The sequence below is a fragment of the Paroedura picta genome, chromosome 1 (assembly GCF_049243985.1).
Source record: "Paroedura picta isolate Pp20150507F chromosome 1, Ppicta_v3.0, whole genome shotgun sequence".
NCBI lineage: Eukaryota > Metazoa > Chordata > Lepidosauria > Squamata > Gekkonidae > Paroedura > Paroedura picta.
Window position 1 is genome coordinate 87,260,119 of NC_135369.1, and position 63,603 is coordinate 87,323,721.

The 63,603-nt window shown below is 42.5% G+C and overlaps 2 protein-coding genes across 4 annotated transcripts; one reads left to right on the plus strand and one right to left on the minus strand.

Annotated features, from left to right (window-relative positions):
• Window positions 1-3,677: 3,677 nt before the first annotated feature.
• Window positions 3,678-42,053, plus strand: COG2 (component of oligomeric golgi complex 2). Its single transcript, XM_077346477.1, has 18 exons — window positions 3,678-4,143; window positions 10,520-10,681; window positions 11,167-11,232; window positions 12,924-13,004; window positions 15,035-15,138; window positions 18,739-18,847; window positions 20,795-20,974; window positions 21,918-22,042; window positions 27,043-27,169; window positions 28,225-28,364; window positions 32,318-32,379; window positions 34,101-34,252; window positions 34,371-34,571; window positions 36,152-36,224; window positions 36,917-37,059; window positions 38,640-38,779; window positions 40,034-40,214; window positions 41,564-42,053. Exons 1-18 carry the CDS (start codon window positions 4,072-4,074, stop codon window positions 41,663-41,665), a joined length of 2,220 nt encoding a protein of 739 aa, XP_077202592.1. The 5' UTR covers window positions 3,678-4,071; the 3' UTR covers window positions 41,666-42,053.
• Window positions 42,054-45,195: 3,142 nt separating this feature from the next.
• Window positions 45,196-58,088, minus strand: AGT (angiotensinogen). Of its 3 annotated transcripts, none has more exons than XM_077346488.1 (5): window positions 57,929-58,088; window positions 53,555-54,344; window positions 51,203-51,464; window positions 49,078-49,222; window positions 45,196-46,749 (listed from the first exon to the last, which is right to left on the minus strand). In XM_077346488.1, exons 2-5 carry the CDS (start codon window positions 54,318-54,320, stop codon window positions 46,558-46,560), a joined length of 1,365 nt encoding a protein of 454 aa, XP_077202603.1. In that variant the 5' UTR covers window positions 54,321-54,344; window positions 57,929-58,088; the 3' UTR covers window positions 45,196-46,557. The 3 variants fall into 3 exon arrangements, with proteins under 3 accessions (XP_077202603.1, XP_077202598.1, XP_077202609.1); XM_077346483.1 differs by lacking the exon at window positions 57,929-58,088 and adding an exon at window positions 54,547-54,704; XM_077346494.1 differs by lacking the exon at window positions 57,929-58,088 and adding an exon at window positions 54,547-54,597 and having other exon boundaries at window positions 53,555-54,347.
• Between the last annotated feature and the right edge of the window lie 5,515 nt (window positions 58,089-63,603).

Consider the following 63,603-nt stretch of genomic DNA (forward strand, 5'->3'; position numbering starts at 1 on the left):
GGAAAGTAGATCAACACCTGGAAAGTCCCCTGAGAGCTAATTAAAAATACAGCTTTGAAAGGAGTTTGTGAGGGAGAGCTCTCTCCATAAACTGCAGCTGTGTCTAAATATGAGAACTTAAACAGCAAAAATGCTGAAAGTCAACAGGGCTTAGTCATGAAAGAAAATCAGAAATATACTATGAATGAAAGAAATCAAGCCACTATGTAAAATGACTTAATGAAATATCTCATTAAAGAGAGCAGTCCTAAGTGGATCTACTCAAAATTCCCCTTAGGTTGATGTAATGGGGCTTGCTCCCAGGAAAGTGTGTTCTTAGGGCTGCACTATGTGTTTACCAGACAGGAGGAAGAAACAGGTCAGGTAGCTCGTTAGCAGGCAGTCAGCAGGCCCCGCCTAGAAGGCCGAGAGGCCCTCGTTAGCAAGGCCTTCACCACTACCCTTTGCCCAGGGCCCTCTCCCCTTACCTGCTGCTGGCTCCAGGCACTGAGGCACGTCTGAGAGCAAAGAGGCTAGAGTCCAGGGACAGAGGGCAGGGCAAAGCTGGCTGCACCCTGATTGGCCCTATTCTAACTTGGCCAGCCGGACACATCCCACCCCCTAGGCTGTTTCATAAATATATAGAGGAACAACAATGGATAAGGATATCTTTATGCACCCTCTTGCCCAGCTGGTCCAAGGGTTTTAATCTGGGTGTCATGCAGATGATAGCCAGCTCTACCTCCTAATGAGCAGCCTGCTGGACTCCTCCCCCAAAACAACATGCCAGACGTCTGGCAGCTGTGGCTAAGTAGTTCAAGCAGAGTCACCTGAAACTGAACCCTTCAAAGGCAGAAGTCCTGTGGTTGGGTAAGAAAGGGACCAGTGGAGGATGCATGCTTACCCAGCCTGGATGGTGTGCAGGTTAGCTGGATAGTTACACTTCCTTAACACAGGCAAAGGCGGGGGGACCTTTTTCTTGCTTACAGACAGCTAACCTTAAAAAACATTCACAATGATAAACTACTTAACAGTAACATGAAATTTAGAACCTGTGCAAATCTATGCACGCGGAATCAGCCCTTTATCTCTTAAGTGCTAAATTCCAAGATCTTCAATTTAACTTGTTTGGGTTGAATAAAGAGATGTTAAGAGTTAAGCACAAGGAGGAGAGGTAAACAGTACAAATGAGAGTGAAACTTTTTGAGCAGAATACTCCAAAAAATTATTTTTTTATTTTATTTATTTATTACATGTATATATCACTGTCCCCTTGCGGTTCAGGGAGGTTTACAGCATACATGGAAGCCATAAAACACATGTAATAATAGTAGAAACGACCGTAATAACAATAACATCACTAATAGAAACATATCAACTCTAACCCCATAGATTAGTTAATACAGGATTGTCCTCAATGTACTTGATGGGCATCTCTGTATGGGAGGAGACGTTCTAGGGGCCGAGTAGGTGCTGTTGATTCAATTGACCTCAACCAAATGCCTGGCAAAAGAGCTGTATTTTGCAGGCCCTGCAGAACCGTGCTAGCTCTGACAGGGCCTGGACTTCTGGGCTTCTTCATGAAATCTTGTGAGTGTATCCTTAGGGATCTTTAAGCAAAGGCATGAGTACATATGTGATATGATGTTATTGTTTTAGTTAGAAAAAAATTAAATGGTTATTGTTCATTGTTATTTTTCTCCTTCCAACAAAATTCAGCAGAAAAGTTGTCCAAATATGAAGGACTGACCTATTAAACTAGTTTACCTCGCAATGATTTCACAATTATCTATTTCATTAATTTTCTATTCCATTAATTTTCTGATATAACTAAACCTAACCTAAAAAGTTATTATACTAACAAGAAAACTGGCCAGTGACTCTAGTTTTCTTGGAGGGGGGGGCATCATCTGGGCATGAAATGGAGATCACTGTGGGTGGGCACGTAGTTGTGAGTTTCCTGCACTGTTAGACTAGATGACTGGGGGTCTCTTCCAACTCCATGGGCCTTTCTGCATGCCATAAATTTAGCGTCACACTTACCTTGTAAAGACGCTATATTTTGGGTGCTCCCATAATGTTGCCAACATCCAGCATCTGGGCACTAACCGGCAGGCTACATCCTCCATTTTAAAGCGCTAGTTGGGAAATTGCATAAAGTAGATTCCCCAACCTATTTAGCTCTAGCTAAAGAAATGTGTAGAGGTGAAGAAGTGCCACCTCCAATGTCTAGCCCTCGCCCTCGCATCCGCCTCCCTCTCCCTTCTTCCAGGGGACTGGAAGTGCTTTTAAAAAATTAAGAACAGCCTAGAGCAACGAATAAGTGTGCAGGTGATGCTAGAAATAACTTTCTCCCAAAGTTGTAACACAAAGCATGTCTCTCTAAAAAAAAAATAAGGAATGAGATTAATTATTTTAAGTACCAAAACTCGTGATTCCATAAGGGGTGGCATTCAAAAAGCACTATGAATCTATGATAAGATGCACAGGCATATAAATGGAGAAGTATTAATTTTAAAAAATTAGCAGGCATCACAGGACCTTTAAAACATGAAGGAAGGGGTTGGCTGCCTTGCTTGATTGACAGGTGGAAGAGAGTTCTGTATAAACCGTGTTGCTCTCTTCTGCCATTTCCAGCAGCACTTATGGAGGGTAAGAAGCACGAAAAGGTGTCAGACTAAAAAAGGTGTGGAGTGGCTGGGAGGCACAATAATATTTAGTGCTATGCCATTCAGCTGGTGTAAAGCTATTTTTAACGATGTGTGGAAATGCCCCATGATTCTATGAAACTTTTATCCAGGTTGTAAATATTAAGGCCAGAAAGAATGAGCCTTTATGGGGCAAAGCATGATTTAAATCAAATCCGCCCTGTGTGTGCATATGAAAATCCCACAAGTGGACTCAACCAGCATAATCTCTAAGTGAGGCCTTGGTACTTCCTGCTTTGATCCTGCTACAGTTGCTCTTATCAGACTCTGTTCTTCCAGTTGGGTGGGCAGACAGATGTCAGTCTTGATAGGAACCAAATCTGCTCACTAACCACTGCCCGGTAGAAATACTAAATAGCAATAACGCGTTTTTAAAAACGGTTTGCTATCCATGATGGTCCTACGAAGCATGACCAATGAATTTTATTTCACAACGTTTCGGAAATCTAAACTGTCAGACAAGTAGCAGAAATTTATACTGTCACCCTCCCCGCCCCTTATACGACAATGTCGGAAAACGACCATCCCTCACAGATATAGGGTGATTCCCCCACCCCGTTAACAGGACCTGGGGCTGCACGGCTGTTTCTCCTGACCTGCCCCCCTAACTGGCTGCGGGACAGTAAGACTCTGCACAATCTCCGCTCCTACGAGACGCTGTAGGACAAATGAGTAGCGTGCAAGTACTGCAGGGTTGGCTGCTTCACCCCTATCCACCCTGGCCGTGACACGTCGTCAAAAGACCTGCGATGAGTGAAGAGAGTAAACCGCGAAGCTTCATCTGCTCTGAGAAGGGAAGGGAACCCGTCACGGGCAGCCCCGGCGAGCCCTGCGTCTTTCGTGCTTGAAGCCCTTCTTTCCAGGGCTCTCTGAGGAGACGGAGGTGGACCTGGCAGCGGGGCTCCGGCGCCTCTGGATCCGCACGAGGCTCCTTCCGGCTCTCAAAGGCGGCGGGTTTCTGTCCGCCCTTCCCTCCTCGGGCGGAAGGCCGCGTGTCTGAGGTCAGAGGCACGGGCTGTTGGGAGATGTAGTTCCCCGCCGTCCCCGCAGCAAGGCAGCCGCCGCCGCAGGGTCCCCCAGGCCCAGCGGCTTTTCCTGGTCACCTGAGCCGGAGCTCCAGCTTGAAAACGCGAGTCTGGGGCCGACTCAGGCCGGACGCCCTTGCCCGCTTTAACCCTTGCCAGGCAGAACCGGGCCGGGGCCCAGGGGCTGCCGTAAGAGAGGCGGCCGCTGGAGGCCGCCCTCGAGCGGAGGCTGCGGCTGATGCCGGGCTCGTTGGCGGAAGCGGGGCTCGCGTACGTCTTGTGTCAACTGTGCGGCGACCGAAGCGGAGGGGCAGACGTGGCTGCTGCTGCTGCTCGCGGGGCAGGCTTTGCCCGCAGTGATGGAGGCGCGAGGCATGAACCTGCCTCGCGGCCCCGAGAACCTGTGCTTCGACAAGGACGAGTTCATGAAGGTGACGACGGAGCGCGGCAGGGATGGGCTCTTTCGGGGCTGGGGGTCATTCCCGGGGGAGAGCAGTGGCGACGACGCTCTGGGGGGGAGGGGGGGAGGGGGCGGAGGGGTAGCCAGTGAACTTGGGGAATTATCGGCCTAGCAATCTCTCCCGTCCCCTCGTCAAAGTTAGAAGTTGCTCCTCTTTTTTTCCTTCGTAGGGTTCAGGTTGCCCGTGTGGCTTATCGTTTGGGTGGTGGGAAAGAAACAAAAAGCTATGTGATTTTTTTTTTACCCCAAGTGCTATACAGTCTTTTGAGTTTATCAGAACTCTTCATCAGGCAGTTGTTACAAAAATTAGAAACAAGCTGGTTTTCCAGCTCTGGATCATAAGACCCTGTCATGTCAGCTGCCCACAGACTTCCTTGTCAGCTGCTAACTGGTTGGCCCTTGGCACATTACCAAAAGCTCTGTAGTTTGTAGTTCCAGCCTGTAAATGTAAACATCCCCCATGGGGGGCACCATGAGAGGTTAAATGTGTGAATTGTTGCATGTGCATTTGTGTATCAATCAATACTAAGAATATTTATTAAGGGTATATCCTGATATGAGCCTCTTGTGGCGCAGAGTGGTAAGGCAGCCGTCTGAAAGCTTTGCCCATAAGGCTGGGAGTTCAATCCCAGCAGCCGGCTCAAGGTTGACTCAGCCTTCCATCCTTCCGAGGTCGGTAAAATGAGTACCCAGCTTGCTGGGGGGTAAACGGTCATGACTGGGGAAGGCACTGGCAAACCACCCCGTATTGAGTCTGCCATGAAAACGCTAGAGGGCGTCACCCCAAGGGTCAGACATGACTCGGTGCTTGCACAGGGGATACCTTTTTATATCCTGATGCCCTTGTAGAGAATCTACATATACCAGTATATCTAATTCTCATTATGACCAAAGTGTGGATAGTTAAATCCAGAGAGTCATGAACAGAAAAGGTAGATCTAATTCTCATTATGACCAAAGTGTGGATAGTTAAATCCAGAGAGTCATGAACAGAAAAGGTAGATTGTTCTACAAACCTGAAAATGCTCCAGGTTTGCAGGGGGGGGGGGAAATCTGATATCTAAAAGAAAAAACACTTTGGAAGTGAATCCCTCCCAATAATAGAAGCAGCTTTGCAATTTTATGCCAATAAAGGTACTCTGAATCTAGAAGCAGCACTTGTAGTGTAGCATTAAGAAATGAATACCTTCACTGACTGTTGCAAGGTAAGTACAAGGCCTGGTCCTCCACAGTAAAAGTGGAGGAAGGAGCAGGAAATTTTCCAGAGCCTTGGCCTTTGAAGGAGAATTCATCTGGTCCAGGGCTGGTAGCAACGATGAGCAACTTGAAGCCTTACAATTTGCATGACTCACTGAGGCCCAGCAGCTTGCACCTGTTCCACAGCAGCTAGTGATTAGAGTTTCTGACTAGGATCTGGGAGACCCAGGTTTGAATCGCCATTCTGCCACGGAAACTCACTGAGTATTCTTGGGCCAGTCACACATTCTCAGCCCAGCCTGTCTCACAAAGCTGATGTGAAGATAAAATGGAAGAATGATGCCAGCTGCTGTAGATTCTCATTGTGAAGAGAGCTATAAATTATTTAAAGAATATAGCTGGAAATGGGGGGAGAGATGAAAAGTGAATAGCTAGCTGGGTGGGTGGGAGGAAGGGAAAGAAGTAAGCAAATGGAGGATGTGGGGATTGCCATGAGGAAAGTGTGGTCAGGGGAAGATACTTTCTGCATGTCCTTGCAGGTTCTCTGCCAAACAACTGTGCCTGGTGGCTAGCCTAGTGGCCAGCTGTGCCTAGTGGCTGGCACTGCAAAACTGGCCCCTAGTTTTTTCAGGTACAGAATGCCAGGGGGAGGGGAGAAGGGCACATAAAGGTAGGCTACCTTGTTGGTGGAAAGGAAGCAGGAGAGTTGAATGGCTATGGGGGGGGGGGGGGAGTTGCGTTCGAGAGAAAGATTAAATTCCCCCTGCAAGTAATTTTGGTTCCCCCATTTTTGCAACATTCTTTAAGGAATATACTGTTTTGTTTAAATGTGAATAAAGTGGACAACCATTCACATGTTATGTGTTAAAATAATGTATATTGTGTTAAAGAGACAGGTGTTGCCCCCAATTCTTCTTAGAGAACTGTATCTTCCAAGATGTATAGTTGTGTGTGTGCTTGCAAAGGATTTCTAGTAGAAATGTTTGGGCAGCTATTCAAACCCTTCTTTCCGTCCACTGCCTTCCTTTGGATGTCTTATCTAGAGAAAATTCCTCGAAATTTTGAGGCAATTGGAGGAAAGAAATGAGTAATATGGGCAAAATTGAAATATATTAAATACTTCCTCCCTATCAAGCCTGAAATTCTTTTATTGCTTTTAACAATATAAAATGTGTACTGTATATCTTAGTATGTAATGATGATACTGTTAGTCATATTTGTAGATTTTAAAGTGTGCATATATATATAATATACTAGAAAGAAGGAACTGTAAACTGTGGCACCCTGTGCTATCTTAGTACATGTATCTGAGGCTGATCTGTACAACACAACTTCTCAGATCCCTGGCTGGTGGCATGGTGACAGACAAGAAGAGTTAGAATTATAGAATCATGGAATCATAGAATAATAGAGTTGGAAGGGACCTCATGGGTCATCTAGTCCAACCCCCCTGCACTATGCAGGACACTCACATCCCTATCGCTCATCTACTGTAATCTGCCACCCCCTTGAGTCTTCACAGAATCGGCCTCTCCGTCAGATGGCTATCTAGCCTCTGTTTAAACATTTCCAAAGATGGAAAACTGTCCATCTGTTCCACTGAGAAACCGCTCTAACTGTCAAGAACTTCTTCCTGATGTTCAGACAGAATTTCTTTTGAATTAATTTCATCCCATTGGTTCTGGTCGGTCCCTCTGGGGCAAGAGAGAACAACTGCTCCATCCTCTATATTGGCAGCCTTTAAAAGTCAAATCAAATCCCCTCTCAGTCGTCTTCGCTCCAGGCTAAACAGACCAATTTCCCGTAAGCTTTCTTCATACGTCTTGGTCTCCAAACCCCTCACCATTCTTGTTGCCTCCTCTGGACACACTCCAGTTTGTCTACATTCCTCTTCAACTGCATGAGTTGCATGAGTGCTGGTCGTAACACAAGATGTGATGGAATTTTATTTCGTTTTTTAAATCCTAAGCACCTCAGTGTCCCCCATGCCCTCCTTGCTCTGGGCGCTCCTTATCCCATGGGTTATTATGAACTATCCAAAGGAAGTTGTAGAATTTATTACTTTGAAGCTATTATTTTGAAGGAGAATTGTGGACACACAGTAACATCTTAGGAGCCTCCATTCTTTTTGGTGGTTTGGAATCAGAAGTCTATGTTTTTTAAATCTTGGTCCACCTGTGGCCTGGAAATCTGGAATTGGAGATAATCTGCAGGCTATAGAGATCAGCTCCCCGGGGGGAAACGGCTGTTTTGGAGGGGAGACTCCGCAATGACAACTAATCTCCAGGCTCCTGGAGATGAAAGGGCTTGCTTGGGAGGGGGGAACTCTGTAGCACTGGAGGGCATTTCCAGGCAACAGCGATCAGTCCCCTTGGAGAAAAGGGCTACTTGGGAGAGGGGACTCTCTTGCTTTGGATCCCATGGAGGTGCAGGGATGCCAGGCTCCAGGTGGGAAACAGAAAGAAATGCTGGGTGGCAGTAATTGCTAATAACAATACACATCAAATAATTATTAAACTTTCTCAATTACTGCCTCTATGTCAGCTTTCACAACTTTTTTACCACAAACCCATGAAATATTCTTCAGGCCTGGAGGAACCCCAGAAGGGGGATCTCCAGGGCTCAGCTGGAGGCTAGCATCCCTGTCATTGTTCAGGGATGCCAGCCTCCAGGTGGGACTTGGAGAACCTCAAGAATGAAAGCTACTCTCCAGACTGCAGAGATCAGTTCCCATGGAGGAAAAGGCTGCTTGGGACAGGGACAGGGGGCTGTGTAGCACTCCCCTCTACAAACAGGCATGCATGCACACACACAACAGAGAGGGGGGGGGAGGGAGGAAGAGAGAGAGAGAGAGAGAGACCGCTGAGGGACTGCTTATCTCCTCATGCACCTTGCAGGACTCTCTGCTCTGTGGGTAGGAATCTGCTAGTTGTCCCTGGCCCTCGGTCCTGACCCCAACCTCGTGGAATTAACTTCTGGAAGAACGTATGGCCCTGATGGAGCTCTGTTTGGTTGAGGCCAGGCCAGGAAGAACTGCTCCCTCTCTGTGCAGGTCTATACAAAGCCTGCTGGGACGTACCTTGTAGCTGCCCCCTGTAGGATGGGGGGAGCAGATGGGAGGGGTATAGTGGGTCATCCTGTTGTGGTTTTTACCACCATCTTGGGTTTTGTTTGGGAATTTTACTGTTTTATGGGATTTTAGATTTATGTAAACTGCTATGAGCCGGTTGATTCCAGGAGTGACAGTCAAAAACTTTGAAAATACATAAATAAATAAGACTTAAGCCATCCTCCTGCAACAACTTCTTCTGCCTGTGCCCTAGCTACATCTCTTTAAGGCAATGACAATTTGTACAGCTTGGTGCAGTGGTTAAGAACAGCAGCTTTTAATGTGGCAAGCTGGATTTGATTCCCTGCTCCTCCACATGCTGGGTGATGTTGGATTACTCACAGTCCTGTTAGAAACTGTTCTCACAGAGCAGTTTCTCTCAGAGCTCTTTCAGCCTCACCTACCTCACAGGGTGTCTGTTGTAGGGAGAGGAAGGGAAGGCTATTATAAGCCATTCTGAATTCCTTTGGGCAGTGAAAAGCAGGGTATAAAAACCAACTCTTCTACTGGGAAGGTGCTACTGGGAAACAATGTCTCCTCCCCTATATGGCCTCAGGGTGTTTCTGTGCCCCTTCTACAGTTTCCCCATCTTCCATGCCATTGGTCTCAAATTTGCTTTGTTGTGATGGTCTTGGAAAGACTGCAACAAGACCAAGGTGGTATCCATATGGAAAGGGAAAGTCAATAGCTTGGCAGTCCCACCCACATCATCTTATTTCCCCTGCACCAGAAGGCATGCAGAGGCTGCCCCAAGAGGCAGTTCACTCCCCCCCCCCCAATGTTCTCTGAGTTGAAAGAGGCCAGGGCAATTTACTTACAGCAGAGCATGCTTTGAGGCCAGTTCCTCTTCCACCCAGCAAATTTCTGAAATTGGCAGAAAGGTGGAGGTGGAGAGCTGACTCTTTTCCTGGCAAAGTGCTCCCTCCTAATTGGGGTTAAACTACCAGGGCAGGCTATTCCAGGCTGAGGACCATAACTTAGTCATGAGTAAACTTTCCCGGGGCAGTGCCATGACTTACTCATGAGTAAACATTTGCAAGGTAGAGGCTTTTCCTGGCCACCCTAAGTTCCAGAGGGCTGGCAGGGGTGCATTCCTGCCCCTTCCACAGCCCCCTCTTCCAGATAACACACAGAGGCTGCCCCAGGAGGCAACTTGTTCCTTCACATTGCCTCTGATTTCACGGAGGCTAGGGGACCAGGGTAACTGGCATGTTCTGAGGCTTCCTGGAGGGGGTGGGAAGGGGAGGGGCCCCAGGTGGACTTGAATACCATATTCTGCACCATCACTCCACTTCCGAGGTTTCCCAATCCTGAATAATGTCTCACGGATTTAAAATTTCCTTCTGCAGCAAGAAGGATTGATCCGGAGTGACCCTACCTTTATTGTGCGATATCTTAGAGTGCTTTTAAACCTCAGTATTTTAAGGCTGTTTTGAATCTGGGCTTTCCTCCGTGGTAGAGTACCCGTGATTGGCCACAGGTGGTCATGTGACAAACTTGCCTTAAAGGAGAAGCCTTTATTTCTCTCAACTTCTGTCGGTCCTGGATTTTTTGTCCTTTCTCTGCCTTTTTCGATCCTCTCCCACCCCCCTCTCTAAGAAAAGAAAGAGGCTCCCTGCTTGGCTTCTCCCCCCCCCTTCAAGAAAAGAAAGAAAGAGGCTTGGCTCCCCCCCCTTCTGAACTACGCTAACCACGTCCAGAAGACTTTCCTGTTTCAATGGGGGGGGGGGGGTGAAAGAGGAAGATCCGAGTTTAAAGCAATCTGAATACAACAGGATTGACAATGGAATAAACAAAGTCAGTGCAGACTCTGCTGAGGATCAAGCATGCTTCTCCAGATTACATTCCATTGCTCTTAACTCCTACACCACACTGGCTAGATGAATACATAACAAAACAATAAATTATGGGGAAATTATATGGTTATTTAGGTGCAGTGAAAAGTCATTAAAACATAGTATACTTTCCACAGGGAATCCCAAACATTTGTGATGTAATGGTTTATAAACCCCTGTGCTTTTCTTTCCTTTTTCATCTGCAGCCAGACTTTGATGTTGACCACTTTGTGTCTGAATGCAGAAAACGTGTTCAGTTGGAAGAGCTCCGAGATGACCTTGAGCTCTACTACAAACTTCTTAAAACTGCCATGGTGGAGCTCATAAATAAGGATTATGCAGACTTTGTTAATCTTTCCACCAATCTGGTAAGTTTTCCAGTTGAATTCTACATGTGGTTATGGTCATTTCTAGTTATGCTATTAGCATAGACTATGATATTGAACAAACTATCTGTAAGGGCAGCTCTTGATACTTTAAGTAGGAAATAGAATCCTTACAACAAGAACTTGAAAGACATGTTGAAAGGATGTTTGGGTAGGTAAGCAGTCTTCAGTATGGTCTACTGGTGACTGACAAAAAAAGGCTGCCAGATATACAGGCTAACTAAAAGTGCTCTTAGTTGTTATGACATATTTCAGTTACACAGAAACCACTGGGACTTGACTGCATTTAACTGTGCCTGGATTGAGGTTAGCAACCTTATCTGTGGCTTGGCAACACATCATTCTAAACCCCCAAGAGGTGCTCCCAAGCTTGCTAGTGAAGCCTTTAAGAAAATAGTTTGCAAGCATACTAGTATGATCTGGTTCAGCTATTCAGTAATTATACCATGTTCTTGCCATTTTTGTAGGTTGGTATGGATAAAGCCCTTAATCAGCTTTCAGTGCCTTTGGGACAGCTGCGAGAAGAAGTAATGGTATGTTCTGAAGTCATGTTGAAGCCCTGTAAAATGTCTACTGCTTACTATAATGTTTTGTTGGGGAGTCAGTCCAGTTTTTGGAAGTTTTAAGAAAGCGGTGCACAGATTCTGTATGGTGCTGAAACATGAGGCTTCTGTAGAGCAACAGAATTTCATTTCCCCCAAGACTAATTTTTATAGACTACTTTAGATAGCCTTTTAAACTAGACTTTTAATTACTTTTACTCTTCTTCCTTGGGCTAATGTCATAAGATTAGGGCAAGAGATTCCCAACCAGGGCTTCATGAGATCTCCATGAGGATGGCCACCCTCATCACTTAGCCAGCTGACCACTTCTGGCCTGGTTTGGGGGGTGGCCATCCTCAAATGTAGTCCTGTTCACTTTTGGCTGTATTTGCACTTTGGGTGCAACATAAGATTTAGAGTGTTACAAGATGATTAAAAACATGGTGGCCTTGCAGTTCCAAATATTAATTTACATAGGTAAGCAACAGCTTTGGTTTGGATAACAGATTGGATTACCGATCCAAAAGGAAGCAGTGTTAAATTAGAGACAATGGACACTAAAGGAACTAGACAATGGACACTAAAAAGGAATTCATAATTATCTACGGGTTAAAAAATTGCTGAGAATGATTCAAAAGTTAGATGGAAAACATAAGCGACAATTTGTTGGTTTAAATGGAGAGAAAGATTAAGTCCATCAATCTCGACACTGACCTCTTTAATAAATGTTTACTATGATTTAAGCTCAAGAAAAACAGACAAAGGGAAATAAAATAATGGCAAATTGTTAAGGAAGAAGGGGAAAATATACCAGAGCTAATCTACCATCAAATAGCATCAAAACTGAAAGAACAACTTAAAAAAGAAGGTGGTCAGTTAAGAGAAAAAACTGCTCATGAAAAATTAATAAGAGGTGATACAAATCATCTGTTAGGTAAAATCTGTAAACTGTTATTGCTGTGCATTTGTGAGGCACAAGTTAAAGATGTATGACTAAATGGGCTCACAATTTTGGAAAAAATATAAATATGGATCAGTAGGAAGTGTTATGAGTCAATGAACTGAAATTTACTGAATGTCAAATCTTAAAAGAAAAGTGGTATAAATGTTTTTTGGTTGGTATATTGCTCCTAATAGCAAGAGCAACTAAGGGTTATAATGGGAAATGTTGGAAATGTCAGGATATAAATGCATCATTTTATCATATGTGACTTGTCAGAAAGCAAGGAGATATTGGATTATGATTTATAATTAAATAGATGCAAAAGATATTGCAAATTAAATGTGTAGTATTAGATCCAAAATGTATGTTATTAAATATAGTACCAAATAACATTAAAATGCATAGTGAGCTTGTTAAGTATATAACAGCTGCAAGGATTCTATATGCATCAAGATGGAAGGAGGAAACTCCACCAGAGCTTATGGACTGGTCAAACAAGGTGGCAGAATAGCAAAATCTTCATATCTGATGCACAACAGAGTAACAGCAGACTTCAGAAGAAAATGGAGCCCTGTTTTAGATTATATAGATCAGTAATCTCTGAGAGAATGAAATAACTGATTTATAAAATGAGAATGGTAATATTATGGGTCTCCCCTGCCCCTTTTCTCTTTCTAAAACCTGTTTTATAGGAAAAGATCTTATTTTTCCCATTCAATTCTGTTTTCTAATATTTTAGAGTCTTAAATCATGTGTCAGTGAAGGAATTAAAGCAATTGATGAGCGTGTGTCTAAGCAAGAAGATATCAGAAGAAAAAAGGTATATCAATTATTATTTTTAATTTGTATTATCTAACCAAAGGCCAAAAGTAATTAAAAACTATGCTGTGTGATCAAAAACCTGATCAATTGTTGTGGGACCCTAAGTGATATACCAGAAGAACAAAATGAAGAGTCGGATTTCTCTCACACCGGTGCTGTTTACATCTTAATCTGTTTCCACTGATGTTGTAAAATGTGCATTTAAATTTAAAGGTTAACATTATATTAAATTATGATAGTTTCACGGTCCTAATGTTTTGTGTGCTTTTTCTTCGGCTTCCCTTTGAATTAATTTCTTTGCTCTCCCTCATAGGATTTTCCCCTTCCCTCTTAGCTGAGCAGCCACTTTTTCTCTCTTCTTTGTTTTTCTATGGCTGTCCCGTCCAGTCATTTGAATTTTCATTGGTAAATGCTGTTCCAGCCTAGGGAACTGAGAGGAGAGACTAAAATCCTTCTTTTGTCTTTGTATGATAAATCACACAAGGGGATGATGGCAAAGCAAAACTAACAAATGTTTTTATTTCACTTTGAGCTCACCACCTCCTTAGCCAGCCAATCCCACCACTGCTGAATTACCCTGACTGTGAATTCTCCCCCCACACACACACACCACACGCCTGTATCTAGCTTTCTACGCATAGGTTAAAACCATTACCATGGGTCGTATCCTCTGCTGCCAACAGGAACCGTTCCCTGCCTTCCTCCCAGTGACAACCTTTCAGATATTTAAAGAGAGTAATCATGTTCCCTCTTAACCTCCTCTTCTTCAGGCTGAACATTCCCAGTTCCCTTCAGCCTTTCCTCATAGGGTATTTTATTCTGATATTTTATTTCCCTTGTTCCCAGGATCCTTCTTGATCTTCTCACAGTTTGCCTCACTGTCACCCTCCAACTGACACTCTCAACTGAAGAATTCCATTGGAATTCCCTGTCACTCTAGATTCTCAGCCCAGGTTGCAGCATCCACCACATGTCCCACCCTTTTTCTCCCTTAATTCAGTAAAGTGTATCAGGTGTTTTCAGTTTACATTTTTAAAATCCCAACAGGTTAAACATCCTATCCTATATAAGGTAAAGGTAAAGGTATCCCCTGTGCAAGCACCGAGTCATGTCTGACCCTTGGGGTGACGCCCTCCAGCGTTTTCATGGCAGACTCAATACAGTGTGGTTTGCCAGTGCCTTCCCCAGTCATTACCGTTTTACCCCCCAGCAGCAAGGTGGGTACTCATTTTACCGACCTCGGAAGGATGGAAGGCTGAGTCAACCTTGAGCCGGCTGCTGGGATTGAACTCCCAGCCTCATGGGCAAAGGTTTCAGTCGGCTCCCTTACCACTCTGCGCCACAAGAGGCTCTCCTATCCTATATAACCATATATAATTCACATCCGGTTTACAACTTGCACCATTAGATGTTCCCGGAGAGTGCTTCAGCGAATTCATTTTTCCCTCTTGCATACTCAATGTCAAAGTTGAAATCCTGTAATAGGTGACTCCATCTAATTAATTTGCTATTGGTATTTGGTTCAACCAACATAATAGGGAATGGTTGGTGCACAATGTGAATTTTGTCCCCCAGATGCATGAATGTAACTGTCTTAAAAATGTGATGTTAAATAGCCTCCTTTGCCTTCTGTGAATTAACAACCACCAGGCATACTTAGGAGCTGGAGCCAGTTACTTAAGCATCTTAAGGATGCTTTCCTAGGAATAAGTCCCATTGAATAACCTTACTTCTGAGTAGACCTGTTTAAGATTGTTCCTATAACCTCTTATCCAACAACAGGACAGTGTCAGGAGTATCTAGAACCCAGGCATGTGGGTGTTTACCATGACTCATCTGCCTGTGCTGATATGTGGGAGACAAGGAGCAGAGGAATAGTGGGGATCATCATGCCATATAATACAATAATTTCCCTTTTCAGGTTCTATCTCTTAGTAGTGAAAAAGGACCTGCCTTACCTATTGAGTTGAATAGCTTTGAAAAACATGTTCTCTTCAACATAAGTTTTGCTTTGCTTTCTTTAAACAGATGTGTGTATTGAGACTTATTCAAGTCATCAAATCAGTTGAGAAAATTGAGAAAATTCTGCACTCCCAGAACTCTAAAGAAATGTCATTGCTAGAAGGAAGCAGGTATAGTGTTGTTTGGTGCATTCTGTCATTTTTGTTGTTTAGGTATGGGTTTTAAATTAAAGATAAAGGTAAAAGTATCCTCTGTGCAAGCACCGAGTCATGTCTGACCCTTGGGGTGATGCCCTCTAGCGTTTTCATGGCAGACTCAATACGAGGTGGTTTGCCAGTGCCTTCCCCAGTCATTACCGTTTATCCCCCAGCAAGCTGGGTACTCATTTTACCGACCTCGGAAGGATGGAAGGGTTTTAAATTATTGTTACATTGCTTCTGCCACATTAATTGCTTCTGTCACTAGTATGTTTTTACTAGGACCAACTAAAGAATCATATGCTGGAACTTTGATTAAGGAAGGGGCAGTGTTTGAAAGAAAAAGATGTTTTCAGACTTAATGGGAAAAGACCCTAATACATAATGAGCAGTCTTGAAAGGGAGTAAAAGAGATACTGTAGACTTAATGAAATTATCTATGTAGCATGCTTTAATCCTCCTTTTTGTAAGGAGCTTGGAGCTGTATGTATGCATCTCCTGTTAGCTTAAATGGTATTGGGTACAGAATAATTCTTAAGGTGCACAAAAAATCCCAGGTTAAAGAATTAAACAGATGGGCATGTTCCCTTTGAGAATATAAAAATCAACCGTCACAGGTTTTTGTGTACTAACATAGTTACCTGTAGTCACAATAAACTAGCTATAGATTGAGGCCATTTCCCATTTATTCCTATATAGAATCTTTAACCACTCCTGCGGTTAAATAAAAGGGTAAGGCCACCTGGGGAGGAGTTAGGGCGGGCCCTGTCCAGGATAAAAACTCAGAGGGCCCAATCAGGAGCCGTGAAGCGGCTCCTGATTGGGCCCTCCAAGTGTCCATCCAGGGCCAAGCAGCCAATGGGGAGGCACGCGAAGCGCCTTCTTATTGGCCCCTCACCAGGACAGACCAAAATTCCATTCACCCAGCCCAGTCTGGCTGCCAGTCTGTTCCTCACCACCGAAGGGAGAGGAGGTCAGTAGGGCTGCCAAGGGGGACAAGAACAGAGGCTGTGCCAGCCCTTTTCACCTCAAGGCTGTCCTAATTGCCATGTCCAACTGCAAATTGCCTCAGAGTCCTGACAGAGCTGGCAGGAGGCTGCAGAGTGCTCCCCCCCCCCATGAGGCCTGCTGCAAAGGAGCCTCTGACAGGCCCTGACTGAGGGAAGGAGGCCTTTCCAAGAGCAATGCAGGGGAATCTGAGGGCCTTCCTTTTGAGGGGGGGGGGACTTTCCCCTTCTGCCAAACAGTTGCCTGACAGGGAGGCCACAGAAAAGCCCCTTTTCACTTAAAATACTGCTCTGGCCAGGGGTTAGACACAGCCAAGCCATGTGTCTTTCTTCTTTGCAACTCTCTGCAGGTTTGAGGCCACTGCACAGCATTATTCTGCAGAAGAAACTGGCTCTTTTGTCTCCTGTTTCATCTGCACAACAACCCTGTGCAGTAGGCCTCAACATTCAACCCCATGCCCTTACAGACTGGACAACTCCTCCCCTTCCTCTTCCCACTGCCAAGCTCTAGCGCCCGTTGTATTCTTGGAGACAACGGGCTTTGCCCCTAGTCATAGAATAATAGAGTTGGAAGGGACCTCATGGGTCATCTAGTCCAACCTCCTGCACTATGCAGGACACTCACAACCCTATCGCTCATCCACTGTAACCTGCCACCCCCTTAAACCTTCATAGAATCAGCCTCTGTATCAGGTGGCTATCCAGCCTCTGTTTAAAAATTTCCAAAGATGGAGAACCCACCACCTCCCGAGGAAGTCTGTTTCCCTGAGAAACCGCTCTAACTGTCAGGAACTTTTTCCGGATATTTAGACGGAATTTCTTTTGAATTAATTTCATCCCATTGGTTCTGGTCTATCCCTCCAGGGCAAGAGAGAACAACTCTGCTCCATCCTCTATATCAGTGGGGGAGGGGAAGAGAGGCACCTCCCTGCCCCCCGCAGCCCGGTATCGAGGTTTTCACGGCCCTGTTCTATATGGCAGCCTTTTAAATACTTGAAGATGGTTATCAAATCCCCTCTGGGTACAGCTTCTGTGTTCAAAAGACAAGCATTTGTGAACCATAATGTATAAAAAACACACATGTGTCTCCCCTCCCCCCCTCCAAGTCTGTATATGTGGTAGTAAATAGTGATTTGGCCATGTTTCCCAGTTTTCAGCAAAACAGATGTACAAGGATTTTCATAGGCACTGTACCACCCAAATGTTATATTAGAGTAAGGAAAAAGGTTACATATGAAGATGTTATCTATGGTGTCTTAGTTAATTTGTTATCTGTTTGCCTCATGACTATTCAAGAAAGGGGGAGAGAGTAAAATCTTTAGCCTCCACTCAAGTTTTGCTATTGAGAACTGACTCCTCAGCTCTTCTCTTAGCATTGTAAAGTAAAAAGAATCATAGAGTTGGGAGGATCCACACAACCTATCTAGTCTAACCCCTTTCTCATTGCAGTAACAGCCTAAGCACCCAGGATAAGTAGTTGTGCAGTCACTGCTTAAAAGACTGGCAGTGAGGGGAAGCTCACCACCTCCTTAGGCAGCCTATTCCACTCTGAACTTCTCATACTGTGACATTTTTTTTAGTATCATTCTACATGGCATTTAAAGCCATTACTGTGAGCCTCATTCTCTGCTGCCAATAGGAACCATTCCCTGCCCTCTTCCAAGTGACAACCTTAAGGAGAGCAATCATGTCCCCTCTCAGCCTCTTCTTCTGCAGGCTATATATCTTCCTCAGCTTTTCCTTGCAGGGATGAGTCTCCAGGCCCTGAATCATCCTCATCACTCTGCTCTGCAGCCTCTCAAGTTTGCTCACATCCTTTCTGAGTTATGTGTCTGTAAAGGAAATACATGTTTTACTTTAAATGCTAATAGCAGAGTAATGGGAATGATTTTGATATTCAAAACAAAGCAGAGACAGAAAGGGCAAACCTCATATGTTTCCTGTACTATTCCAAAAGCCAGTTTGGTGTAGTGGTTAGGAGTGCGGACTTCTAATCTGGCATGCTGGGTTTGATTCTGCGCTCCCCCACATGCAGCCAGCTGGGTGACCTTGGGCTCGCCACAGCCCTGGTAAAACTTTTGAGCAGTGATATCAGGGCTCTCTCAGCCTCACCCACTTCACAGGGTGTCTGTTGTGGGGAGAGGAATGGGAAGGCGACTGTAAGCCGCTTTGAGCCTCCTTCGGGTATAGAAAAGCAGCATATAAGAACCAACCTTCTTCAAATTGAGAATGCAGTTGGTAGTATCTACTTAGGTAAAATAAATTATCCTGTACTTGTCTGAGCTATCACATTTTAGTCTAGAGCCATCCTGGTTCTGGGTTCTTGGTCACTGTCAAGTATCATGAAATGTTGGGAAATTGCTACTTTAAAGATTCATACCCCCATCTTTCCACCGTTAGGCCTTCAAGACTGTAGCCAAGCATATTAGTTTTCAGTCTCAGCAGGGATGGATTTTTAGAGTAAACATTCTGTCCTAGAATAAATTGTGTGTGTGTGTGGGGGGGGGGTGAAATTAATTCAAGCAGTGTAGTAAAATCTTGTTTTTATGTGTGTCACTTTTGCAAGCCCTCTTCTGACTGGACAGATTTTAGAGAGAATTGCCACGGAATTCAACCAACTACAGTTTCATGCAGTACAGAGCAAAGGAATGCCCCTTCTAGATAAACTGAGACCAGTAAGTATATTCCTTGACTTCACAGAATACTCTCAGCAATGGTGTTTCTATTTTGCTGCATAACTTAAACAAAACCACTTTTTAAAAACCGTTTTCAGTGACTATAGGAATGTTCTTCCTATGCTTATTTTGAGCATGTTTGAAATGAACATACAGTGAACAGAGTACAAAAATTAACTCCTGTTTATCAAGTGGCTAGCCATGCAATCTTCTTTCTTCTCAGAGTCTCTGAAATCTTGTCTCTGCAATCTTAGTTACAAATCTGTTTGACTTGTGCCAGCTCTGTTTAGCAATATCTCACTGAGGCATCTGTTCAGTGTAACATACGGTAATAAAAAACAGTACACAAAGTTGAATTACTGCAGTGCACTCTATGTCATGCTGCTCCTGAAAAGTATTTGGAAACTACAAGTAATACAAAACACTGCAGCAAGGTTGTTGACTGGAGTAGGTCGTAGGGACCATGTCACTCCTGTCTTGGCCCACCTACACTGGCTTCCAGTTTTTTTCCAAGCACAATCCAAGATGCTGGTTTTGACCCTCAAACCCTTATATGGTTTGGGACTGACATATTTGAAGGACTGCCTAATCTGTTACGAGCCTACCTATTGTCATCTTTGGAGGCCTGCTTCAGGTGCGCCCACCTTATGAGATTAGGCAGCTGGCAACACTGGAGAGGGCCCTCTTGGTCATAGCACCAGAATTGTGGAAGCAGGTGAAGACATTTTTGTTTAATTTGGCATCCCATCCTTCCTATGTATATGTATTTTTGCTCTGTTTTTTTATTCTTTAAAAAGTTGTTTTAATGAGGTATGTTTGGGAGGGTAGTTTATTTGAATGGTTTTATAACGTATTTTGTCATGTCTATTTGAAATTGTTAGTTGCCTTGGCACCCTTACAAGAATAGAAAGGCAGGGTACAGATTTGTAAATAAAATAAATATTGCTCCATTGTGTAATAAAGTCTTCCTTCTGAAATGATTTGTTTGCTTGCCTATATACTTCAAGTTCAATAATGTTTGCCATCATGAACTGTAGCAGCATAATTGCGGTCTTTCTGTGTTTTTAATAATCCCTTTTTCATTTATTTTTAAACTGCTTTGAATTTGGCTAGGTAGAAAGGTGGCTAATAAATGTTTTAAATAAATAAATTTACAGCGAACCTACTCTCTTTCTTTGGAACAGTCCCTTTTTTCTTTTTCCCCCTTTGGCAGATACCATTGTGATGATTGTATTGTTCACATATTTGAGTGATACTTTTTAGATTATATAAAAATCTGATAATTAATGGTACAAAAGGTTAAGTCTATACAGCAAGTTTCTTTTCCTTAGATAAGACATTTATAGCGAGCTTAATCAATATGCATCTTGTTGCTGTTCCTATAGTAACATTGCCTTTGACTATTTAGAGGTTATTGTATTATGTTGTTCAGCCTGTTAATAAGATTGAATTTTACAAATGTGACTGGCAGTGATTAATTACTTCTGCTAGGAGTCTCAAAGTGCCTTTATTTGAAGGACAGGGTACTAGAGATGGTTTTACCTAAGCTATATGAAAAGCATTAACAATGTTTACAAATGAGACTGTTAAAAATAATAGAGCAGTTTTTATTTGCACTGCATTTTGTTAAAGCATTTTTGTTAAATCCAGTAGTTATTTTGCTTATACCAAACACTTGTGCTGGGTGGAGGGCAGTTTTTGCACGTGTGTGTGTGTGTTGAAGTCCTGTTCTTTGAGTCCCACTTGGATGCAGCCTTGTCATTTAATCGTAAAGACTTATACAGGAATATCCCAGATACAGAGAAAATAGTTTGAATTTCTTGTAAGCTATGTCTTTTTTATGTTGTTCTCATGAAGCTCTTAAATAATAAAGTACAGTGAAAAATTAATGGATCTTGCCAATTCTGATTTTGTATCTGACCATCTCATTCCTTTTTAACCACATAGCGTATAGCTGGGATAACAGCTATGTTGCAGCAGTCGCTGGAAGGATTGCTTTTGGAAGGCCTTCAGAGTTCCAACGTTGACATAATACGCCACTGCTTACGAACCTATGCAACAATAGACAAAACCCGGGATGCTGAAGCATTAGTTGGCCAGGTGCTTGTGAAACCCTACATAGATGAGGTAAATAATTATTGTGGAGATAACTTAACTTTTCTGGCTTATGAAAAATCCTTATCCATGGTTCCTCTATATATTTGTGGAACATGTCTAGCTGTCCAAGTTGGAATAGGGCCAATCAGGTTGCAGCCAGCTTTGCTGTCCTTGCAGCTCCTGCACTCTGTCCCTGGACTCTAGCCTCTTTGCTCTCAGATGCACCTCAATGCCTGGAGCCAGAAGCAGGTAAGGGGAGAGGGCCCTGGTCAAAGGGTTGGGGGCATGCTAACGAGGGCTTCTCAGCCTGCTAGGCTGGGCCTGCTAATGAGGGCCTCTTAGCCTGCTAGGCTGGGCTTGCTAACGAGGGCCTCTTGGCCTGCTAAGCTGGGCTTGCTATTAAGGGCCTCTTGGCCTGCTGGCCTGCTAAGGACATCCTGCTAAGGAGCTCTGTCCCGGGCCTCCTAACTAGCTGGCCAGCCTCCGCCTGCAACACTTGATCTGGCTGCAAAGCCACCTTATGCCGCCTGACCAGGGACCAGGGGAGGGGACCCTTTCAAGGCCCGTTCTTAGGAATGGGCCTTGAAGCTAGTGACGAAATAATGGTCAGTTACAATATAGTAGAAAACAGTTACAACTGGATTTAAAATCAATACATGCTGTTAGAATATTGCTAGGATAAGAAATGTATGTGTACAAATTATCTGAAAGCACATAGTGCAGTAGTTGTATTGAAGCTAAGTCTCTCTAGGTTCAATGCGTACCAGAGATACTTTTCACTGTCCATCTGAGTTCCACATATGTAAGGTGGGATATAACTACAATAAATAAATTTAGAGGTGGGGATCTCCTCCTATAAGTCCAATGAGCACAACTTTGAACATTGCATGTGATGGTGCCATGAGGGTAAGCTTTACATTTGAATTATTTTCTTGCCCTGTGCTTGAGTTTGATTCTAAGTATTCTTTGACAGGTGATTGTGGAACAGTATGTTCAGTCTCATCCTAATGGCCTTCAAACCATGTACAATAAATTGCTAGAGTTTGTTCCTCTCCATTGCCGCCTCTTGCGTGAAGTAACAGGGGGAGGTATCTCAAGGTAACACAAACATGTTATAGTAAATGTTGTGAACAACTTTGTTTAGACATTTGATAATGATGTGTGCAAGATTCCTGCTAGTAGCAGCGGGATCTCAATAAACCAATATCTTGCAGTAGGAAATAATGATGCTATAATCTGCAGAGAATAAAATTGAATGAAAGCAGTTATAAGAAATCCTAAATGCAGTTAGTCCAAATATCTTTTCCATGTGCATTGTAAAACTAGCAACATCATAATCATGGCAATAAAAATCAATAAAATAACTTGCTTTTCTAAGTAAAAATGAAATAATTTAAGGGAGTATTTTTTCCCTAGCAGTACCAGTTTCTCTTATTTATTCATAAAATAAAATCAAGAATGCAACATCAGGTAGGTTTAGGTATTTCCAAAGATGCATTAATAGTATTACCACTATGAAAAAATGCATGAAATTATGATTCCTTCCTTACTAATTTATAGTATTCCCTCAGTAAAATTGCTGAGAATTTGTAGCTCTCATTTGAAGGTTTTCTTATAGTGTTCATAATCCTATTCTGCTAGCTTGATAAAAATATAATTTAAGTTCCAAAATACTATTTGCGTATGTGTGTGAAAGAGAGAGTGAGAAAATTCTAATAAGATTAGGAATGTTTTCATATTCTGTTCAATACATGCACAGATACCCTTTTAATTGTGCTTACTGTTTTAGCCAGTTTGGTGTAGCGATTTCAGTGTCAGATTAGAACTGGTGAGACCTCGCTAAAAAATCCCCACTTAGCTATAAGTCTCAGTTTTGATCTTGGACTAGTCACTCTCTCATCCTAAACTACCGTATATACTCGCATATAAGCCGAGTTTTCCAGCACAGTTTTTAGCACTTAAAAGACCTTCTTGGGTAATTGATTAACAGCCTGCGCCCAGCCAGCAAATCACAGCATTGCGTTTGAAAACTGAGTTCTTTGCAAATGAGCTAATTGCTCCCAGCTAAACATTGCCTTCTACAAATATCTTGAAAGTTTACTCTGGCAGCTTGTAGGGCATCAATGGTTTGACTGAGGGATTCTGATATTTTCCCCCCTTTTTTTCCTAATCACTTCTTCCAAACTATTCTTTTGGTTTCTGTGGTTGGGGTGGGTTTTGGGGGTGCTTTGGGATTTACTTTTTTTTCAGTGTTTCTTCTTTTATCTGAGGGGCAGCATTGTTTGCCTTTTCTTCTTGTGGTTGTATTTCTTTTAAAAGTATATTTTTACAGTTCTTTCTTTAAGTTTTCAGTTTTACAGTTCTTTATTTCAGTGTTTTGTTCTAGGGGGCACTGTAGCCCCCAGTTTGGTAGCTGTTGTACTTGTCGTAGTCGGTTGCCAACTTTGGGTACTATTGTTCTGCTCTGGTATGTTGGCCTGGGGGGGCACTGTTTGGTTCTCCTGCCAGAGCTCTTCTCACAGAGCAGTTCTGTCAGCGCTCTCTCAGGGTATCTGGCATAAAGAGAGTAAGGGAAGACAATTGTAAGCCGCTTTGAGACTCCTTTGGTTAGTGAAAAGCGGGGTACAAAAACCAGCAGCTATTCATCCTCTTGACTTTTCTGTATTTGTTGGGAGGGAGGCTGGATGGGAAAGCCTGTGATGATGGAGCATGGATTAAGCGCGTAAGCCTGCTGCATTTCCCACCTTCGGCTTATATGCGAGTCAATAAGCTTGCCCAGATTTTGTGGTAAAATTAAGTGCCTCATCTTATATGCAGATCAGCTTATATGTGAGTATATATGGTACCTCACAGGTTGCTAGTTGTGAGGATAAAACCAAGGAGAGGGGAAGCCAAGTGTGTTGCCTTGTGTCCCTTGAAGGGATCCTTGCAAGATAAAACATGATAGTTCCCCACCTGCCCCTCCACCCGCCCTGCAGATTAGAAAGGTGATACTCAGTGGCTTGGAAACCACTATATTGCAGTGTGTGGCGCTCACCCCATATTCCATTGCCTTGCAGGTCTTGTGGTTAGCAGGTGGTTCCCACTGCTGAAGGGGCAGGAGAATGCATGTGCTGTGAACTGAGGTTTAACCAACCTTTACTTCCATCCTTCTCCACAGCCTTCACATCCTAGGTGGTTGAACAAATTTAAAATCCAGTGGCACCTTTAAGAGCAACAAAGTTTTATTCAAGGTATGAGGTTTCGTGTGCGCACACACTTTGGATACATTGCCATTGTATCTGAGGAAGTGTGCGTGCACACAAAAGCTCATATCTTGAATAAATTTTTGTTGGCCCTAAAGGTGCCACTGGACTATAAATTTGTTCTGCTGCTTCAGATCAACAAGGCTACCTGGAATCTATCCTGGGTGATAGGCCCAAGCTGACCACAGAGAACAGAAAATCAAACTACTACCATGTCAGCCATCTGTGAAAAGAGCAAGCTGGCCAGAGTGGGGCGGTAGATATAATTTTATTCACCTATCTCCACAGCTAGCGTGCTTTCTTCCAGGCAGCTTGGCCATCTCACTGTTTCACTTAAGATACTGGGCCTTATGTAGAAGAGAGCAAGAAAGCAGCAGCAGCGTTGGTTCTTATATGCCGCTTTTCCTCTACCCAAAGGAGTCTCAAAGCAGCTTACAATCTCCTTCCCTTTCCTCTCCTCACAACAGACACCCTGTGAGGTAGGTGAAGCTGAGAGAGCCCTGATATTACTGCTCAGTCAGAACAGCTTTCTCAGTGCTGTGGCAGGCCCAAGGTCACCCAGCTGGCTGCATGTGGGGGAGTGTAGAATCAAACCTGGTTCTCCAGATTAGAAGTCACCACTCCTAACCACTACACCAAGGTGAGAGGAAAGACCTTCACCTCACTCCAGGTACACAAAGACTCTTTACTGCTGGTAGAGAAAGTCTAAGCAATTGTGCTCAGAGATACTCTGTTAATTTAAAAGGTTATAGTTATCTATTTAAGATTATTAATGATATCATTGTATGTATACTTTTGGTGGTGTAGCACTCAGGACATGTAGGTGTTATGTGGCATTGTGGCAGATGAGAAATGAGAGTGTGGCTTTCTGAAAGTCAAAGAGTGAGTAATGCTGGATTACATATTTGCATTAGGAGGTCTACATACCTTATGCTGGAGTCACAACTCTGACTTTTAAAGGTGGCACAGTGCCACAGACTGGTAGAACTTCTGAACTGAAACATGAGTCTGTAGATACAGCATCTGGTATAGAGTCCTATCCATCCTATCTGCCTTATCCATGGTAGGTTACTGCTTTTTCTGTGGCTCAGTAGACAGGAGGCAAAAAAACATACCAAGCCAGCAGAGGTAATATATATATACTAGTAATCAAGCCCGCTGCAGGGGAATGCAGCGGGCGCTAGGTCCTGACCTCAGTCGGCGGTGGCGAGCTTGTTTCGTTGGCGGTGGGCTGACGCGGCGAGAGGCGCTTCGCTCTTGAACTTGCAAAAATGCTTGCTTACTATTGTTTTGTATGCCCCCCTTTGAAATATAATTTCCCAAGGCATGTTAGGTATTAAACATTAGTTAATTGTTAAATAATATTAATTATTAAACAATATACTTTATCTACACAAACAAAAAGGTGTGAAATATTAGGTTTTCCTAACAGATTGTAAACCTGTTTAGTTGAACTACCCATTTGATTTGCATTCTATTAAGTATTATCTTCTCAACTAAGCTCATGATTTATATTGCAATTAAATGCCTGATTTGAATCCAGGCCATCTAAATTGAATCCATTTGTTTCTCTCTTAACAGATCAGTTAACACCGTGCCCTGCTGCAATTACTGGTGCCTGGGATTTAGCTTTAGAGGCTGCAGAAACACTTTCCTCATTAGCTAGGCCCTGCAGCACTTTTCATGTGATTTTATGTTTTGCTAGTATTTCAGTACTCTTAATCCCTCAACAGGTTTTAATCCTGTTCTTTAATAAATTGAAATTCTTAATATTTGTTGATGTGTGATAAATAAGCACTACGATTGATTTCTTTTTCTCACATGCGTCCTCCCCCCAACTTCTGAATTGGTACATACACATAAAATGTCCACAGGTTTGATACCAGTTATATTTAGAAACTGGAACCATTTTAGGACCTACTGAGACTGATGAGGCATCATTCTTAATTTTCTCACTACTGAGCCATGTAAAGTGCGGTGAGGGGAGCCCTGAGACGACCTGATTGAGAGGGGGTAGTGTAGAAATTTAAATATAAATAAGTGCCTTGCTGTGGTCCATTCCTACCGACACTTTTTACCCAGCTCACTTCAGAGCTATGCTGTAGGAATGGTGGAAGATTAGAAACCCATCTACCCACCTACAGGCAAGATACACAAAATGTGGGTGCCCCATTGTGCATCTAGTTCAGTTCCAGGTTTCCATTCAGGATTGAGTTTATGTCTGGAGCGAAAGAAAATTATTTTCTATTCAACATTTTTTTTCTGTATCTATAGTTCTGTAGTTGTTGTTTTTTAAAGTATCAGAAGGTATCAAGCCTGAACGCTCCCTGGAAGCTAAAATGTCTAAACTGAAGCTATCATACTTGTTTCCAGTGATGTTTTCCCATAATGTAACCGACACCAATGCTAGGGAAAGCTGAAGGCAGCAGGAAAGAGGAAGACCCACGGTGAGATGGTTTGGCTCCATAAAAAGAAGCCATGGCTCTCCGTGTGCAAGACCTGAGAATGGCTGCTAAAGATATAACATTTTGAGAATTTTAATTCATAGAGTTGCCATAAGACTTGACACCACTTAACACACACAAATATGAAATGCTCATGTACTTTTATAGAAGCTAATTGCTGTGATGATAGTGAATAGTAGCCAAGTGTCCTATTGATCAAAATGGTCAAGTAGTATATGCATCTGTTAGAAGTATTCCTAGTTTTGAAATGCTGTGCTATAAAACTGGCAGTTTTACATGTTGTGAAACCTTTCAGTATCTTTACTGTTACTCCATAAAAGTTTACAAGTAATCCTGATTGATTAAAAAAAACACATTTCTATGAGAAGTTTCCATTTTTATCTTGCAGTGAAAAGGGAAATACTGTTCCTGGTTATGATTTTTTAGTCAATTCTGTGTGGCCTGAAATAGTTCGTGGCTTAGAAGAAAAGCTGCCATCGTTGTTTAATCCTGGCAACCCAGATGTGTTTCATGAGGTAATTAAATATGTACATTAACTATCGCTTTTACATGATGAACCATAGCTAGGGGACTTAGATAAATAGCCATGTTGGAAAATGTAACTGTAACAAAGAGTTCTTAAATTCAACCACTGAGGGTTGCGTTGTGGCTTGTAATTTCCTATGCAGAGATTAAAATAGATGGAAATTAAAGTGTTCATCTGACAGCATGTGAAGAAGCCCGAAGTGAGCAGCATCTGGTCAGTTGCAGTATAAGGCCTTATGAAGTCCTTACCCTAATGATTTTAAAAATTCTAATCTTATTATGTTTAAAGATACACTTTCTCTATCAGCTTCTTGCAAAGATATCCACACTAAGGTGTACAAGAATGGAAAACAATACTGTGGAAAAATAAATTCAAATGAGAGCGACCGACTCCTCAGAGTAATTAGTAGAAAAGCACATACAGGCCTTCTATCCCAATCAAATTGTTTAGCTGACCTCCAGATTCATCTTCCTTACTTGTATTTTACCTTTAGCTCAGTGAGTGGGACTTAATACGCATCATGTTGGATTGTTAGGGTAAAGGTAAAGGTATCCCCTGTGCAAGCACCGAGTCATGTCTGACCCTTGGGGTGACGCCCTCTAGCGTTTTCATGGCAGACTCAATACGGGGTGGTTTGCCAGTGCCTTCCCCAGTCATTACCGTTTACCCCCCAGCAAGCTGGGTACTCATTTTACCGACCTCGGAAGGATGGAAGGCTGAGTCAACCTTGAGCCGGCTGCTGGGATTGAACTCCCAACCTTATGGGCAGAAAGCTTCAGACAGCATATCGCTGCTTTACCACTCTGCGCCACAAGAGGCTCTATTTTGTTAGGGTAGAAGACATAATAAGAGTGGAACTGGAATGCTTCTGAAAGTAGTGGGGTTTTTTTTCTTTTTAAGGTAACCAGTGAACTGGATGGATTTTCTACATGGATTATTAACTAGATCTCTGTTATTATGTATTCCAGAGGGTGGGAGGTGGCACTATATTATTTTGTTGAAAGAGAATGGAATTCCACCTTAATGTGTCCTTTCTATCTACAGAAATACACTAAAAGCATGGATTTTGTGAGGAAATTTGAACGGCAGTGTGGCTCACAAGCCAGCGTGAAAAGACTGAGGTCACATCCGTCCTATCACAGCTTTAATGATAAATGGAACCTTCCCGTTTATTTCCAAATCAGGTCAGTGTTTATGTAAAGTGAGCTCAGTTCAGCACAATTATAAAACTTCATGTCGAATAGACACGTGTTTTCAGACAAAAGTACTTGCTAACTGCCTTGTGAATGTCTAGCAAAGATTAGGAGGGAAATGAAAGGTAGCAGAAATGCCCTTCAATATCATGACATGTGGCATGTTCATACAACTTGCTCTACACCATACATCAGCCAAAGTTAATCTCTTTAGATGCATTGAACTTGTTCCTCACTATCTAACTATTGATACGATTGCCTAGGACTGGCACAGACCAGTTTTCAAATCTTCAAATCTTCAGTTGTTTATTTTACCAGTTGCTTAACTTGAAAAAGAATCCCAGCTGAACAGAAATACGTTCCTGGTATGGGTTATTTAGTGATTTAATCATTATAGTACATTTCTATTGCTATGCTGTACACCTTATTATTTGAAGAAGTAACTGATAACTGTTAAATTGTATAGCATTTTGGGAAAGCAATATATCTTCCTGTTGGGAAATTTTGTTATCTCCTTTGTTTATAAGTTGACATTTCTTGTCTTGTTTTGTGTGTCTGTGTTTACCTTTGGGATTTTCTAATATACTACCCACTGGTTGTTATATGTTTGTGCTTGGTATTTATTATTTACTAGATAGAAAGCCCATTTTAAATAGCAATAAAATGGGCGCTAGGAAGGCGACCGTGGCCGTATGGCTTGGTGGCGGCATACCCGAGGCCGTGGATGGGGCGTCCGGAAACCCTCCCCCGCAGGGTGACGGCCCGGGCAGGCCTCCCCCCGGCGTGGGGCTTACCTGCTGGATGTCAGGGCAGGGAGGAGACATTGTTGGGGCTGGTGGTCGTGAGGATCGAGTCGAGGGGGGCGTAGTTCTTGGCGCTGCTCCAGCGTTGCATCCGGCGGGTGTGCCGCCACCAGCCGTCCCCGGCAGAGTCGTGGCTCCCATTGCGGGCGGGTCGGCTGTAAGTGGTGCGGCAGCGGCTGGCAGCTGCCGGAGCCTGGGCGGGGCCACGGGGCGGGTGAAGCTGTTGGTGCCGCCGCCGTGGCTGGGATCAGGGCCCCTGGGGCAGGGGAAAGTGCGGGTGGCTCGGCCGCGGCAGTGTGTGCTGGTGGAGGGGGGCCGTGGCAGCGGGTGAAAAGCAGCTGCGGGGGGCAGTCGCGAGGTGGGCTGCTGGCGGCTGTAGGCGGCGGCGGGCCCTCGACGGTGCGCAGGCATGCGGTAGGCGGCTTTATCGGCGGCGACTGTGGAGAAGCCGCGTGGGGCGGTGACGAGGCAGGCTGCTTGCGGCTGGAGGCGGCGGTGGGTCCTGTTCGAGACACGTCTATATCGCTGGCAAGTGGTGAAATGGCGGATGTGGGCGGCCAGTCCAGGGCGGGCCAATTGGCCACTTGGCCCTCGAGTGGCACTCGGAGGGGCCCAATCAGTAGCCGCTTCACGGCTCCTGATTGGACCCCTCCGAGTTTTTATCCCGGATGGGTCCCGCCCTAACTCCTCCCCACAAGCCCTTACTATTTTATTTAGTCCGCTTTTAAAGCGGACGTTTAAAGATAGTTCATTACACAGTTTAGCTTTGTTATCTTGTATGGTTGTTGCACTTACTGTGGAATTGTGAGATACAGCTGTGATCCACATATTGGTGGCAACCATGGGTGTGTATTCAACTAATCTAAGCCCAAAAAAATACCCGAAGAATATCTTATTAGTATTTGTGGGGTATTAACTCAGCCAGATTTTTTTGAGCTATTTTTTGACAATCCGAAATGGCTGAGATTGAAAATATTCTGGAATTTTTTAGATCACTAGATATTCACGCTTGAAGTACATTTAAAGGGCTCTCAGTCTCTTTGGCCTTTAGTGTTTACTCTCAACTTGGAGAAGGCATGTAAAGGGCCCAGGAACCCTTTACATGCCTTTGGAGTTCACACGCACCGCTTGGCAAAGAAACTGAATTCCCTTTAAAATTTAAATGCCTTTCCCCCCTTCATTTGAAACAATGGCAGATGGGGGCACATTTGGAGGGGCCCATAGAATTAGACCTCCTGGTCCAGTCTTTTTCAAACTTTGTTTTTTTTGTTTTTTAAGAGAGGCACCAGCAGTTATGCTGCAAATTTGGTGTCTCCACCTCAAACAGGCCTCCCCCCCCCCCAGTTGCAGATACCCATGGATTGATTTTCCATTATAACTGTTATAATGGAGGCAGAAAAATCTGTATTACCAAATCCAATAACCATACTAGTATTGAGATTCAGGAAATACTGATCTTTAAAAAAAGTTCATTATACCCAAATCCAGACAGATGTAACATGTAGACACTTTTGCCTTCTGTGGAGTTCCTCCAAATAGTAGAAATGTATAAGGTGCTTATGTTGATGAAATCTGTTTGTAAAATCTTGGCAGACTGTGATAGTAGCATATGGAGTTTATCTTTTTAAGTAGAAATGTTCAAGGTATCAGAAAGAACTATTGATTTTTATCCCCTAGAACTGTTTGCACAACCTTTTGCCGGTGTCCGTTAGCAAACAACTAAGAAAAAGTTGGTGCCACGGCCATGAGACGTAGCCATAGGTCACGTGAAACAAATCTGAGAACTGAGATCTATCTCTGACTTCTGTTTCCACATCCTTAGTGCGAGACAAACTTATTCTAAAGGGTATTATTAGGGGTTCTGATGCAGAATAGAGAAGCCAGGAATACTTGTGATTCATTTTCCATGTTTCCAACTTTTGCCACGAGCTTAGAAGCAGAGTCAAAGGTCAGACTCCCCACCCAACATACACTGCTTTTTATTCGCTAGCCCCATCCTGCTACATTGGCTGCCCTGCAGTCTACCAGCCTTCATTTTAGTCTTGATGTGCATTAATATTGATAACCAGCACGCTGCACCAGAAGTTTCATTGGATGCATGGCCATTAACCCTGTAAGTGTGGTTATACCACAGTCCTGGAAGTTGCCTCTCTGCCGGTTATTTGAGACATGGACCATCAGCCTCTCCTGATTCCACAAAGTTTATTTATTTAGAACAATTTTATGCTGCCTCTCCAGGCACTTACCAGAGGCAGCTCACAAAATTAAAACAGTAAAAACAAAATGTTGAAAGTTACTAATTAAAATGCAGCATTAAAAACTCGCAATTGAGCATAAAAGCATAGATCATAACAACAGGTCACAGCCATCTAAAAACAACATTCAGTCTTAAAGGGTTTTTTTAAAAATCAACCCCTTGAACTAGTATTCTTTGAGTCTTGGTTTCCAAAAGGCTGGCACACTTCCCAGTACCCAGATCCCTTCTCTTGAAACACTAGTACTCATCTTGAGTTTTTAACTGACTCTTAAGGTTTCTACAGGGATCTCTGCATTCTTCAGATCTATTGACTGAATAAGGAATTTGCTTCTTTCTCTAGAAGATCTATCTTCTTCCATTGGCCTGAATGGGAGTCTCCATCTAAGTACCCGTTCATCCTTGCCAATTTTCTCCTAGTTCTCTTGTCTGCGTTAGTGGTCACAGTCGGTTGCAAAACTGTCAATACTTAAATGTTCTGCTAGGGCTAAAAACTGACCGAATTCGCCTCAGCATCCAATTCAGAAGTCTTTCCTTGCTCAGCTGATACTAATGTCAGATCTCTTAGAACAACTTGTCACTCAAGGCTCTCTGGCTCTGAAGAATTAACCCTTCACAGTACTTTTTCTCTTTACACAGCACTTCTAAGCTTTTAAAAGTGCTGTTCCCTCATAGCATGCATAAGGGTCAGATCTAAGGTGTAATAGACTTTGCTTGTAACACATGTACACACTGTGTAACCTTTCTACTATAGAGACTGCTGTGGTATTCCAGTTTGATCAGTGTTTGGGGAATGTTTTCTACAACTTGCAGCACTAAACTGCCAAATGCAAACTTGAATTAGTACTCCTTCCTAGGCACTCAACAAGATTTGTTTTTTTCTTCAGGTTTAGAGAAATAGGGGGGACCTTAGAAACAGCCCTCTCCAATGGGTTAGAAGAGGCTCCAGGTAAAGTTTATTTTTGTCGTAATTGGGCGTTTAAGTAATGAATGTTAAATGTTCAATTTACATATAATTAAAGGACTGCACATAATCTAGCATTAGTAGTGGGATGTTGTTTGCTTCAGGTATGCTATAAGAATATATTTATATCCTGCTTTTTGACTATAAAGTCCTCAAGGCACTTAAAAAATTTACTGTATTTTCCCTCTCCTATGGTACTTCGCAATATATTTGTCCCTGGTGCTGAGTGACTGTTTTACACCTTCCTCCCAGGATGAGAAGACTTTTATGCTCTGAGGGCCAATCAGGGATTAGCCATGTGCTCTTGATTATGCAGTGAGTCCATGAGAAGAACTGGATCAGTCCAGTGGTCCAACAATCTGTTTCACACAGCAGCTGGCCAGTTCCCATGAAGGGCCACCAAACAGAGAACAGAGGCCAAGATCCTCCATTGCTGTTGCCTCCTAGTATTGGTATTTAGAGGTTTGATTCCTCTGGCTAAGTACCTTTGCCACTGTCACCTCTGAAGGCCAGAAATTGGGTCACAGTGAGAAATTCATGTGTATGGAGATTCATTCACGGCAATGTGGTGTAGGACCTAGTGTGGCAGTTAAACTATCAAGTTAGCACTGGAGAATCTTGGGTTCAAATCCCCAGTCTTCATGAAGCATTCTGGGTGACACCATGGAGACCACATATGTCTGAGCTCCTTAGAAGAAGGTTGGGATACAAATAAAACAAATACATGAATAAAAATGAGAAAATCAGAACATGTTGTCTCAAAGAGAAGAGATTGTTGCTTTCATACAGAAACCTAAATATTGAGGGACTATTTTCAATTAACTGTGGGATTGTTGTTTGCATACAAAGTGCTGCATGGATGAAGTGTGAAAAATTATCCTTTGTGCCCCTGTTGTTGCTTTGAGAGGCAGTCTTCCTGAAGGATGTTAAGCTGTTCCAAAGGGAACGGCTACCTCCTTTCTCCCCTCTCTCAGCAGTCAGGGCTCTGTTGTCCAGCCGTTATCGAGGCTGTGCTGATTCTTACCTGCAGTTCTTAACTTGGACAGAAGGTGGCCACTAGATCCTTTTCTTCAGAATGTATACAGAATCAAGCAACTGGTGAATTTGTCAGCACACAAAAAAGGTTCACTAGCAGTTGTTGGGCACACAATCCATCAAACATGGCAGCTAAATGATTAGGTTACATTTTGCTGAGGTTTGCAGTTTGCTTTCACTTAAACCCTGTTGGACTGCCCAGAAATGCTGCATGATGCTTTGGTATTAGAAATAAAACAGAACCTAAAAAGTGTTCATTATTATGTTGGTAGTACATCGTTCCTTGCATCAGGATAACTTTTAAATAATTAATATGCAATTGTGTATTAAAGCGGGGATCATCAACCCCTGGTCCACGGCCCGGTACCGGTCCGCAAAGGCCACAGTACCAGGCCACCGGCAGCCGCGCCTGCCTCCCCCCCCCCCCACAGCGAGAAGCTCATGGAAGAGGCAGGCCCGGCACACAGGCGACGCAAATGCGCAGTTGCCACGCATGTGCGTTACCACCCCCTGGCGAGAACGCACATGCGTGGCAACTGCGCGTGCGGCGCCCGGGCCGTTGACTCTCCCCTCGCCCCGGAGGCGGTCCCTGACCAAAGAAAGGTTGGGGACTGCTATATTAAAGTACGTTCAGAGCGCAAGACTTATCCATGCCTGTTCCCTCCTTTCAGCAAGAAGTCCATATTGCCTCTTGGCTACACACATAGCATGGGAAAGTCTGCAGAAGTGTTGGTCAGATCAGATGTTCCTGCCATTGCTAACACACCGCCTGTGGAAGCTTTCACTGCAGATCATAGCACGTTATTCTTTTTTTATCAATGAGGTAAGGAAAGCCACAGGTTACTCCTTTTGGTTCACATTTCTGCTTTTCCTTTTTCTGAAATCATCTAGTCATGATGTAACAAGCCTAAGTGTAGTGTTATTCCGGGCTGTTTGTCCAGCTTCTGCTCAGGCCTGTCTCCAATGAAACGACAAAGGACAGTAAAAAATCCTTGGCAAGCCTTAGCAAGGAATCCCCTCTGAACCCAAGCCCGGTTGAGGACCAAGGAACAGACTCTTCTCCAGAAGCACAGCCTTTGCCTTCCATATCCACTGCTCAACTCGTTCTTGTTGCTGCAGATCTGGATAAACTTCAGGAATGGGTTAGTACATCTTAAATTTAATATTTAGATTTAACATCTTAGATTTAATATTAAAGTTTAAATGTCATAAGATTAAGGGTGGTTGAGCCTCTGAACCTATGAAGATGAATTGCAAATTAAAAATATTATAGTGAGTCCAACTATCACAGGGTATGTGGAGCACATACCTGCCGTGGGATTCCATGATCCTGCCCTCCCCCTCTCTCAAATACACACACACACACACACTTCCCTCCTTGCCTCTCCATCCTGGTCCCTCCCCCCTCAATCCATCCCTCCCCCCCCCCGAAAACACCTTCCTTCCACTCCCCCCTTGCCTCTCCCACCAACCTCTCCTTCATGCCCCCCCTCCTCTCAGACACAAACACACACACTTCTCCCTTCCCCCTCCTTACCTGTTGCAACAGCCCTCTGCTTGTGGCTGCATTGTCTCCCCGCTTCCCTAGCCTGTCCTGCTCTGCGGGAAGCGGGACCAGCCCAGGAAGCCAAGCACTGCAGCAGCAGAGCTTCCCTGGCCTGCTTCACTATGCAGAGGGTGGTACGAGCCAGAGGAGCAGGGTGCTGTGGTGGCCCAACGGCTCCTGCCTACTTCAGGTGCGGCATCTCCACCTCACTGCAACCACGGAGGTTGCACAGTGGCCACAGGTCGCACAGCAACCCTGGCTACTTTAGGAGCCCTGCCTGTGTCGGCTTCATGGCTGGTGCCTCAGCTTCCTCTGCTGGCAACGTCCCCACATCGTCTGGTGTGGGATTGTCGTCTCTATGGGACTATGGATGTCACATCTATACCTATTTCTGACCCAAGGAGTGCGTCAGAAGGTGTGTTCCACATCAAAAATAAAACATAGCCATGACAGCTGCAGGTTCCAGTCTTGTTAGAATGGATGTTGTGCTCATCTTACATAAAGGCTGTCAATGCATGAATATTGGCTGCTGATGGTAAAAGCAGCAGAATCCTCAAGCCTTTGCTGTTAGTGAAAAGATACATCTAGGGAGGCTGTCTTCTGTTTTCATTAAGACATGGCTGGCTGGAGAGAATTCGCTTTTCACATTAGTTGCAAAGAGGCAGCAAAAGTAAGATGTCATGAAGAGGATGTACTTCTCACCCTGCATTGCTTCTGTAACAGTATATGGCCCGTGTGTGTTTTTTGGGATGGAGAATGTGAGAAGTTCATTTGGCAGAGAAAATATACATTCCCTAGCCTTTTGGATGACCACAGGATTTAACTATTAATATTTTGTTTCAAGACTTGAACATGATAGGTACCTGTTATGCTATAGTTTTATCTGAGAGTAACTTCTGTTCCAGATTAATTAAATGCTTCAAGGAGCAAATGTGTCACCTGAATAAAATTTTCATTAATTCTAGACATTTTGCCTGGAGATAGCGTAGAGTCACTGAATGCAGAATCCTTCATTCTTATGTACAATTTGTGCTTGGTTGAATCTGCATTTTTTCATTTATTTGGCAATAAATTAAAGTCTGCAATTCAATATCAACAATTCTCTCTTTAATGCACATAAGTAATGTGGTTCTTGAGAAAATGTATTCAAATGTATCTCTTTTTTAAAAAATTCAGCTTCCTGAATTGCTGCAGATCATCAAACCAAAACTTGAAACAGTTGGCTTTAAGAACATGGCCTGCATCTCAGGTAAAAGCAGGTTGAATATCTGCTTATGTGCTTCTTATCTGCATATTCTGCTGAGCTTATTTTACTGGGCAACGTTGTACAGATCTGCCATAGGAATTTTAAAGATATTGAAGGGAGGAAGCATCGGCTGCAGGAGTAGATTTTATGTTTTGCTAGTATTTCAGTACTCTTAATCCCTCAACAGGTTTTAATCCTGTTCTTTAATAAATTGAAATTATAAGAGTTATAAGAGTGGTTATAAGAGTGGAATTATAAGAGTTATAAGAGTGGTTATAAGAGTGGAAGTGATTGCAGACTTGCATTTTCTCCCCCTTCTTTCCCTACCTTCTCAGTTGGAAATGTCTTCCTTCTCTTTCAATATCAACGGTAATCAAGTTATAACCTTAACACCCATGCTGGCATCTTCGCTAGCCATGGTTAGTTCTGAACTGCATAAAAATCTAGTTTTGACCATAGTTGCAAACTGTGGTTTTGTTTATGAAAAAGTTGATGAGGGCATAATGCTATAGTGTGGTTTGCTCTGGGGGGAAAATGCAGTGGGTACTCGAGCATTTGAAATATGAAAGGAGTGGAGAAGTTAGTTCATGTATCCACTGAATACTTCATTTCTTGAAGATCCGGAAATATTACTTCTTCTCCAGGCCAGATCTGGGCAAATTAGTTTTTACACTGAGGTTTCTCTTTCTTAACAGGAGCACTGGAAGATTCAAAAGACTCATTACTGGGTTGCTGGCCAGTCTTAAACAGTAAGATTATACAGGATTTAAGTGACTCTTGCTTCAATTGCCTGAAAAGTGCCCTAGACGTCCCAAGAATTTATAGAAGAACTAATAAGGTTAGTGTGTTTTGCGTGTGAAAAAATAAGACTTATAAGAACAATGTAGGGTGTCTTGATCACTTAGCAGCCCCCCAAATCTGTTCACATCCTTAAAAACCTCCTCCCTCATACCCATTGCTGATATACATTTTCTTTTGTATTTTCACTTCCCCAGCCAAACTGCTCAATACATCCCAGCCATTCCTCCCCTACTAATATTGGGCCCTGCCCTGACCATCCAAAGAGCTCAATTATTCTCCGTTTTTTAATGGGCTAGTCTGTGTAGGCAAGGATTAGCATACATTCACAGATGTAGATTCACCCTAAAACCCATCTCCTTCGCACTCAGGACACAAGAATAAACCGGCAATCTATTCTGCCCCCAGAGTAGCTTCTCTTTGCCCCTGCCCTCCCCTCTTACATGTCAGAAGGCACATCAACTGAACTGCAGGAATAAACTAGCAAACGGCATCTGCCTTTCATTTTAAATGAAAGTCTTCTCACAGATATTGAGCATTTTTATTTCAAAGCGCTAGGAATTCCATATCTGTGAGCTGAAAAAGAAAGCTACGGATGGATGGATGGATGGATGGATGGATGGATGGATGGATGGATGGATGGATGGATGGATGGATGGATGGATGGATGGATGGATGGATGGATGGATGGATGGATGGATGGATGGATAAAAAAAAACATTGCTCATGATGGTGCCTAAGAGCGAGACAATTTTCTGGGACTCAGTTCAGTTGTTCTAGTAAATTATGGAAAGCAAGCCTTACCACTGGTTGAATGTGCCCTTGCAGCCTCCCGACAGCTCACTTATTCTTTTTTGTCTAAGCATCACTTTTGGTTAGAATGGCTTGATAATGGTGTATCATTTCTCTTGTTTGAGACATTGCAAAGTAACACCATGAAATGGTGAGACATTAACTCTTCAGATCTATCCCAGTAATGGTGTCATATCACTTCTGCAGCAAAGCTAAGTCACTGCAGTGTCTCCCAGCTGTTTACAACTTGTGTACTCTGTCATTGCCTTTGAAATTTTAGCACTGATAAAGTCACAGCACTGAATAAAGGTGTTCTGACCGAGCAGTAACATCAAGGCTTTCTCAGCCTCACATCCCTCACAGGGTGTCTGTTGTGGGGAGAGGAAAGGGAAGGCGACTGTAAGCTGCTTTGAGACTCCTTTGGGTAGAGAAAAAGCGGCATATAAGAACCAGCTCTTCTTTTTCTTTTCCATGTCATGATAATGTCACACTGATTCTGCTGGGGAAGGGGGGAGGAATACAGGTGTGATTTCAGTTTGCTTTGGAGGCAGAGAGGGTTGAGCATGCTGAACCACATTTTCGTAGGGCTGCCTTAAATCTTACCCCAAGTTTTCTGCCTGCTTAGTTTTTGAACTGATGCTAAACAATTCCAAAGCTCTGTTGTGCATAGCCAAATAAAAGTGAACACTTCTGAATCTTCATGTACTGTAGAAGATGTGTGAGCATTCTTTGCATGTCTCTGTTGGGGAGGGCTAGCCTGCTGTGGATGCTACAATAAGCTTTTTACTCTCCCTTGTTTCACCCTTTGCCTCATGTGTCTTTAACCAGGAGGTACCAGCTAAGGCATTGCCTTATGTTGACAGTGCCCTTAAACCCTTCCATCAGCTGAAGAATGACTACAAAGATACTTTGAAACCAGCTGTAATTGAGCAGTGGTTTGAAGGTGCCCTCAGTAATAGCACTCAGAAGTAAGTGGAGTTTTCATACAATTGCATTGAATGCAACTCTTTCCATGTCCAGCTAAGGAGAAATTCAGTAAAAACCATCTGGCCTTCTCTTGTCTTCTCTTGGTTCAGTTGCCCAAGAATGCAAACAGTGTGATAACTGATATGCACAACTAATTATAGCTCCTGTGCTTAGTATAGATTTATACTTCTAAAGTAAAGCGGACATGTTTTGCTAGCAAAATTACTTTAGGTGTCCTTGTGTGTATCCCCTAGAAATATTAGCTGGAAAGCCCATGGAAGATGGGGAACTTGGATGACACACATAGTCTTCATGGGCCTGAGCTATACTGCCAGCCCCCTTGATATCTGCCTTGAATAAAATGACAGAGGCAGCGTATGATTGTACCAAGCAATTCATGTTGCTTCAGTCTTAGTTGCTGATTTACAGTGCAATTTTAAACAGAGTAACAGCATTCTATGTCCATTAATTTTAATGAAGTTAGAAGGGTGTAACTCAGCTTAAGATCATGTTGTATAGGCGTTTACAGATTTCCTACAGGTTTCCAGCTTGGTGTAGTGGTTAGGAGCACGGACTTCTAATGTGGCGAGCTGGGTTTGAATCTGCGCTCCCCCACATGCAGCCAGCTGGGTGACCTTGGGCTCGCCACGACACTGAGAAAACTCTTCTGACCAAGCAGTGATAACAGGGCTCTCTCAGCCTCACCTACCTCACAGGGTGTCTGTTGAGGGGAGAGGAAAGGGAAGGTTGCTGTAAGCTGCTTTGAGACTTCGGATAGAGAAAAGTGGCATATAAGAACCAACTCTTCTCCTTCTTCTTCAAAGCAAATTACATTTCTTTAAATAGCCTATATAGAGCACTTACATGTTAACAAATGCAAATGTCTGCATCAAAGTGAGTCATTCTTTGCCTGGCTGTGTGAGTCTATAGCCGCAGGAGATTCTGTCTACCTTGACCCAGCTTTAGGGCCAATATCCATCTTATTACTGTGAAGTTATATAAATAAAGGAAGGATGTAACTACATAGGGTATGTTTCAACCAGTAGGAGACAGGTAAGCAAATATATAATTTTCTCTTGGATTCGTTTGGGGATCTCATATGAGTTGGATCTTTTGTAAATAAAGAAGTGGCTAGGTTGTGCCTGGCTGTCACAGAAAATTGCATATTGAATATCTTGGAAGACTTCCACCACTGCTAAATTGAATCGTACGTACTTCATATAAAAACTGAATCCCCTCTCAATTTCTTGATTCAGGTACTTTGAAACTATATCAGATATTCTGAATTCTGTAAAGAAAATGGAAGAAAGTTTGAAAAGGCTGAAGCAGGCTAGGAAAACTGTGACCACAAACAGTCCTTCTCCAGAAGGAGGCATGAGTGATGATAACAAAATCCGCTTGCAGTTGGCCTTGGATGTGGAGTACTATGGAGTTCAGGTAACTTGACTGCACATAGTGGCTTCTGGTTGTTGTCAGATAAAAGGCCCTGGAAGACCTTTGACCTAAAATAAGTAGCCCTTTAAAAGGACTGCAGTACTAAATTGCAGCTTTCAGCCAGATTGTCTTTTCTAAACTGCTTGCCTGTTCAGCTGTGAACTGTTACTGCTTTCAGTTGGAGCTTCTAAGCTATTTTAAAAATGAAACCAGGAACATCTGAATAAGGTAATTAAACTTTTGCCCCCAAAATGGAGAAACATGTTATCTTCAACTTCTTTTTCAGGATCAGAGGTGGCTCTTCCAAAATTGAAAGCTAATGACTGCAAGGCGGTGGCTGCTGCTGCATGTGAAGTCTAATTATATAGGCTGAAAAAGTCCTCTTATGTAACTAAACAGTCAAGAAGACAGAGTGTATTTATTCTGTAATTTGTACTATTTAAAAATTTGGCAGTGCTAGGCTTGATAAGTCTTTTATAACAACAAAATAATGAAATTGCTGCCTTGTAACTAATCTTTTAGAACCTTCTTTGCTATAGCTGCTTCTGTCATTTCAAATTTGTAGGTTTGGTTGTGCAAAAACAGCATACTCCCCAAGGGCTTTGCAGCCCCTGTGATCGTGTAATTATAATAGTGGCCTGATTTCTATGCACTTGAATACCTTTAACCCTCTCCTTTTCATATGATCAAGCCACATAATATTTTTGTACTGAGATGGAACCTTGGGTTGCAGAAAAGGAGAACCTAATATTAATGGCAACGGTGACAGCATAAGGCACAGTCTGTTGCCAAATTTTTCCACCTTTCCTCTTTCCCAGTAATGTATTCCTTGGGGTCATGATAGGGCCCATGTGGAGAAATAGCTGGGGAAGTGCAAGAGGTTGCAGCAGGGAGGGAAAAAAGGGCAAAATGGCTCCCTCCTACATCTTCCATGAGCCAAACTCTGCTGGCCAAAGAGTGAGTGATTGCACCTCCTTCCCCTCCCCACTACAGCCTTTCAAACTCTCATGGGTCTTCACACAGGCCTTGTGACATTAGGGATAAACATTCCCTGCTGGGGAAAGAAGAAATCAGAGAAGTTTCATGGTCCTTATGCTGGATCCCAGCTATTATTTCACATTTGGCAAACATCAGCATATAAGTCCCTGTGTTCTTCAAATAAATGAATGGGACTAATTTTAATAATTGGGAGACAACTCATTCTACAGCTAACAAATAGCTGGATGAAATGCATATGGAATGGAAAATGTGATTGTCATTGTTAGAACTTGTGTCTGTTTATAGACTTTCTGATCATGTGATACATCATATTTCTACTAGAAAAATAGTAAGGTAATTTATTTATTTTTTAGATGCAGAAGATGGGATTGCAGTTGAGCAACATCAAAAGCTTTTCAGTTCTTTCAGAATTTGTTCAAACTGCTAAGGATCAGATATCAGCAGAACAAACATAACAGCGTTTCCAGAAGTATGATGGGAGTCAGTCTGGCCTCAGAACCAGAGAGGGTTTATTTTTATTCCTCTCACCAAATACTATGTAGCAATGAAGAGCTTCCCAATGCAGCTTCAGCAGCAAGTCCAATGCATCTGTATCTCGAGATACGCGAAGGCTTGTTTCACCAAAAAGGAGAACCTTTCAAGAGTATATACTCTAGTTTTCCATTATATGGAAGACTTTATAGATTTCTAAACATTCTACCATAGAGCTATGGAAGTCTTTTTATTTTTGTTGTAAATCTTATTGTGAAAGAAAGATGATTTAATACAGTGAAAATGAAGAAAGGCATTGTCTTCCTTTGTAACCTATTATGACAGGGTTATATTATTAAAGTCATGAACTCATGTGTCTAGTTTGGTTATTACTAGAACTTACAGGCAGTGTTGAGATTAAAATTTTAAATAGCCTTGTCTGCTGACATCAAAGCAGCATAACCTTTTGCTGCATATCGGACATATAAAACCTGCAAGCTAATCTGCAAAATGTAAAGGAGAAAAATGTGCAAGATTTTGAAAATCTACATAAGGAGGTAACATCTCTATATGGTCTACAAAACTATTTCCCATTACTTCCAATTCTATGAAAATATTTGAATCCTAGCAATGTCCCCAAGCAAAATAAAGGATACTGCAAAGACTTCTGTTGCTTCAACATACCAAAGATATCTCTATAAGAAATATATAGAAGAATGCTTTTCCCTCAAGCCTGTATCAGTTTGCTTCTTTGTGAGAGACCTTAAAATAATCACACCTGGATGCTGCAGAGCAACCTGGCCACACAGAATTTTGGCCATCCCTACTTATTTCTAGCACTAGGCCACTCGGGTATGAACTAAATCATATCCCTGATGAATATACAGTAGAGGTGACAAATAGATTTAAGGAATTAGATCTGATAGACAAAGTGCCTGAAGAACTATGGACGGAGGTTCTCAACATTGTACAAGAGGTAGCAACTTAAACCATCCCAAAGAAAAAGAAATGCAAGAAAGCAAAATGGCTGTCTGAGGAGGTTTAACAAATAGCTGAGGAAAGAAGGGAAGTGAAAGGCAGGGAGAAAGAGAAAGATACACCCAACTGAATGCAGAATTCCAGAGAAAAGCTAGAAGAGATAAGAATGCCATCTTAAATGAACAGTGCAAACAAATACAAGAAAACAATAGAATAGGGAGGGCCAGAGATCTCTTCATGAAAATTAGAGATATGAAGAGAACGTTTCATGCAAAGATGGGTATGATAAAGGACCAAAATGGTAGGGACCTAACAGAAGCAGAAGAGATTTTAAAAAGGTGGCAAAATTATATAGAAGAACTATACAAGAGCGAGCTTAACATCCCTGATAACCATGATGGGTGAGTCACTGACCTGGAGACAGACATCCTGGAATGTGAAATCAAATGGGCTTTAGGAAGTCTGTGCAACAATAAAGCTAGTGGAGGTGACAGCATTCCAGTTGAACTATTCAAAATCTTAAAAGACGATGCTGTAAAAGTACTACATTCAATATGCCAGCAAATTTGGAAAACTCAACAAATGGCCACAGGATTGGAAAAGGTCAGTTTACATTCCAATCTCAAAGAAGGGCAATGCCAAAGAATGTTCAAACTACCGCACAATTGCACTCATTTCTCATGCTAGCAAGGTTATGCTCAAAATCCTACAAGCTAGGCTTCAGCAATATGTGGACCGAGAACTTCCGGAAGTACAGGCAGAATTTCAAAGAGGCAGAAGAACTAGAGATCAAATACGCTGGATCATGGAGAAAGCTAGGGAGTTCCAGAAAAAAATCTATTTCTGCTTCATTGACTATGCTAAAGCCTTTGATTATGTGGAGCACAACAAATTGTGGCACGTTCTTAGAGAGATGTGAATACCAGAGCATCTTATCTGTCTCTTGAGAAATCGATATGCAGGTCAAGAAGCAACAGTGAGAACTGGGCATGGAATCACTGATGGTTCAAAATTGAGAAAGGAGTTCAGCAAGGCTGTATACTGTTGCCTTGCCTATTTAACTTGTTTGCGGAGCATATCATGAGAAAGGTGGAGTTAGATGAGTCACAAATTGGGATCAAGATTGCAGGGATGTGGGTGAAGGAGGAGAGTGCAAAAGTTGGCTTGAAACTCAACATCAAGAAAAACTAAGATCATGGCATCCGGCCCTCTCAATTCCTGGCAAATAGATGGGGAAGAAATGGAGGTAGTGACAGATTTTATTTTCCTGAGCTCCAAGATCACTGCAGACGGGGACTGCAGCAAAAAAATTAAAAGACGCTCCTGGGGAGGAACGCTATGGCAAATCTAGACAGCATCCTAAAAACCAGAGACATCACCCTGCAAACGAAAGTGCATCTACTCAAGGCTATGGTCTTCCCAGTTGCAATGTATGGCTGTGAAAGTTGGATCATAAGGAAGGCCCAACATCAAAGAATTGAGGCTTTTGAAATCTGGTGCTGGAGAAGACTCTTGCGAGTCCCTTTTACTGCAAGGCCAACAAACCGGTCAGTCCTAGAGGAGATCAGCCCTGACTGCTCTTTAGAAGGCCAGATCCTGAAGATGAAACTCAAGTACTTTGGCCACCTCCTGAGAAGGAAGGACTCCCTGGAGAAGAGCCTAATGCTGGGAGCAATTGAGGGCAAAAGAAGGGGACGACAGAGAATGAGGTGGCTGGATGGAGTCACTGAAGCAGTAGGTGCAAACTTAAATGGACTTGGAGGAATGGTAGACTCTACCAGGTAGAGGACAGGAAGGCCTTGGAGGGTCATTGTCCATTGGGGTCGTGATGGGTCAGACACGACTTCACACCTAACAACAACTTATTTTTACCAGCGAGGATTCTAATGTTAGGCAGAAAAAAACTGCCCTAATGTGCCATTTAAGTGTAATTTCTACTGTAGAAAGGGGCAATAGTCCACTCTTATGTCAGGATTCTACCACCCCATTCTACTGTGTGCATAACAAGTCCTTGAAACTCTGCCATGTGACAAAGGATGACAGGAGGTACTATCTATTTTTCTGATGCTGATACAGAAAATCCAATATTTTTTTCATGGTAAGTTCTTCAAAAGCGGCTTTCCATCCTTCAAGATCACTACTGATAGATATTCAGAATATTCCCTCCCCTGCCCAGTGTGCCAGTTGGGAAACCACTGTATACATCCAACATGGTCGGTTATTACATAAATCAAAGAGACTGGGGGGAACCTAATAAGAAATACTATACATAGTTATTAAATGCTAAGATTAAACAGCATCTGGAATAGGAACTGAATCTTGATAAGCGAACAGGAAATTATAAGAGACAGTGTGTGGGAAGAGAAGGAATAGATGAACCTTTTTGTGCCACACCATTTTTATAAAAGTATTCACGTTTAGAAAGAATCAGCATGTTTTTGTTTAGGGCTTGCATAGCTGAATATCTTGTAATATATCAAGTATAGCTAATAAGCACATGTAAAGCTGACGAAATGAGAAATGAAAGAGTTGCAAATAATAGCCAAGGAAAGTAGCTTTATAAAGAATATATGAACACATTCAAAATCAACACCTGTGTTCTTCAACAGCATCACTTTAACACCCAGAAGCAGATTTATTTTGGGATTTGCAATTATGAATGGAAATGTCAGAAAAATATGCATGTTGACAGATGGAGACTGGTATGCTCCAGTATGAAGTTGTAGATGCCATTGCCAAAGAGATGAGGAGGGATGTGCACTGGATTTGTATCTGCCCTGATATCATCTTGCTTTTCACAGAGGAAGTCCCGGGCTCAACTTCTGATGGAAAGATTTCTGAAAATGCACTTCGAAAGGCCTCCACAACACCCTGGAGAGTCACTGTCGATGATCAGGATAGATAGAGCTAAATAGACCATATGTCTCACTCAGTATAAGAGATCACCTACATTTTATAGCCCACTATACAATTGCCTTGTGCAGTCTCTGCTCAAGGCCTATAAAAATTAATGGTACCTAGGCAACATAACCTAAACATATAATCAAGTAACATCAACAATAATCTAACAGTGGTTCTAAATCAACACAATTTCAATGGTTTTGATCAACAACATAACATGAATGGCAACTTAGATAAGGCCCCCAGAGAGGTCAGACTGGTTCAGGCCATAGAGGGGATGTTTGAGGGGGACCTGTGGATATTCTTGGGTTTGGTCGGTCTCAGGCAAATGCCTTTTTCCAGGCATTCTGCAAAATTGTGGAAGTTCAGGCAGGGCCCTGATCTCTTCAGGAAGTTTGTTCCACGAGTTGTGGGCCAAGACAGATAAAACTCTGGCCCTTGTTGAGGACCGACGGGCCTCTTTTGGGCCAGGAATCACCAGCCAGTTAGCAGTGGTGGAACATAGTGCTCTTTTGGGGGTTTAGGCAGAGACGGTATCTCAGGTACACTGGGCCCAGATTGTGTAAGGCCTTGAAGGTAAGAACCAAAACCTTAAGCCTGATCAGAAATTCAATTGGGAGCCAGCTGAGCTCATTGCCTCCTTGGCCTTAGCTAGAAAGCAGCGTGATTTACTACTGACTAACTGGTAATGCACCACAGTGTACATAGAACCTCTTAAAGAGTTGATAATCTCTGCTGTCTCACCAAAACAGTGATTCTTGCTATTCTTAGCCTTCGGTTCAGGTTCAAGAGCAGTCATCTGAGTGACCAATAGACATCAACAATTTTGTAATAAGAGGCCCATACCTCTTAAGTGAAGGGGGATTTTGTAAAGGAACTATTTGTCCTTATATTGGGTACCGATTTGAAAGCTTTATTCCAAAATTTTAGTTTGACAAAGCAACGAAACAGTTCCAAAATAAGGGAAAATACTGAAGGATTCAAATTAATGTGGGATTTATGTTCTTTGCAATGGGTTTATCACTCTGCCAAAATACAGCAAAGTGCTTGACTCTTTTTCATGCACTGCCAGCAGGAAAGGTTTGTCCAGTGTTATGCTGAGTGTCTCAATGTCCTCGCTTTGTTCTGTTGGGTTTTCTGCTTTGTCTGCTTCACCAGGATGGAGTTCAAACAGTTGCTGGTTTACAATCTGCAAGTACAAATAAACACAGTGAGCCTGCTGGTTTGAGGCCACAGAGCCTGGCACAGGGATGGCAAATGAAAGTCCAAGTAAATGGAAAGGTATTTTTTTAAGTGCAAATCAAATGGATCTATTGATCCATAAATGAAAATTCTCTAAGATGTGACTGATAATATTTATAGAAGACCAAATGTAATTTGTACCAGCACCGCACAAAGACCATGGTGATAATGAAGTGCATGCATTAAAAAAAAAAAGAATTGTTTAACTTTAGCCAAACTGGCTCCATCATAGCTAGAATTTCCATAGAGTGTGCTCCCTTCTCTTTAGACTAAGAAGGTGTGAAATGCCAGACTGGACCTTTTATTGCTTTCTGTTGGCATGCCTCCCTAGTACCCACATCTGTTCTGCTCTGCAATTATAATTCTCAAAGTGGCAAAGCAGGCTACCGCAGTGGTCTCACTTGCCCTGCTGTATTCTGATGCAGCCTTAATGCTTATATTTAACACATCCCGTGAAAACAGCTACTTCATAAGCTACATTCATGCACAAGACCATGCTTTGGGCCAATGGTTCCCTGTTTAAGATATCCATTTGTGGTCTGTGAATGTCCAATTAGAACTTTTAATATAAATGCGTACAGATAAATGGTTTGTGTTATTTATCAGCCAAACTGACCTCATATTGCTGCTATGGAAAGGAATGTTAAAGAACAAGTGCAATAAACACAAAGGCAAATTACACTGTATACTAAAAACAAACAATAATACTGTTTACACGAAAAGCAACCATGTGCGTTTTGAGAAGAACAGTCAGAAGAAAGGTCTCTAAACCATCCCACACTGTTAATTAGTCTACTCAGAGTTCTGATACCAGACTGCTCTTCTCCTTGTGGGGTTACCTATGTGTATTTGCAGAGGCAAATATGCATTTCTTGCAGATTCACTGCCTTAAAAAATACATTTGCATATCATCAATATCTCATTTTCAACCTGTCCCTGTTTGTGGATACTTAAATCTGCAGATGAGAGTCAAGTGGTGAGAAGGAAGATTTCCCCATAAATTCCGGGAGTCCTAAAGTTTGCAGAAAAGCCAGATAAGAAGCCACTATGGAAGGGATGGGATTAATAATCCCTCTGTGAACATTTCTGTGCTTGTGCAAAGCTATTGTCGCTGCCATCCCCACCTCTCCTCAGCTGCCTCTGAAACAGTGTGTCAACAACAATAAGTGTGAGAGAGAAAGCAGTAGTGGTGACAGTAATGCAGGCAGGGGAGGAGGAACAACCACCAGAAGAGGAGACCCCCCAGCCCCAACTCCTACCATGGTACCCCTATAAAATTGGTACTGCAGCTGTGTGATGGATGGAGCAGCTGCAGGGTCATGATCAAGTAAGTGACAGCGAAGAGATGCAGAAAGTGAGAGAGATGTGGTGGACGAAAAAGAGACAAAGAGGGGAGGGCTAACAATAGGCATGGTGAGAAGGAAAAAGGAGAGACAGAAAGGGAGAGAAGGGTGGGGAAGGGGTGAGGAAGCAAAAGTGGGAGAAATGGCATGGCCCACCTGTCAGTATATCTAATTCTCAAGATGACCAAATCTGTAGATTCTTCAATCCAGAGACTGAAGCCATGAACAAACCAGAGAGGTCTTTTTATTTATTAATTTATTTTGGCCATTAAGTCACAGCTGACCTTTGGTGTCCCCATGTGATTTTCAAGTTAAGAGACATTCAGAGATAGTTTGGGATTGCTCCATGTTGTGACCTTGGTATTCCCATCCAAATTCTGACCAGGGCTGGCCCTGCCAAGTTTTCAGAAACTGACAAGATCTAGTACCCAGGTGTTTCTATAAACCTGAAAAAGGGTTTGGCTTGCAGGAAAATCTGAAACTTTAAAAAAAAATTGGATGCTGGTATCACTCAACAAGGCCATAACTTTCCCTGATAGAGGCTACCAGGGAGGAGGGAAGAGAAACTGAAGGCAGAGGGGCAGGTAAAGGTAAATTTACTGATGGGTTGGAAAGATGGGAAAGTCTATGGAGACTTTCAGGGAAAGAAATGAAGAAATAGTAGTGAAAGGGGAATGAGAGACTTCCCCACAAGTCATTGTTAATCCCCTGCTTGCAGTTTTTTTTTTTTTTTGCTAAGTACCTTCACTCAGCTTTCATTATTCCATTGTGTTCATTTTGGTTGCTTGCACTCTTGAAGGGCACCATTTTTATATTGTCAGTTGTTTTTTTTTACTTCAAACTGCTGTTATTGTTTTCTGCAGCATGTTCCTTATCCTGTAGTTTACATGGAATTTTGTGAATGTAACACACATGCAAAATATAGATTGTACCTCTCTAACATTCAGGGGAACATCACTCATCATACTGAAGTTGGCTCTCTTTCCCAGCAGTTCAGACAGGCCCAGTGTATTCAGGGAGTCCTGAAGATTATAAATGCTTTCAAAGGATAACCTTGGCAAAGTTAATTTGATTTGTCTGCAGAAAATTCAAAAAGAGAGGGATTATTTTGTTACAGTTCACAATTTTCTTTCAGTAATCTTTCCTCTTCCCCCCTGTATTCCTGGCTTCTTTCCCAGCCTTCCCCTAGCATTTTTCTGCACCTGCTAATTTCAAATCCCCCCGCCCACTGCTTTTAGTCCATCAAAGTCCTGTTCAAGTATCTTTTCAAAGGAGTTCTTGAAAAGTCATGGAGGACAAGAAAAAATTCCAGTCCTCTCATTTGTATTTTCAATCATATTGTGTGCAAACATTTTTCCTCCTGGCCTCAGTCCTAGATAAACGTATCCTTTTCCTTTTTTAGAGGCTAAATGTATGGAAAGAAGCAGGTGAAGCTTTTGATGGCATGGAGTTAAATAACATTACCAGATAAATAATATTCAATTAAACTTGTATTGAAGGATGGGATACTTTTATCCAGGTAGTTGGCATCCAGTACCCATGTGTGTATATACTTGCCAACTTAAGATATCACTTCACACACCTAACAAAATGGGCTCTCCTAACAGTTTTTATATTTCAGTATCTTAAAAAGAATATTTCAGGTGCTGCAGAGCTTTTTGCTGCATGTTAGTGTTATTGTTGTTGTTGTTATATTTATTTCCCACCACTTCCTACAGGCTCGTGACGCGTAACAACAGTCTTAAAATCCCCTATTAAAACCCCCGTTAAAAGACTATAAAAATGTTTAGATAGCTTTTCAGAACAAGGAGAGAGGATGTGCTATATGATGCCATGTCCTGTGTTCTGACTTTGCTTTTCTTTTAAACCCAATTTGCACCACATTTACACTTTTAATTGAATGAATTTGCTGCCTATCATTCATATCATTTTATAGGTTAACAAATGCCATTAAATGTAATCAAATTTTGCCCATTCTTTGTTAAACTGCTCCAACACAGAATATTTAACCCTTGTCCAACAGTCTTCAACCATTATTTCTCCAATATGTATAGGCAAATTAAAATTGAATCCCTGTCCCAAATAATTTCCAAGAGATGATGGTAAGATTGAGGTTAGTGTTTTGTGACTTCTTATAGCTCCTGCTATAATAACGTTCACTTCTAATGTATCGCAACATATCACATCAGTGTTAGTAAACAATCCCGGGAAGATCAGAGCAATTCTACACTTTGCTGCTTCTCTCTAATCTTTCTTCAGAAAAAACTCACAATGTTGCAAAGGTTTGCATGAGGGCATGAAGTATATATAAGCAGATGGTTAAGTCCTTAAATGAGGACTTTGTGTGTAAAAAAACATATTTTTAACACATACACAAAGGTCCTTAAATAAGGCTGGATTATAATGACACCTTCAAATATATTAGTTGATCTTAATATTATATCTGACAAGGTTTTAAAGATCATTTTTATCAAAATAAACTTACCCGAACATCTTGAACTTGACATTCACCAACTACATTGATGGACTACATCCTTTCTCCAAAGATAACTGAAACTCCTATCTTGTGCTACCATTTACATTTTCAAAATCTTAATTGCAATTTTTATTTTTGTATGTTTTTGTCCCCCTCCCCCCAATTTCCCTTACTACAGACATCCTGTACCATCAAACCAGAACTGGGGCGCCCCCCCCCCCCCCCCGTAACTTGTTCATGAAATTCTGCCCAAAATCTCTTAACTACATCGATAACTATTATGACTGAATAGCTCTAAGGTCTTGAGAAAAGAAACTTGTCTGAAAACTCTCACAGGCTGTCCCATTTGTTTTTACTGGATTATTCTACAGTTTTTAAGGGAACGACAAAGAGATAAATCGGATAACTGTGCTCAGAGAAACAGGATAGGTGCAACCATTCTCCAGTTCTCCTTAGAATCATTTACAGCTACTAGCTGATCTGGATGAAGATAAACGACAGGCACTCCTCAAGGTGGCCACTAATCTGCAAAGGTAATTCTTACATTCTAATAAACCTCTGTGTTTCCTATAAAAACATACCTCCATGACAATTTTTGCAGCCATATATAAGTAGGCAGCAAAGAATATTGTGCCTCAGCACCGGACAGGTCTTCATTGTTGATGGGCTGTAACAGCAGGAGAAATACATGCTCACTGACAGCAATTTTGATGACTGAAAGATTGTTGTCAAATTTATGCTCAAAGTTTCCAGTGACTCTCATCATAGGCACAGAGATCTTTGTTTCTGAATCAATCCAGAATTCCTGAGGTTCACGCAGAAGTGAGGCTCCCTTCACAGTGGCTGAAAAAAAGGAAGAGGGATTGAGCCCATCTGTCTGGCTCACTGATCAGTTTCCTGGCGGCAGATTTGAGCAATGGAATTTTGTGTTAAGAAACAGAAAAACAGAGGTAGGGAAATAGGGCTTGACTCCAAAGGTGTCCTTCCCCTTATGCAAGGTGTCTTTATCTCCATAGCTAGAGGAGTTTCTTTCCAGCCAACCTCAGGGTTTCAGTCTATTTAATTAATGGGATTGGGGGTGGAACTTGAAATCTACCATGTAAATGATAATAGCAAGAATTTTCTCCAGACATCTCTCTCTCTCTCTCATTAACGGCACCGACTTCTTGTGCATTGACCTTTCAAGGAAGTCCCTGGCATAGTCTGTGTTCTTTGCTCCTTAGAGATTTTGAAAAATTGCTCTCCTTCTCTGGATTCATCATGCTCCTAACTAGGCCATATCCTTTAAAGGGATGAGCAGTAGTATGGCAATTTTCTCCTCTTCTACAATTGTATGTAAATTTATATGGCAGGATTTCACAGGATGCTTTAACTGTGATTCTTCTGCTACCTAACATGCAGGACTTACATCCCTAAGAAACAGTCACATCACCATAAAAATCTTTAATTAATTAATTAATGTTTGTATTTATAAGCTGCTTCTCCCCAAAGGCTCAGAGTAGTTTACAAAAGTTAAAAATACTATACTACTACAACATGATATAAATAATATAAGATCTGAAATACAAGTTATCATCATAATAACACTACAATATCATATGTTGGTCATAAGATGGGATAGGAGCATCCCTCATTCTTTCAAAAATCTCTGTACATACAGAGGAAAGAACAGAATTGGTAAGTCTTATTATGGTCCCCCAAAAGAAAAAAACATTTTTTAATGTTGTTGCTAGGATTTAAATGTAGACATTTGAAGATTTTACTTGGATCCTATGAAGTATAAATACAATTGTGCTCTTGGATCATTCTTGCCCTGTTCTTTCCCCAGAAAATTCCTGAAACATCCAAAATAGCTATCTGGACCATGAGCCCTTGTGGGTTGCAGTGAAGAGCTGGGTCTGTGCAGGTTCTATTCTTATGCAAACAAAAGTTCTTTCTAGGAAGTCTAGTGTAATTGTCCATTCTTACTGCTGTCAGCCAGGGCAGGCAGAGTTGCACCCCAATGGTTTCGCTACTAGCACTGCACCTGAATTCAGACCTGGGGAGCAGTGCCAGTGAGGGGTGTGGCTTATCTACTGATGCCTCCTGCATGCATGGTTGGTGCTGTTGGCCAGGTCTGAACTGAGTGGCCCCTGCAAAGCTACTTCGTGGCTCCACAGAGCTCATTCAGTCAGGCTCAGTTCGGGGCCATTGTAACTCCCCAAAGGCACTCGTGAATACTGGAGAAGGACATTGAGGGCTCAGAACTCCTCCTCAATGAAATCCTCAGAGTGAAATTGTGCCATTTTCTCTCAGCATGCCTTACTGCATAGTGTTGTTGTGAGGATACTATTGCGAAAGGGAGAAATGTGGGTGCTGCCTTCAGCTGCTTGGAAGAAGGATGATATCTAGATAGATTTAATTGACAGAGGATATTGGCATGGCCACTAGCATAAAAAGATCCTTTAAAAGTTTCAATCAATGTACAGAGAACAGATCTATCAATATTTTGCACATATGTATCGAGGAAAGGAACTTCTATCTTTAAAGGCAGTATACTTCTAGGTCTGAGGTGCTGGGCACAAAGAGTGGGAGGGTGGCTGTTCGTATTCTGCTATGCTATCATCTTGTCAAGCTCTGAAGTTTCCCAGGAGCTTCTGAACAGGATGCTGAACTAGCCAGGCAGCTGGTGTGAAAATGAGCCTGGCCATTCACATTTTGGGGTTATTCTTAGACAGATTGTTGTCACCAAATTAGAGGGTCATAAAAATTACATATTTCCAAATATATGTTGGAGCTGTTCCTGCATTAGACCATACAAATGACTGGAAGCGCTAACATGCAATTAATTTATGCTCTCAATATGGCACATAACAATTGAAAGTAAAATTATTTTCCCCCCCCGCCCCCCAGACTGCCATTAATTTTAAGATGTGAGAATTTCCCCCTCTTACCTTTGAACTGAGTATAGGATGCAAACAGCAAGTTGCTAGCTGGATCAATGTCTGTCAGTAAAGACCTGCTGGTGGGGGTGTTTTTGCTTTTGACAAAAGCATCAATTTGTTCTCCTGCCCGAGTGGGGTTTGTAAAGTCAACAGCTCGTACATAGAAATTAATGTCAGCAAAGGCCAAGTCATGGACAAAGGGTTCCGATAAATGAATATTTGGGGCTGAAAAAAGGCAGAAAAGCTTGGAGAAGAGCAGTTCTTCAGCTTCATAGGGACTGCTGATAGTCGTCAGGACGGGAAGGACTTTGTGCCCATCTATTTTGGAGGTGCAGTCTTGGCTAATGGATAGGGAGTCAAATCCTAACAAACTCAGCAGTTCACTTGCTGTGTGTCCAGAGGCCCCTAGGTAGAAAATGAGAAAGGTCTGGTATATGTTTATGGGAGACAGAAGAATATTTTCTCCTGGGTGTACCTTCACCAGCTCTCTGTAGAAACGAGCCCCAAGCACATAAGCTGAGTCTTTTAAAAAGTTCACTCCTGAAACTTCTGGTTCCACCTCACTCTTGTTCCTGATACTCTCTTCATATGCTGGGGTGATGGGAGACTCAATTGAGACAGGGACAAAAGTTTTCACCAGCCTTTCCTTGTCTTCCAGTTCCTTGCAGCTCTCTTGGTTGTACGCAAAGAGACGGAAAGGGTGGACATAGACCCGGTCACAGCCAACGGTGATCACGCCCACGAGGATGCAGAGCAGACTCACTCCTGGGCTCATGTTTGCCTGCAGATTCACCAACTCCTGCTTATGGGGGGGGGCAGGGAAAAGTGGATGTTTCATGAGTTATTGCCATTCTACCTGATGCAAGCCACAAACAGGGACAGTGAAGAACTTGGATTCTTCTTTATGATTCCATTGGGGACAGAATAATAAACTATGCCAATATCCTCTGGGTTGGATCATTTGCCCTCAACAATTATAAGGGTAGAAAATCAGCACCTACCTCTTTTTGGATTCAATTTCTCAGGAAGAGAATCTCAAGCTCTTTCGTTGCCTCAGCATCTGATTCCAGCTGACAGTTTGAGCTCCTCTTTTATTCCTCTGGTTGCCTAACCTAAGTTACACATTAGCTGTCCCCTTCCCCCTGCCTGCTCTTCTGGGCACAGTGTTCTGGGATATGTGTTTTTCCATGTATTTGCACTCATTCCTCCCTCTATTCCCAGGGAGAAGAGCAAATACTGGCCCAGGACCCAGTTGCATCAATGCTGATGCTTGTTCCTTGGATGGACTTGCTCACCTGAAACTGAAGCAGACTAGATCCTGCCCTCTGCCTGTTATACATGAGCCAGAGGTTACACAAGCATAATCCCTGGAGTTTGGCACAGGGGTCCAATCCTGTTTGGCCCACAGTGGGCTGAGTTACTCTTGTCTCCCCCCCCCCCATGCTTTTTCAGATGCCATAATGGCTGCAGGGAAGCTTGCCATACTGGGGGCCTGATCCCTTCAAAATGGCAGCATTGTCAACAAGTTGGGCCTGTAGACACTGGCACATCCAGCTGATTCAGAATAAGGTAACTGGTTGTCTTCCTCTTTGATGGAATTAAGCACTATTTATTAGGGTCCACGTAAATAGTGGTGGGAATTTCTTTTCAGTAATTTGCATAAGCGGTCATAATTTTCAGTAGGGCAGCACAGAAACACAGAGCCTCTACAAATCTTTGGGACAATTAGCAGAATAAAAACATATTGGAAAGTTTCAAATTCAAAAAATGACACAGGCATAGCACTGCTAGCTACTATTGACATCACAGACCTCATCAGATGGAAGATCATGGCACTCACGTGAGCACATTTCACAACCCACAGAGCACCTACTACTCGAACTGATGCGCCTGCAGAATGGCAAACATTGTGTCCTCAGTGACACAAGACAACTTTCCGAGTGCTGGAAAATGACTGAATATTCCTTATCTCTACCTAGAAACCCAGCATTATCTTTCTAATTAATCATCTGTATGTGTCCCCCATCTAGTATCTCCTGCCCTCGTTTGATGACTAGAATCTCTAAAGGTACTTACCCAAAAAGGACATTCAAAATGTTTTTCCCTGTACAATAAATCCACAGTAGATACTTGTATGCTTGAGGCAGAACGTTTGATGTGGAAGAATCATGCTTTCCCTATGGTTTCTCTTCAACCACACTGCCATCAGAGGTTCCAAAGAGAATTGATCTCTAACAATCACACAGGTTTTGTTTCTCAAGTTATCACACGTGTCTGAATGTCAACTGATAAAAGCCAATATCTATTTTTCTAGTTAGCCTATATGATAAAGGAATTTAGAAGAAAGTCCTAAAATATGGCATTATGTAGAGTCATCTTTAGTCCTAAATTACGGGGCTGGGACATGGTCACTCCCATTCTACAAGATTGGTTGATCTTACTGATCAACTTTATTAGATGCAATACCAACAATAATCTGTGCTGCAGATCACTAAGACCATTTATGTACTGGAGGTTTCATGCTGGGCTGCAGGCTGGAGTTTTATTTGTGGCAGGTTGCCCCACCTCTTCCTGCACCCACACGGGGGAGCATTTGGACATCATCCACCCCCAATTTGTGCTCCTGCATGGGAGCGTGGGCAGTGAAGTTCCCAGTGCGTAAACGGTCTAAGAGTATCCTTTTCATGGCAAGCAATGAATATATGAGTAATATAGTAGAGTTTGCCCAGTCATAGAAGCATGATACTGAGTGCAATAAATAAAATCTCTCAAGAAGCCTATTGCAAAAAGTAAAGCTTACATTTATTCAAGTAGATATGGCTTACATTCAGGTTGCAGACAAAAAGGAAGACGTCTACTTTACCTATTACCAGTGGCAAGCTGAATCCAGCATCTTGTGTATGGACTAGGAGGTCATAGTTTCTACAAGAGAGTTTATTTATTTGTTTGTTTGTTTGTTTGTTTATTTATTTATCATACTTCTACACCGCCCTCCCCGGAGGCTCAGTTCCATACAGAGGTGTGACTCCATGCGGAGCCATGCAGAGAATAGGGGAGAACAAAAGGACCGAGAAAGCAGAGGGGCCAGAGGCATCCTATTCAAGGAGATAACATACACACAGAGCGCTTCCAATATCCAGGCATGCAGCTTGTAATAGCATTGCTGGCTCATGGGCCAATGAGTGGTCCAGAGAGTGCCCGTTGAAGTGACTGTCGCCAATCCTACCCCAGTTTGAATACCCACTCAGGGCACTCAAAATATACTGCAGAGGAGAAAAGCACTCAACACTTAAAAGATTAATTGGAAGTAAATTGGGAAGTAAATTGGAAGTAAATTGAGTAGGTGCAAACTTGAATGGACTCCGGGGAATGGTAGAGGACAGGAAGGCCTGGAGGATCATTGTCCATGGGGTCGCGATGGGTCGGACACGACTTCGCACATAACAACAACAACAAATTGGGAAGAGTTGTGCTTTATGCTTGTATTTTACAAAGGGATTTCAAAACAAATCTGGAAGAAGGACTAAAATCCTTTCTAAATTAGAAAGTATATTTGTCAAGAGGGACTTGCTAACTGACATGTAAGAGCAGGGGTAGTCAAACTGCGCCCCTCCAGATGTCCATGGACTACAATTCCCATGAGCCTCTGCCAGCAAATGCTGTAATGCTGGCAGGGGTTTATGGGAATTGTAGTCCATGAACATCTGGAGGGCCACAGTTTGACTACCCCTGCCTAACAGGGTTCCCCAGAGAAACCCCCCAAAATACATCAGAGTAGCTTAGAATTCTACAAGCACGAAACAATGTTCAGTTCCTTATTTCTATACTCATTGAAAATTTGATCACTGAACATTTTCCCAGCATAAGTGTAGGCCAAAACATGTGTGATCCATCTATTAAAGACACGAAGAAGCAGCTGTGAGTGGCAGTGAGTTCCTATAAGTATACAAAATTGGATGTATTTCACATGCGAAGAGAACATACTGTTTGTTTAGAACTGACTTTTCTTGCATTCAGATACACAGTAAAACATGAACACTAATTTTAAAAAGAAAATATTATAGTATTGTTTTGTTTAAAATACCTTATTTGGATTGTAACACCCGACACTACTTATCGGTGTGTATATATCTCTGCTGAAGAAAATATCTCTCATTTCCCAACCAACTATTATGTCGTTGGAAAGAGATGCTTACATTTAATTTTTTATTAATGACTCAGATCTCTAGGACAGGCTGAATATATGTCCAAATAAATATGTTTCTCATGTTCCTTTAACAGATTCATGAACAGTAGGCCTATCAACAGGAAACTAATAGAATCTTTTTGATCAGTGAATATCAGATACAAAAGGAAAGCCACATAAAATAACTGTCTTCATACCTGTTTGGAAGGTTTCCAGAAGCATCTGTCCAGCTCCTGTTGGAAAGAAACAGAATGCTGGAATAAAAACTGGACCTTTGGTCAGATCCGGCAGGGCAGTTCTATGTTCTTAAATAAACATAACCCTGAGGGCAGAAAGCTTGGAAAGGTGTATTCTACTTGGAGAATGTCTACAAGATGATGAAATTCTATCTGTAAGAGCTCACACAATTACCTATTACTATATTCTGTCCAATTAGACTTTGGCGTAGAAAGTGCAGTTGTACTCTTTTCTGCAGAATATTCACCGATAAATCTTGAGGCAGTTGCACCTCCTGGACTCCAAACCAAAATGTATCAGTACAATTTTTTTCCTGAGAAGCTCCTTTTAATCAATTGCTTTCAAAACAGATCCATGTATCTTTTGGTTGATTCTTGTGTACTGTTGCTTTGAAGTAGCTGTATGCCCTTCTAAAAAGGGTGTCCTTATCTGGGGGGTCATGTTTTCTGAGGGGCTCCGACACCCCTTTTTCCATCTCCAAAATTTCAGATTTCTCTTCTGCTGATGATTTCCAACCTTGTTTAGTGTTGTCCTCAACCACTATTATTGGTCCATCAATCCTGTTAAAAATTTCTTCCTTGCCGTCTTGGATCTCCTTGAAAATATTCTTAAGCAAACTTTCTCACGAGATCTTCCCAATCACAGCTCTGATCTCCGGAAACCCAAACAACTGCTGTAAAAGCTATTGTTAGTTAATCTAAGTCCTCTTCTTCCCCTTAAGAAAATTAGCCTGCCCCAAATCGAGGTGGCTTAAATGCTCAGGCAGCATTTAACAACTCAGAGAGGGGGAAGGAAAGGAAGAGGTGAAAAGCAGCCCAGCGCAGAGCCCAGCTCAGATTTATTACTTGCTGTTGTTTATAGAAGTGTTGATTAATAGTTTTCGTTGAGGCTTCCAGATGCTGTCCTCCACCCAGTCCACCACATTCACTTGCAGTAAATAAATCGTAAAAGAAGGTTAAAGCAGGTTATTTTTGAGAGAGAGAGAAAGAAAAAGTCCAAGAAAATGGCTGGACGTCCTCTCTTTAAAAACTGTTTTTTTAAAACCCGAAAACACCAGTAGCAATGCATATTCGTTCATTCGATGTATCAGAAAGACCTTTTTTGCAGGTGTAGGAGCTGGCACTTAATCATTTACATGCTCTTAAAGTTAACCCCCCCCCCCCCGTGCAATTTCTCGCCGAAATTACGGGCAGTGTCAAACAGGGGTCTGTATTGTGCTTGGAAACTTTACAGACAATTGCTTGTGGCAGGATTTCTGCCAAAGAAGCATCACTTATTCGTTGCTTTTGCTGGTTTAAGGGGGGGGAATTGCAATTGTGAGAATGGAAGCTTGGGTGCGAGAGCTTAGGGAGGGACATGCTTGCTACCACTATACTGAGAACGCACATGTCTTTTTCAGATGTGTTGCAGGTTGTTCTCAAGAGTCTAGTGGTTTTTTCAGGGGGAATCCACTTTTGTGTCCCACTTTATCAGTGTTAAAATCTGGTCACCTTATACAAGATAAAACAATCTTCCTCTTTCCCACCTTTAAGCAATCTCATTCTTTTCCACACTTTTCTCATTTTGTTTCTCTACCTTCCCACCCACCCCTTATTTTCAAGTGGTTTTCTCAACTGCTTTTCATCCCCATCAGGCATGGCAATTTAACATGCACTTAATAATAGTTAAGTAGTAAACCTTTATTAATATTATATGAACAGAAATAGGGTGATATTTCCCCATGATCCAACAAAATAGTAAAAGATTGCTTTCCTCCTCTGCTACCTATTACATGCACAGTAATTAAATGTTAATTTGTCTTAGTGGTTATACATGTGGAACAGACATTAGAATTCCCAAGACAGGCACTAGATTATTACCATTACTATTATGTTGATGGGAGGTCTAACAGCCTTTTATCATAGAATCATAGAATCATAGAGTTGGAAGGGGCCATACAGGTCATCTAGTCCAATCCCCTGCTCAACGCAGGATCAGCCCAAAGCATCCTAAAGCATCCAAGAAAAGTGTGTATTCAACCTTTGCTTGAAGACTGCCAGTGAGGGGGAGCTCACCACCTCCTTAGGCAGCCTATTCCACTGCTGAACTACTCTGACTGTGAAAATTATTTTCCTGATATCTAGCCTATATCATTGTACTTGTAGTTTAAACCCATTACTGCGTGTCCTTTCCTCTGCAACCAATGGAAACAGCATCCTGCCCTCCTCAAAATGACAACCTTTCAAATACTTAAAGAGGGCTATCATGTCCCCTCTCAACCTCCTTTTCTCCAGGCTGATCATTCCCAAGTCCCTCAACCTATCTTCATAGGGCTTGGTCCCTTGGCCCCAGATCATCCTCGTCGTTCTCCTCTGTACCCTTTCAATTGTATCTACATCCTTCTTGAAGTGAGGCCTCCAGAACTGCCACAGTACTCCAGGTATGGTCTGACCAGTGCCGTATACAATGGGACTATGACATCTTGTGATTTTGATGTGATACCTCTGTTGATACAGCCCAAAATGGCATTTGCCTTTTTTACTGCTGCATCACACTGCCTGCTCATGTTTAGTTTACAATCCACAAGTACTCCAAGGTCGTGTTCACACACAGTGTTACCTAGAAGCGTATCCCTCATCCAGTAGGCATGCTTTTCATTTTTCTGACCCAGATGCAGAACTTTACACTTATCTTTATTAAATTGCATCTTGTTCTCATTTGCCCATTTTCCCATTGTGTTCAGATCTCATTGAACTCTGTCTCTATCTTCTGGAGTATTTGCCAGTCCTCCCAATTTGGTGTCATCTGCAAACTTGATGAGTAGTCCCTCCACCCCCTCATCTAGATCATTAATAAATATGTTAAAAAGTACCGGGCCGAGCACCGAGCCCTGAGGTACCCCGCTACTCACCTCCCTCCAGTCTGATGAAACACCATTGACAACTCTTTGGGTGCGGTTCTCTAACCAATTCCCTATCCACCTAACTATCTGAAAATCCAGATTGCAGTCCTTCAATTTATCCAGAACATCATGGGGAACCTTATCAAAAGCTTTACTAAAATCCAAGTAAACGACATCAACTGAATTTCCATGATCCAGCAAACCTGTTACTTGGACAAAAAAGGAAACCAGGTTGGTCTGACAGGACCTGTTGGAGACAAATCCATGCTGACTTCCTTGGATCACCAAATTGTCCTCCAGATGTTTGCAGATCGCTCCCTTTAATATCTGCTCCATTATCTTACCCACAACAGAGGTCAGACTCACTGTAGTCTCCCAGGTCATCCTTCCCTTTTTGAAGATCGGAATAATGTTTGCTCTCTTCCAGTCCTCTGGGACATCTCCAGTCCTGAAAGAGGTTCCAAAGATGATGGACAAGGGTTGTGCAAGCTCTCCAGAAAGTTCTTTGAGCACTCTTGGGTGCATTTCATCTGGCCCAGGGGATTTGAACTCATCCAGTGCAGCTAAATGCCTCTCGACAACCTCTCTGTCCATGTCAACCTGCCACCCAGACACTCTTGGCTACTGCCATCTCTAGATGTGCTTAAACCCTTTGACCTGTGGAAAAAAAACAGATGTAAAATAGGCACTAAGCCTTTCTGCTTTCTCTGCATCTTCCGTTAGAATTTGTCCATCCGCATCCAACAGTGGGCCTATTGCCTCCTTTACTTTACGTTTGCTCTTCACGTAACTGAAAAATCTTTTCTTGTTACAGTGGGCTTCCCTGGCCAATCTTAGCTCACTCTCAGCTTTGGCCTTTCTGATGATTGATCTACAGTGCCTAGTAACCTGTAGATACTCTTCTTTAGAGCTCTGTCCTTCCCTCCATTTCCTGAACATTTTCCTTTTCTTTCTTAGTTCCTCTTGAAGTTCCTCTTATAAAGACTTCTTTGATATACTGCAAATGATGTAATCTTTTTAATATCATAAAAATCAATCCCAGTGAACCCAGTACTTCTTATCCAGCACCACTACATAACTATCATGATTCAAGGCTACTTTCTCATAGGAAACAAGACAACTAAGATGTTTCTTCATATATAAAAGAGTTCAACGTTGCCATGAAGGAAATGTTATGAAGATGCCACAATTCTCCAGCCTTTCATAATTCAAAAAATACTGCAGCCCTTAAAAGTTCCCATATGTTGGGGTCATAGAAAGCGTTTAATAATAATATCAACCACAGTCACTCAGAGTAAATAACAAAAAGATTAAGAGAAACTGCATTAAACTCAGTGAGAAAAATGAGTTTAATAAGCAAAGAATAAAAATAGAATTGAGTTTGAATAGCAAGTTAAACAGAGTAATGGATATTATGAATGAGATTAGTTTGCACATACATTCACAAGCACACTCACAACCATGTATGAATTCATATACGGGCATGCACTAACACATTCAGAGATAAATTTAAAAACTGGGCAGACTGATTTGGATTCATAATGGATTTGATTCCATCTTCTGAGATGAGTCTGCCCCCTAGTGAGCACATACTGTAAATGTTTCCTTGCATTCCTCCTCACATACCTTGTGGGTACAGCCCTGACATTAGAAACTCCCAGAAAAGAAGAGGGAGGGCATGCTGGAATTATAAACTGATTGAGTGCAATCTCTCCCGGTTCAGTAGCATATCATTATCAATATCAGAATACTTTTCAGCATTGCAGGCATCATCCAATAACCTTAGATACCTCAGAGGTGTCTGCTGAGCCCAAGGAGTCTGCTATTTTATTAACCAACACCTGGTTTTCTCACCTTTTTAAAACTCAATTTGGAAGGGCACTAAAATCATTAATTTATACTCTGTCCCGATTCAAAAGCTATCTTGACTCAAACAGACTTTTGTGTCAATACAGATCTGCTTCACTTCAACCTAGAATCATAGAGTTGGAATGGTCCCCAGGGTCATATAGTCATATAGTCCAACCCCCTGCACAATGCAGGAACTCACAACTACCTGCCTACCCACAGTGACTCCAATTTTACGCCCAAATGATCCCCCTCCTATCAAAAATCTCCAGAATCCAGCCTGGCCTGGAGGAAATTCACCTATCATCCCACAACAGCAATTAGCAATTCCCTGGGTAGGCAAGGAAGGGCCACAAGAGACAAGAGACAAACACTGGCACATCCCTTCCTACCCACCCACTCACAATCTGCCTAAATTCATAAAATCAGCATTTCTGTCAGATGACTATCTAGCCTCTGCTTAAAAACCTCCAAAGAAGAAGAACCCAAGGTCCTGTGTTATTCCTTTCAGGAACCCTTAAAGCTAATGTCTTCCTCTTTGGGTCCAGCTTAGGTAACAATAGAAACTCTTAAGTGAATTAAGCTGTAGAAGATGGATGTCACACCCATTAAGCAATGTGTATAGGAGGTGTGTCCAAATAGACACTCCTCCTTCAATCACCCTGCAGTTTCCTCTTTGAGCTGAGTCAAAGGTTTTGTTTACTTGCTTACTTTTTGCTTTAGCTCCCCATGCCATGATCAGAATTAGTATAATGTTATGTAGAAGCTCCTTCTAAAAGCAGGGATATCCAGCTAGCCATATAGAGAGAAAGCTCCCTGTGGAAGTAGCCAATTAGCTCACTGGGGGAAAAGATAGAGGGGAAAACATGTGATTGATATCACAGATGGAAGGATGGATAGATAGTG

Coding starts and splice junctions, on each gene's coding strand:
- COG2 (XM_077346477.1), top strand. CDS start 4,072: ATGGAGGCGCGAGGCATGAACCTGCCTCGCGGCCCCGAGAACCTGTGC. Junction 20,975..21,917: donor TGAAACCCTACATAGATGAG/GTAAATAATTAT, acceptor ATTCTTTGACAG/GTGATTGTGGAACAGTATGT. Junction 38,780..40,033: donor CTCAGTAATAGCACTCAGAA/GTAAGTGGAGTT, acceptor TTCTTGATTCAG/GTACTTTGAAACTATATCAG.
- AGT (XM_077346488.1), bottom strand. CDS start 54,320: ATGAGCCCAGGAGTGAGTCTGCTCTGCATCCTCGTGGGCGTGATCACC. Junction 51,465..53,554: donor ATCCTATACTCAGTTCAAAG/GTAAGAGGGGGA, acceptor CCTTTTTTTCAG/CCACTGTGAAGGGAGCCTCA. Junction 46,750..49,077: donor TTCCCCTGAATGTTAGAGAG/GTACAATCTATA, acceptor TTGTACTTGCAG/ATTGTAAACCAGCAACTGTT.